The sequence below is a fragment of the Schistocerca piceifrons genome, chromosome 4, assembly GCF_021461385.2.
Source record: "Schistocerca piceifrons isolate TAMUIC-IGC-003096 chromosome 4, iqSchPice1.1, whole genome shotgun sequence".
Lineage (NCBI taxonomy): Eukaryota > Metazoa > Arthropoda > Insecta > Orthoptera > Acrididae > Schistocerca > Schistocerca piceifrons.
The window spans coordinates 796502128-796574216 of record NC_060141.1 but is presented as its reverse complement, the minus strand read 5'-3'; the positions used below and the strand labels follow the sequence as shown (position 1 = coordinate 796574216).

General features: G+C 40.4%; 1 protein-coding gene and 1 non-coding gene across 2 annotated transcripts; one reads left to right on the top strand and one right to left on the bottom strand.

Moving 5' to 3' along the window:
• Positions 1–21347: 21347 nt before the first annotated feature.
• On the top strand, positions 21348–34235 carry LOC124796176 (receptor-interacting serine/threonine-protein kinase 4-like). The gene is made up of 2 exons (XM_047260266.1): positions 21348–21493; positions 33719–34235. Exons 1-2 carry the CDS (start codon positions 21348–21350, stop codon positions 34233–34235), a joined length of 663 nt encoding a protein of 220 aa, XP_047116222.1.
• A 4334-nt stretch (positions 34236–38569) lies between these two features.
• Trnat-ugu lies at positions 38570–38643 on the bottom strand. The gene has a single exon. It is a non-coding gene; the product is annotated as a tRNA-Thr (tRNA).
• Positions 38644–72089: the final 33446 nt, after the last annotated feature.

Here is a 72089-nt window from a genome sequence, read left to right as displayed (position 1 = left end):
AGAGTTGCTCAATGTAGGTGAAAATACGATCAGTAATGTTTCAGATTTCGATGTACAATGGGACAGGAATGATGATGGAAATAGGATCACATTTGAGGAAGTGGAGAAAATGGTCAATAGATTGCAGTGCAATAAAGCGGCTGGGTTGGATGAAATTAAGTCGGAACTCATCAAATACTGTGGAATGTCAGGTCTTAAATGGCTACACAGGATAATCGAAATGGCGTGGGAGTCGGGACAGGTTCCATCAGACTGGACGAAAGCAGTAGTCACACCAATCTTTAAACATGAAAACAGAAAAGATTGTAACAACTACAGAGGTGTCTCTTTAATCAGCATTGTGGGTAAAATCTTCTCAGGTATTGTTGAAAGGAAAGTGCGAGTATTAGTTGAGGACCAATTGGATGAAAATCAGTGTGGGTTTAGGCCTCTTAGAGGTTGTCAGGACCAGATCTTTAGCTTACGGCAAATAATGGAGAAGTGTTATGAGTGGAACAGGGAATTGTATCTATGCTTTATAGATCTAGAAAAGGCATATGACCGGGTTCCTAGGAGGAAGTTATTGTCTGTTCTACGAGATTATGGAATAGGAGGCAAACTCTTTACGTAGATAGTCAGGCAGCAGTTAGAGTTGACAGTAAAATGAGTCCATGGTTCAGAGTAGTTTCAGGGGTAAGACAAGGCTGCAACCTGTTTCCACTGTTGTTAATATTATTTATGGATCATATGTTGAAAACAATAGACTGACTGGGTGAGATTAAGATAGGGGAACACAAAGTAAGCAGTTTCGCAGATGCGGATGACTTAGTTGTGATGGCAGATTCTATTGAAAGTTTGCAAAGTAATATTTCAGAGCTAGATCAGAAATGTAAGGGCTATGGTATGAAGATTAACATCTCCAAAACAAAAGTAATGTCAGTGGGAAAGAGATATAAACGGATTGAGTGCCAAATAGGAGGAACAAAGTTAGAACAGGTGGACGGTTTCAAGTACTTAGGATGCATATTCTCACAGGATGGCAACATAGTGAAAGAACTGGAAGCGAGGTGTAGCAAAGCTAATGCAGTGAGCGCTCAGCTACGATCTACTCTCTTCTGCAAGAAGGAAGTCAGTACCAAGACTAAGTTATCTGTGCACCGTTCAATCTTTCGACCAACTTCGTTGTATGGGAGCGAAATCTGGGTGGATTCAGGTTACCTTTTCAATAAGGTTGAGGTTACGGATATGAAAGTAGCTAGGATGATTGCAGGTACTAGTAGATGGGAACAATGGCAGAAGGGTGTGCACAATGAGGAAATCAAAGAAAAACTGGGAATGAACCCTATAGATGTAGCAGTCAGGTCGAACAGGCTTAGATGGTGAGGTCATGTTACACGCATGGGAGAAGCAAGGTTACCCAAGAGACTCATGGGTTCAGCAGTAGAGGGTAGGAGGAGTCGGGGTAGACCAAGGAGAAGGTACCTGGATTCGGTTAAGAATGATTTTGAAGTAACAGGCTTCACATCAGAAGAGGCACCAGTGTTAGCACTGAATAGGGGATCTTGGACGCTGAAAGGCATAATCAGTCTTAAATGATGATGATGATCAGGTCTGTGGCATTCACGTGTATGTCTATCACTGGCATACAGACAGAACCTGCTCTTGTCATTGAAGACAACAGAGCAGCATTCCACCCTACAGTCGACTCTTTCACGACACCAGAGAAGCTGTGCTTGGCACTTAGTGGTGGCAGTTGCCACCTGGCTAGAGACACACATGATCTTACTCCTGCTGGCAGTATGTGGCTTCCAATGGTCCTAGCAGACATATTAGATGCAACTTGTGCCAATATTTCGTCCATTGATGATGTTCGGTCGGCCACTGTTGCTCTCACAGTGTGTCGATTTTGACGTGTGTCAATAGACATCCAGAATACGGTCTGTGGGTATGGGAATGCTACACAAATCATTGCTGACAGAAGCGACCTCCACCCGCCCACAGACCAGCAATGTGACCTGTTCAAATGGCTGAAGTTGTTCAACAGGAGTACACACTCGTCAGTGGGACACGGTTGTTTCATAGAATGAATGTTTTACACAGTGTTCACATCTAACCTCAGCACAGTTACTGCCTGCAGAGTCAAAACAGAAAGGAAGATTTGGTTTAACGTCCCGACATCGAGGTCGTTAGAGATGGTGCACAAGCTCAGGTTGTGTCAAGGATGGGAAACGATTTCGGCCGTGCCCTTTCAAAGGAACCAGTATTTGTCTGGAGCCATTTAGTGAAATCACGGAACACTTAAAAGGGATGGCCGGATGTGGGTTTGAAACGTCATCCCCCTAAATGCGAGTCCAGTGTGCTAACCACCACCTCGCTCCGTGGTCTGTCGAAACAAAGGGCACACAGACAGACCTCCAGAGCGCCATCTAATCGCCGATGACTGTGACAAATGAATCACTTACACTATACCCTAGTCCCACTGAACACAGTCCTTGAGGGTGTTGCTTTTATTTGTATAGGGTGGTCAGAACAAATGTGAAATTGTTGTAAGTGTGTTGCAGGGTAGGCTGTGCTGAGAAATGTCTGTTAAGAAAAAATTCGATACTTTGCGCAGTTTCTGGGTTAACTGGCACTGAAGTTAGACAATCGGACTGTTGCATGCTCAAATTCGAGGTGCCCGCCACAGACAGTGTCCCCAAACGTGTTCTTCGTTCGAAGACATCATACCGGCTGTGGAAGGTTAAAATCACATAAGTGCAGTAAGAGGGAACTGTTGAGCCAAAAGACAGAGTGGCGCGCGATAAAGGGCAGTGCGGCCGCTGGAAACAAGCCGACCAGCAGTGTTAACACGACACGCCCCAGACATTTTGAAACGGCGAGGTATCATACGTAAAGTTTGTGTGGAGTACTGACAGAGGTGAAATACCGAAGTGTCAGCTACATAGTTCCCCTACAAGTATGCATTCAGCGAGTTCTTCTTCTTCTTTAGTGCACAGTAGAGCGATCGTTTGGCAGTAGATCTCCAGTTTCACGTCTGTCTGCTTCCCTCATTTCCATTACAGAGCTATGACCAACATCGTTTATAGTTTGAATGATGTACTCCAGTCGTGGCATCACTCTGGTTCTGTCTCCGTTGACAGTAGCCTCTAGCACAGCGATTATTAAGGTGTGGGTGTAGACTCACTATCACTATGAGGCTTTGATGACAGTCATCAAGTGTTGGCCACGTTTCCTCTCCTTAGTTCTCTGCTTGTGTCGAGGTTTAAGGAGTCACAGATGAACACTTTTGGCTGTTTTGAGGACGTGGCCACTAGCGTCGGCCTCTGTCTGCATATGTGGAGCCCACTGTCGTTCAGTCTGCACATACTCAGCTATTGTCTAAGTGGCGCGACGGCAGCATGATGTGTGGCATGCGTAAACACGAACAGTCGCGTTTCTCCTTTTTTCACTTCTCTTTTTTGCAAGCCAAACTATTTTTGAGAATGTGGCTCCACTTTTTGAGAAGATGAAATTGGTATTTCTGATGCAAGCACAGTTAGCTTACGTGTTTTGAATTTTTCCCTTTTTAAGCCATTCTTCTTTCTGTGAATGGAAATTTAAAGGTTTGTCTCAAGATCTGTGGGCAGTTTTCCTTGTTCGCTTATGTCACACTTCAGCAAAAATTAGACCTTTTAGTTGAGAAACGGTATCAGCGAACGGTCTCTGCTCTTATAAGTAGCATCGGCAATGCAGTGGTACCGTGACATCAGCTACAGAACAATTGTATATACGTTAGTTGAAGGGAAAGGATGTTCTCTGTGAGTGGCACTGACGTACCGCAATATGCGTGGTTGTTGTATGTCGTCCTGTTGGACTATTTGAGAAATGTTGACAATGAGTTGCAGGCTGAGTAGGCCTGCTTCACACTGGCAATGTTTCCCAAAAGCATCCCCCCCCCCTCCCCAGTTTTAGTAGATGGTTGATTCCCTGTGGCCAGCCAAAGTGGCCGAGCGGTTCTGGGTGCTACAGTCTGGAGCCGGGCGACCGCTATGGTCGCAGGTTCGAATCCTGCCTCGGGCATGGATGTGTGTGATGTCCTTAGGTTAGTTAGGTTTAAGTAGTTCTAAGTTCTAGGTGACACTGATGACCTCAGAAGTTAAGCCCCATAGTGCTCAGAGCCATTTGAACCATTTGATCCCCTGTGTGAAACAACTCCAACAAGGCTACATGCACGACTATTGGTTAATGTATGAATAATATGGATTCCAGTCATAAAACAAAGTTGTTTTCTTGAGTAACAGGAGATCCTTAATGCTTTTTTAGTATTTCGAATAATTTCCAGTTCAAGTAACATTGAGCCATAGAAAGAAATTATCAAAATGAGGTGATTATCTTTTCTGAGGCTTGTTGTGAAGGTAACTCTTTAAAATGGTATTATTGAAGATTTGCAGCTATTCACCAATGTCATCAGTCTGACATAGCAAGGATATCACAGGGCTGGAATTGACTGATGATGGACCATATTTATCAACTGTTGCTTGACGCAGGTCTGCCTGTATCTCGTAGAAGTATCGAGAGTCATCTATAAGCTGAAAGGGCTGCTCAGTGATGCCGTGTTTCAGAATCGTCCAGTATGGACTCAGTTAAGGATAGTAAGAAGATGACAGCCGTGGACGTGGGCGCCCTTCCTTCTGGAGGCTGGGGACGGCGCCGTGGTGACGCTGGTGGCAGGCGACACGCGTCTGGCGGCGCACAGGGCCGTCCTGGCAGCCAGGAGTTCTGTGTTCGCCACCACATTCAGGCGCGACACGCTGAAGACCAGCGCTGGCGAGATCAGCATCGCAGGTGTGGGGGGGCCCGGTGCTGCGCCAACTGGTCTCCTACCTGTACACCCTGTAAGCCCCCCAGCTCCCCGGCATGGCCCCCCAGCTGCCCGGCGTGGCCCCCCAGCTGCCCAGCGTGGCCCCCCAGCTGCCCGGCGTGGCCCCCAGCTGCTGGTCGCAGCAGATAGGTACGGCGTGTCGCGCCTAAAGGCGGAGGTGAGCGGCAGGTGGCCGCTCAGCTGACTGTGGAGACCGCGGCCTCAACAGCGGTCCTCGCAGTCAGCTACTCCTGCGGCAGCCTCAGGCGGGCCGCACTGGCGTTCATTAAGGCACGCACCTACGAGGTGGTGGCGACAAAGGGTTGGGAGGATGCGATGCACGAAAGACCAGAAGAGTCGATCGAAGTCACTCGACTGCTATGTGAGCCAACACCACAGACGAGGTAAGTATGAGGCAACCCACTCACTTGTGTTTCTCAGTTCTACACGTGTGTGTGAATTTCCAAGCCTACAATTTGTGCCAGTTTCCTTAGATGTGTCTTTGCCATATACACCATCATAGACAGTCATTTCCTGATAACTCACACTGCTGTCAAATGGCTCTGAGCACTATGGGACTTAACATAAGAGGTCGTCAGTCCCATAGAACCAACCTAAGGACATCACACACACCCATGCCAGAGGCAGGATTCGAACCTGCGACTGCAGCAGCAGCACGGTTCCGAAATTAGCGTCAAACGAAAAAACTACAAAGAACGAAACTTGTCTAGCTTGAAGGGGAAACCAGATGGCGCTATGGTTGACCCACTAGATGGCGCTGCCATAGGTCAAACGGATATCAACTGCGTTTTTTTTTGTATAGGAATCCCTCATTTTTTATTACATATTCGTGTAGTACGTAAAGAAATATGAATGTTTTAGTTGGACCACTTTTTTCGCTTTGTAATAGATGGTGCTGTAATAGTCACAATTTTAGACGAACATTTGGTAACAGGTAGGTTTTTTAAATTAAAATACAGAACGTAGGTACATTTGAACATTTTATTTCGGTTGTTCCAATGTGATACAAGTACCTTTGTGAACTTATCATTTCTGAGAACGCATGCTGTTACAGCGTGATTATCTGTAAATACCATATTAAAGCAATAAATGCTCAAAATGATGTCCGTCAACCTCAGTGCATTTGGCAATACGTGTAGTGCTCCTACCTGTATGCCCTGCAAGCCCCCCAGCTCCCCGGCGTGGACGTTCCACATTCCCCTCAACTGCGAGTAGTTCGCCTTCCGTAATGTTCGCACACGCATTGACAATGCGCTGACGCATGTTGTCAGGCATTGCCGGTAGATCACGATAGCAAATATCCTTCAACTTTCCTCACAGAAAGAAATCCGGGGACGTCAGATCCGGTGAACGTGCGGGCCATGGTATGCTGCTTCGACGACCAATCCACTTGTCATGAAATATGCTATTCAATACTGCTTCTACCACACGCGAACTATGTGCCGGACATCCATCATGTTGGAAGTACAACGCCATTCTGTCATGCAGTGAAACATCTTGTAGACACATCTTGTAGTAACATTCCGTAGGAAATCAGCATACATTGCACCATATAGAATGTCATCGATAAAATGGGGGCCAATTATCCTTCCTCCCATAATGCTGCACCATACATTAACCCGCCAAGGTCGCTGATGTTCCACTTGTCGCAGCCATGCTGGATTTTCCGTTGACCAATAGCGCATATCATGTCGGTTTACGTTACAGCTGTTGGTGAATGACGCTTCGTCGCTAAATAGAACGCGTGCAAAAAATCTGTCATCGTCCGGTAATTTCTCTTGTACCCAGTGGCAGAACTGTACACGACCTTCAAAGTCGCCGCCATGCAATTACTGGTGCATAGAGATACGGTACGGGTGCAATCGATGTTGATGTAGCATTCTCAACGCCGACGTTTTTGAGATTCCCGATTCTCGCGCAATTTGTCTGCTACTGATGTGCGGATTAGTCGCGACAGCAGCTAAAACACCTACTTGGGCATCATCATTTGTTGCAGGTCGTGGTTGACGTTTCACATGCGGCTGAACACTTCCTGTTTCCTTAAATAACGTAACTATCCGGCGAACGGTCCGGACGCTTGGATGATGTCGTCCAGGATACCGACCAGCATACATAGCACACGCCCGTTGGGCATTTTGATCACAATAGCCACACATCATCACGATATAGACCTTTTGCGCAATTGGCAAACGGTCCATTTTAACACAGGTAATGTATCACGAAGCAAATACCGTCCGCACTGGCGGAATGTTACGTGATACCACGCACTTACACATTTGTGGCTATTACAGCGCCATCTATCACAAAGCGAAAAAAGTGGTCCAACTAAAACGTTCATATTTCTTTACGTACTACACGAAAATGTAACAAAAAATGGGGGTTTCTACACTCCTGGAAATTGAAATAAGAACACCGTGAATTCATTGTCCCAGGAAGGGGAAACTTTATTGACACATTCCTGGGGTCAGATACATCACATGATCACACTGACAGAACCACAGGCACATAGACACAGGCAACAGAGCATGCACAATGTCGGCACTAGTACAGTGTATATCCACCTTTCGCAGCAATGCAGGCTGCTATTCTCCCATGGAGACGATCGTAGAGATGCTGGATGTAGTCCTGTGGAACGGCTTGCCATGCCATTTCCACCTGGCGCCTCAGCTGGACCAGCGTAAGTGCTGGACGTGCAGACCGCGTGAGACGACGCTTCATCCAGTCCCAAACATGCTCAATGGGGGACAGATCCGGAGATCTTGCTGGCCAGGGTAGTTGACTTACACCTTCTAGAGCACGTTGGGTGGCACGGGATACATGCGGACGTGCATTGTCCTGTTGGAACAGCAAGTTCCCTTGCCGGTCTAGGAATGGTAGAACGATGGGTTCGATGACGGTTTGGATGTACCGTGCATTATTCAGTGTCCCCTCGACGATCACCAGTGGTGTACGGCCAGTGTAGGAGATCGCTCCCCACACCATGATGCCGGGTGTTAGCCCTGTGTGCCTCGGTCGTATGCAGTCCTGATTGTGGCGCTCACCTGCACGGCGCCAAACACGCATACGACCATCATTGGCACCAAGGCAGAAGCGACTCTCATCGCTGAAGACGACACGTCTCCATTCGTCCCTCCATTCACGCCTGTCGCGACACCACTGGAGGCGGGCTGCACGATGTTGGGGCGTGAGCGGAAGACGGCCTAACGGTGTGCGGGACCGTAGCCCAGCTTCATGGAGACGGTTGTGAATGGTCCTCGCCGATACCCCAGGAGCAACAGTGTCCCTAATTTGCTAGGAAGTGGCGGTGCGGTCCCCTACGGCACTGCGTAGGATCCTACGGTCTTGGCGTGCATCCGTGCGTCGCTGCGGTCCGGTCCCAGGTCGAAGGGCACGTGCACCTTCCGCCGACCACTGGCGGCAACATCGATGTACTGTGGAGACCTCACGCCCCACGTGTTGAGCAATTCGGCGGTACGTCCACCCGGCCTCCCGCATGCCCACTATACGCCCTCGCTCAAAGTCCGTCAACTGCACATACGGTTCACGTCCACGCTGTCGCGGCATGCTACCAGTGTTAAAGACTGCGATAGAGCTCCGTATGCCACGGGAAACTGGCTGACACTGACGGCGGCGGTGCACAAATGCTGCGCAGCTAGCGCCATTCGACGGCCAACACCGCGGTTCCTGGTGTGTCCGCTGTGCCGTGCGTGTGATCATTGCTTGTACAGCCCTCTCGCAGTGTCCGGAGCAAGTATGGAGGGTCTGACACACCGGTGTCAATGTGTTCTTTTTTCCATTTCCAGGAATGTATTTAAAGAAACGCAGTTGATATCCGTTTGACCTATGGCAGCGCCATCTGGTTTCCCCCTTCAAGCTAGACAAGTTTCGTTCTTTCTAGTTTTTTCGTTTGATGCTTATTTCGTGAGATATGTGGCCCGGTCACTATCAATGGACCACCCTGTATACGCTAGCTAACAAAAATTATCGAAGAAACAAGTTTTTGATAGCATCGTTAATTGATTTCACCTTTAAGTAGTCCATCCTTATTTGTGATCACTAATAGTGTTAAATATCATTTGTACAATAAATAGTTCTATACGTTTTGGCATCAAGTGTCTGGGCAAAGGTTGCACCCCATTGTGCGTATACAGCATGAGCCATTCTGCTGTGGACACAAAACTGCTTTTCTCAGCACAGAATCAGACACAGTGACTTGAGTAGTCCGCAGTTAGGACTAGCTATGCATCGTACCTCACTCTGTTCTTGCGCAGGTCGCTGTAAGCCTCATTACATAAAACAACGTCGCAGTTGTTTGGTGTGTCTACAGCTGTTGTCAGTGAGATACCTTTAAATAGTGTCGCGCTGCATAAAGAGTTGATAAGATGAGGACTGAGTGAGTCACTCATAGCTAAAACCTTCAACAATGTAGCATACTGCAGCATAGTTGAAGGAGGGAAGCAACATAATTACAATTTGTGATTACTCATGTTAGAAATATTGGCCTGGGACTTTTTGTATAGTAAAGCAGACTGTTAGAGCAATCGCTTTTCACACATCAGTATTACAGATTTCTGTATTGCACAGTTGTGTTTCACTTTATTTCCTATACACTGAGGGGTCAAAATATCTTGATCACGTGCTTAATTGTCTTTGGAACGCAACATGTCACTGATTGTGCATATCAAGGATCAGAAAGTTCATTGGTAGGCTTATGGAGGAATGTGGCTCTACACACAGGTCATGTAATTCGCTTAAATAACGATCTGCTTAGTTGCATATGCGGTGATGCCGCCAGATAGCGATCTGGACGGGTTCCATAGGACTTACATCAGGCGAATTTAGCTGCAGTGAAATCAACCTATGTTCACTATGATGCTCCTCAAAGCACTGTAGCACAGTCCTGGCTCAGAAATATGGACAGTTATACTGCTAACAGATAACATCGCCGTCGGGGAAGACATGAAGAACGAAGATGCAAGTGGTTCGCAGCTGTCAGCCTGTCTTCTGTTACTACCACAGGTCCCATGCAAGCGCAGGGGAATGTCTCCCATAGCATCACACTGCTCCGACCAGCCTGTGTCCGTGGCGCGCTGCACGTTTCGAGCCGCCGTTCACCACAATGACGGAGTTTGTGGAGACGACCATCGACCTACTGTAGCAAAAATATGATTTACCAGAAGAGCCGACACCTTTCCATTGGTGGACGGCCCAATCTCCATGGCCCCATCAATACTACAATCGTAGTTAACGGTGTCGTTAGGTCAAAATGTTAGCATGTAGGGGTGGTCTGCTGCGGAGCTCCGTGTTCGACTGTGTAAGATGAACGTGCACCAGCGTTGTGCTCTTTCAGCAGACATGTCACAGGTCACCGTCTATCCTACTTTACATAGCAGACAAGCCTCCGATGCACAGATTTTGAATTACTTTTAAAACAGATTATACGAAAAACTAATACATTTTTCAGTCTGGGCTCATATGGAAGATGTGCAGAAGACCTGGTGAAGTTCGCACTAAGTTGTCGTCTCGTCACAGCAGTTCTGGGCGGCTGGCCGGACCCATACAATGCTGGGTCTCTCCACGACACCTTCCCCTCTCTGTTCAGAGCACACACATACTTGAACACATTCCCCTCTGTGACACACAGAATAGCATACTTATGAATACATCTACCCCATCTATCTCTGATGCTGTTCCATCTCTGATAACCTGGACAGTAAAGAGTCGTTGAGATTGAAATTTCTTTTGTACTGCACCGTCTTACATATGCCCCCTGCAAGTCGGGAAGCCAATAACACTGATAAATCTTCATTTAGTTTTCAGCTAGATTTAAATATTTATGGAATATTTTATGTGATATTTGATATAGTGGAAACCTCATATATGAAATAAAACTGCCTGGATTTCTTCGACCATTTCTACTCAGCTTATATCCTTTATTATAAATCATTCATTGTTTTTCTCTTTTGTTCATTGAAGATTAACACGAAAATTCATGCTTGAAACAAGGAACATATTACTATTGTTATGCACTTTCTTGGAAGAAGGATTTGTTGCTTTTAATACATCATACATAAATATTTTTGTCTGAATTACTCCAAACTCGTTCTGCAGACTGTGGGTAATGATGCAGGCTGTTAAGCTCGAAAAAGTTTTTATTAGCAGCTATTTTCAAATTCTCCTGTACATTTTGCAAATGCTTTTGATGTTATACCTCAGATCCTTGTCGTAATTCTTGAGCATCAACTTGTTCCCTGCCTCGCACTTTAGACTCCTGGGTATCGCATATCCAGCTTTCAATTCTGGGGCTGACACGATCTTACACTTATTCCACGTCCTCCGCCTCCATCAAAATGTTACTTAACGTCACACCAGTATTTAACGTGTCACAGACGCCTAGGATTTTAATAATTAAAAAAATAAGATTGATAAAATGTTTGCATATAGGCGTAACAATTGCTTACATCAGTGGTTAATACAATGCTTTTGCATTTTTTTGGGGAGGTGCCTAATGACCTTCATGAATCGCTCTCTCACCTTTCATCCACGCCAGATTAACTTGTCTGACTTCTTAACTACAATTCCTCAGAGAGTTTACCATTAATACCTCCTGTGTGTGACGAACGAGTTTCATGTTGTTTCAGTAAGAAGTTCAGAGAACAACTTACAGACTACAGTATCAGAAATCGCAATTACTGCTCATGCTCATCACCGCCTCACTCTCTCAAACACACACACACACACACACACATACACACACACACAGCTGAGTCGCAAATGACACAGCTTACTTTAACCATTTCATGGTTTCATGCTTGCTTACAAATTGGGAACGTTCATTTGAAAAATACTGTCAACTATAAGTTTACTGCGTGAAATTTAGATTTACATAATATTTTTTATGCTAAGTAAATTACACACTAACATAGCCCCTTTTTCTCAGTAAATCACGATTTTCACCTTGCTGCACCCCTCGATGCCCTGAATTGCTTCTCAGGCTCATTTCAAAACACGCTGTCGACCATTACGTTATCTGTACCTTCCAAAACCCAGTCATTAATACATGCTCTGAACGCTGATTGATGATCGAATTATCATGTTAATCTAATTAAAATTTTTTTCACAACCAGATGACTGCCTGTCCAATTCATATACATTTGTTGATTCTGTGATCTACATTTACATGACTACTCTGCAATTCACATTTAAGTACTTGGCAGAGGGTTCATCGAACCACAATCATACTATCTCTCTACCATTCCATTCCCGAACAGCACGCGGGAAAAAAGAACACCTAAACCTTTCTGTTCGAGCTCTGATTTCTCTTATTTTAGTTTGATGATCATTCCTGCCTATGTAGGTTGGGCTCAACAAAATATTTTCACATTCGGAAGAGAAAGTTGCTGGCTCAAATTTCGTAAATAGATCTCGCCGCGACGAAAAACGTCTTTGCTTTAATGACTTCCATCCCAATTCGCGTATCACATCTGCCACACTCTCTCCCCTATTACGCGATAGTACAAAACGAGCTGCCCTTTTTTGCACCCTTTCGATGTCCTCCCTCAATCCCACCTGGTAAGGATCCCACACCGCGCAGCAATATTCTAACAGAGGACGAACGAGTGTACTGTAAGCTGTCTCTTCAGTGGACTTCTTGCATCTTCTAAGTGTCCTGCCAATGAAACGCAACCTTTGGCTCGCCTTCGCCACAATATTATCTATGTGGTCTTTCCAACTGCAGTTGTTCGTAATTTTAACACCCAGGTACTTAGTTGAATTGACAGCCTTGAGAATTGTACTATTTATCGAGTAATCGAATTCCAACAGATTTCTTTTGGAACTCATATGGATCATCTCACACTTTTCGTTATTTAGCGTCAACTGCCACCTGCCACACCATACACCAATCTTTTCTAAATCGCTTTGCAACTGATACTGGTCTTCGGATGACCTTACTAGACGGTAAATTACAGCATCATCCGTGAACAACCTAAGAGAACTGCTCAGATTGTCACCCAGGTCATTTATATAGATCAGGAACTGCAGAGGTCCCAGGACGCTTCCCTGGGGAACACCTGATATCACTTCAGTTTTACTCGATGATTTGCCGTCTATTACTACGAACTGCGACCTTCCTGACAGGAAATCACGAATACAGTCGCACAACTGAGACGATACCCCATAAGCCCGCAGCTTGATTAGAAGTCGCTTGTAAGGAACGGTGTCAAAAGCTTTCCGGAAATCTATAAATACGGAATCAACTTGAGATCCCCTGTCGATAGCGGCCATTACTTCGTGCGAATATAGATTGCACAAGAACGATGTTTTCTGAAACCATGCTGGTTACGTATCAATAGATCGTCCCCTTCGAGGTGATTCATAATGCTTGAATACAGTATATGCTCCAAAACCCTACTGCAAACCGACGTAAATGATATAGGTCTGTAGTTCGATGGATTACTCCTACTACCCTGCGACCTGCGCAATTTTCCAATCTGTAGGTACAGATCTATCGGTGAGCGAGCGGTTGTATATGATTGCTAAGTAGGGAGCTATCGTATCAGCGTAATCTGAAAGGAACCTAATCGGTATATAATCTGGACCTGAAGACTTGCCCGCATCAAGCGATTTGAGTTGCTTCGCAGCCCCTAAGGTATCTACTTCTAAGAAACTCATGCTAGCAGCTGTTCGTGTTTCAAATTCTGGAATATACCATTCGTCTTCCCTGGTGAAGGAATTTCGGAAAACTGCGTTCAATAACTCCGCTTTAGTGGCACAGTCGTCGGTAACAGTAACATCGGCACTGCGCAGCGAAGGTATTTACTGCGTCTTGCCGCTTGTGTACTTTACATACGACCAGAATTTCTTCGGATTTTGTACCAAATTTCGAGACAATGTTTCGTTGTCGAACCTATTAAAGGCATCTCGCATTGAAGTCCGTGCCAAATTTCGCTCGTCTGTAAATTTTAGCCAATCTTCGGGATTTCGCGTTCTTCTGAACTTCGCATGCTTTTTCCGTTGCCTCTGCAACACCGTTCGGACCTGTTTTGTGTACCACGGGGGATCAGTTCCATCTCTTATCAATTTATGAAGTATGAATCTCTCAATTGCTGTTGCTACTATATCTTTGAATTTGAGCCACATCTCGTCTACATTTGCATAGTCAGTTCGGAAGGAATGGAGATTGTCTCTTAGGAATGCTTCTAGTGACACCTTATCCGCTTTTTTAAATAAAATTATTTTGCGTTTGTTTCTGGTGGATTTGGAAGAAACGGTATTGAGCCTAGCTACAACGACCTTGTGATCACTAATCCCTGTATCAGTCATGATGCTCTCTATTAGCTCTGAATTGTTTGTGGCTAAGAGGACAAGTGTGTTTTCGCAACCATTTACAATTCGCGTGGGTTCGTGGACTAACTGCTCGAAATAATTTTCAGAGAAAGCATTTAGGACAATCTCGGAAGATATTTTCTGCCTACCACCGGTTTTGAACAAGTATTTTCGCCAACATATCGAGGGAAGGTTGAAGTCCCCACCAACTATAACCGTATGAGTGGGGTATTTATTTGTTACGAGACTCAAATTTTCTCTGAACTGTTCAGCAACTATATCATCGGAGTCTGGGGGTCGGTAGAAGGAGCCAATCATTAACTTAGTTCGGCTGTTAAGTATAACCTCCACCCATACCAATTCGCACAGAGTGTCTACTTCGACTTCACTACAAGGTAAACCACTACTGACAGACACAAACACTCCACCACCAATTCTGCCTAATCTATCTTTCCTGAACACCGTCTGAGACTTCGTAAAAATTTCTGCAGAACTTATTTCAGGCTTTAGCTTCAGCTTCTGTGCTTTCTATTAGCGCTTGAAGCTCAGGGACTTTCCCAGCACAACTACAACAATTTACAACTACAATTCCGACTGTTCCTTGATCCAAGCACGTCCTGTATTTGCCATGCATCCTTTGAGATTGCAGCCCACCCCGTACTTTCCCGAGGCCTTCTAACCTAAAAAACCGCCCAGTCCACACCACACAGCCTCCGCTACCCGTGTAGCCGTCAGATGAGTGTAGTGAACTCCTGACCTATTCAGCGGAACCCGAAACCCCACCACCCTATGGCGCAAATCAAGGGTCATGCTCAAAAGTAGCCAAAAACCTGAACCACATTCCGTCTGGTTTGTGTGCGACCCACGTAACATAACTGCCTTGCAGTTTGTCTGCTCTCTTTCTGGTACAGTCGTTTCACTATATAAAATTATTACTACAAGAGACCAATAAAGAAAACTGCTCTCTAAGGCTACCAGTCCAGATAAAAACTAATACCACGATAACGTAAATATCAGGAAACCCTTTTCAAGTTTCAGGTTCAGATTACATGCTTCTGTATTGGACTGGGACACAGGGCTCCAATCCCGTCACTATTGTCTCTGCTAACTAGCCACGAGAGATGTTAACTATCATTTCAGCCACAAGAACCCAACTTTGCTCAAGTTTAAACTTGATATGCCGTGGCCTAAAGTTTTATTTTGTGCAGAGATTCGAACCCAGCACTTATCGTCCTTGTTTTCCAGCCAGGAATAGATCTTGAGTATCTATTTATTTCACCAGTAGCGAGATGTGGCCGTATCTGAACTGGAAGTTAAGTGACGAAACCTTTTGTGCTTACTGGGACTCGAACCCAGTACATAGTATCACTGTCAACTATATACAAAGAGACGTTGACTATCGAATTTTTTCACCATTAACTACAAGCTGAATGTATGGACCTGAATGATATCATAAAAAGTTCTGTGCCTGAGTGAGACTTGAAACCAGTACCAATCATTGTTGACAAATCATGCGGAAATGTTAAAAATCATAATTGCTTTTCATCTATGGTTTGCTGAAACGAGGCTGTTCGAAACCAGACATACGCCTTTCATGGAAACCTTGAGGAGTTTGTAATGTTGGGGAAACAACGAAACGATGAAACTCTGTCTTTCCAAAAGTGCCTAAACCGGTGAAAACAGATATCTGAGTTCCAATCACACTCCATGACGAATGTTTTTCAACATATAAAGTTCAAATACAGTAAGATATAAGTGCGCTGTGACCTTACATGAGGATTAGTTCATTATTAAAATAAGATTTCTGGTGTAACAAAGCTTACTGGTGGCAGAGTTTCTACTTGCCGTGACTTCTGCCTCTGTCATGACACAACCTGCACCGGCACTTCTCCTGTGGACAGCGAAGGGACATTACGTTTAACGTAGATTTGGAACCAAGGTGCAATCCCACGATATTGAACTGTCGTTACCAGAAGTGAAGAGAGTCTGTTTGTGCTTGTTAAAAGTGTCTGCCTGATGTGTGACTCGAACACGGACCTTAAGCAAAGACGGAAGCAGATCCCCGAACTACACCCAGTACTTGGTCATTGTTTTGTAGTAATTAGTGATGCTTCACATTGGATGAGCATTCTGATTCTCTGGAGGTTGATTTCAGCCTGCTCAAAACATTCATTCGACTTGATTTTGTAATCACTGAAATAAAATCACGCAACAGACAGCTTCACAAAGGTGCCAATTGGGTAGTATTTCGAAATTCCTGCGGTAGGTATTGTCTTCCAACTGAGGTGCTGCGATTTTGTACGAGTCTATAGTTACACCAACGACGCCGGATCAGACAAAACAGATTCGGCAACAAGTATCGAACAAATTTCCAGAACTTTCTCCAGATAGTGTTGGCGGATTTATAATTGCAGTAGTGTGCCGTTGTCTCAAGAGCTGTTTATTATTTTGTAGGGTTTTATTTTTGTGCCAGAGACTTGTAATTTTATTCTAAGATGAAACGCGTTTAGTTTATAAGGATCGCCATTCATAGACAGTAATTACCGTTTTCTTAGAACGGGTTCGGTGTCATTCTGGAAGTTTTGTTCTTTTATCATAATTTAAGGAAGACTTTTATTTTTTATGATAAAGTGTTACTAATTTACAAAGAAACTTTATTTATCCAGTATAATAGTTTTTTGAAGAGGTAATTCATTACTATTAATTCTTTTGTTATAATTAACATCGTTTACCTTGGCCAAAACGAGGCTTGCCTTCAGGAAATATAATTTAGGAAGAACTGATAATCACTTTTTTTATGAATTGCACGAGGAAAGATTTACCAAAGACTGCATGCTTGAGATGATGAAAACATTAACAAGACGGTGCTATAAGGGCGGAAAGAAGCTTTTTTCCTCTCCTTTTTTTAAAAAAAATAAAGAGAATCTAACTTTGAATGTGGTGCAGAGTATACACAAAGGCCAGACATCGATATCACTTTTTGAACCACATTTGGCATCATATAATCGCGTAAGCAAGTGCATAGTGACTTCTTCTCATGTGGCACATTATATTGGTGTACGTAACCTATCAGAGAAAAACTGAGTTTGAAAAGCATACGTTCGTACAGATTTCTTTGGCGTGTTGTCAAACGTATTGCTGTAAGTAATTTATCAATCGTATCTTTTTATTTGAGCTTCTGTATTATTCTTTCCGTTAGTTAGTGAATGTTGTACATTGAAGGTTAGGAGAATTGTTTTAGCATTAGGAAATGTAGCGTGAAACAGAAAAATTCTAATATTTCTGACGGTTTTCCTCTTTGAACATATTGGAGGGTTGCAGGCGGTGGAGGCAGGTCGAAACATACGTACTGTCTACGTGGTAAGTGCACTGAAGAAGTAACGCCAGAAAATACACTCCTGGAAATTGAAATAAGAACACCGTAAATTCATTGTCCCAGGAAGGGGAAACTTTATTGACACATTCCTGGGGTCAGATACATCACATGATCACACTGACAGAACCACAGGCACATAGACACAGGCAACAGAGCATGCACAATGTCGGCACTAGTACAGTGTATATCCACCTTTCGCAGCAACGCAGGCTGCTATTCTCCCATGGAGACGATCGTAGAGATGCTGGATGTAGTCCTGTGGAACGGCTTGCTATGCCATTTCCACCTGGCGCCTCAGTTGGACCAGCGTTCGTGCTGGACGTGCAGACCGCGTGAGACGACGCTTCATCCAGTCCCAAACATGCTCAATGGGGGACAGATCCGGAGATCTTGCTGGCCAGGGTAGTTGACTTACACCTTCTAGAGCACGTTGGGTGGCACCGGATACATGCGGACATGCATTGTCCTGTTGGAACAGCAAGTTCCCTTGCCGGTCTAGGAATGGTAGAACGATGGGTTCGATGACGATTTGGATGTACCGTGCACTATTCAGTGTCCCCTTGACGATCACCAGTGGTGTACGGCCAGTGTAGGAGATCGCTCCCCACACCATGATGCCGGGTGTTGGCCCTGTGTGCCTCGGTCGTATGCAGTCCTGATTGTGGCGCTCACCTGCACGGCGCCAAACACGCATACGACCATCATTGGCACCAAGGCAGAAGCGACTCTCATCGCTGAAGACGACACGTCTCCATTCGTCCCTCCATTCACGCCTGTCGCGACACCACTGGAGGCGGGCTGCACGATGTTGGGGCGTGAGCGGAAGACGGCCTAACGGTGTACGGGACCGTAGCCCAGCTTCATGGAGACGGTTGCGAATGGTCCTCGCCGATACCCCAGGAGCAACAGTGTCCCTAATTTGCTGGGAAGTGGCGGTGGGGTCTCCTACCGCACTGCGTAGGATCCTACGGTCTTGGCGTGCATCCGTGCGTAGCTGCGGTCCGGTCCCAGGTCGACGGGCACGTGCACCTTCCGCCGACCACTGGCGACAACATCGATGTACTGTGGAGACCTCACGCCCCACGTGTTGAGCAATTCGGCGGTACGTCCACCCGGCCTCCCGCATGCCCACTATACGCCCTCGCTCAAAGTCCGTCAACTGCACATACGGTTCACGTCCACGCTGTCGCGGCATGCTACCAGTGTTAAAGACTGCGATGGAGCTCCGTATGCCACGGCAAACTGGCTGACACTGACGGCGGCGGTGCACAAATTCTGCGCAGCTAGCACCATTCGACGGCCAACACCGCGGTTCCTGGTGTGTCCGCTGTGCCGTGCGTGTGATCATTGCTTGTACAGCCCTCTCGCAGTGTCCGGAGCAAGTATGGTGGGTCTGACACACCGGTGTCAATGTGTTCTTTTTTCCATTTCCAGGAGTGTAGTTTGATGACGAAATTGAAATTCCGACATTAGCCACAATTAGCCATCGAAATAAAATTCGGCGGTGACAAGTGAAAACTTATGGCTGAATCCAGGTCTCCCGCTTACATGAGCAGTCGCCTTAAGCGCTTCGGCTACACAACCAGTCTTCAGGGCCAACCCAAACTTCCGACTTGTCGCTCCCTGTCCATTAGTCTCACTGTAGCAGCCTCACGCTGATCCCTGCAAGACACATAAATAGTTTTCTCGTTTAGAGTAGGTTTGTTTCTATCTGACTGTTTGCCAATAAGACCCAATCAATCTGATGAGCTGTGACCATTTAACCTTTGTGAGACTCTTGCATTCAATGGGCAATGTTGGGGTAAGAAAGAAATAAACAACGTAGGGTTAGAAGTTCCATCGATTGCAACACCTTCAGAGACAAAGCAGGAGCTACGACTGGCAAGGATGAGAAGAAAGTCGATAACGCTCTTAGAAAGGAAAGATATCAATATTTGCCCCAATAGATTTAACGAAAAAATGGGAAACCTCAAGTAGGATGGTCAGACAGGGGTTTGAACCACTGTGCATTAACTTCCGAAAAAGAAAATAGTGGTTGGACATGATAAAAAAATATCTTAAGCAAAGCCCAGTATGATTCCTTATATGTAAAGTTACATCTCTGGTGGCACGAAGAATGTGTTTTGTGTTAAGAAATGCACCCAAAGGGTGTGTCCATAGCGGTTGGCATCTATTGTTCAAAGGTTGTGCACAAAAAATTTTGTCGTGTCCTTCCTAATTGTAGCATACGCACGCCAAACGAAACGAGAAAAGCAATTATGATTTTTAGCGTCCTTGTGTGTGTTGTCAGCAATACCTATCTGTGCCGGTCTCGACTCCTTCAGGCACAGAATTTTTCACATCATTTCAGCTACATAAATTCTTCACTGGTTACTGGCGAAAAAGTATTCAGTAGTTAATGTCTCTTTGTGTGTGGTCAATTGTAAATACAGGGTTCGAGTCCCAGTCAGCAGATAACTTTTCATCACGTTATATCCAGTTCATAAATGTACACATCTCGCTACTGGTGAAATAAACCAATATTTAATACGTATTTGAGGCTAGAAAAAAAATTGCATTAGGTGCACAGTTCGAGACGCAGTAAGGCAAAACTATTGGGTTGGTGTACACGTTTGTAGCGTTTTTCCGTAAGTTTAATAAACACAACAGATACCTAAAACAGAGACTTTATTCGTCAATAAAATATTCCCCTTCACTGTTTACAACAGTCTGCAACTTCTGGGGCCACTTTTCGATTACGCGACCGTGGATATCACGTGGTTTCAAGACGAAGAATTCGTCGACCCATGTTCGGAGAGCATTTTCATCTGGAAATGTAGTTCCTTGGAGGTTGTTCGATAGAGAAGGTGAAAATGCGAGGGAGATGAATAAGGTGGTTACGGAAAGATTACTCTACCCAGCTCCTGTGTAGTGTTCTTTGTCAGTCGGCCGTTGTTGTGGAATAGCATCATTTTACGTACACTCCCTGGTCGTTGTTCTTGGATTACGTCTCGGTTGTTGAAAATAAATGTCAGCAGTGGCGGTTACACTCCAGCGAAGCAAGTCGTAGTATACCACACCGTCACTGTTCCACCAGATGCATAACATTATATTTTGTGGATGCACACTCTTCTTTGTAGAGGGAGTTTCTGCTCTATTTTGGCTCAACGATTCCTTTCTTTGCATTATGATAAAATAATGAGACCATTTCCCATGAACAGGCTAGGAATGGTGGGTGTGGTTTACGAGCCATTTGATGACGAGCAAGCAGAGATGCACATGGGCACCTGGTGAGTTTTGTGATTTTGACTTAGAGCGTTCTGAAATGAAATTTATTGTAACAAATGGTTTTCACAAGTGGTCTCTTGTAGTAACCGTTTTGTATAATCAAAAGACTGTACCGAAATGAGAGCAAACTGCAAGACGCATACGTAATGTGGGTTGCAAGCATATCTGGCAGAACAGAATTCAGGTGTTCTGGATACTTTTGAGGTTAATAGTACCTGAGCTGCTCTGTCCAGTAATTCTGTAATTAAGTTTTACATAAGTGTTGGGAATTGTGTGTACCTTTCTTTGTACTTGATGATGATGATGATGATGATGTAGTGAGCAACTGCTGTGGGGAACTCAGGTGGTCAGTCGTTTGCATTAACTGGATCCCTACTCTCATTGTCGGCGTATATGCTACCTTTGTGTGGACGGCCCCTCAGCAGTACCGGCTGCAATGAACCACTCACATTGCGCCTCTCTCTCTGCGTGTGCAGATTACCAGCCGCTACACAGCTTAGGCACACCACTGCCACCACCGCCACCATCACCACCGGCATGGCCGCCACCACCGCCAACACAGCCGCCATCACCAACACCGCCACCACCGCCACGACCTCTGCCGTCACAGCCCACCAGACTCTTGCTGCAGCTGCACCGCCCACGACTCCTCCACCTGATGAAGGCACTGTCTCTCGGATGCGGTGAGTTCCCTAGCTACACACATACACACACACCACACCACACACACACACGCACGCACACACACTCACACACACACACACACACACACACACATACACACACACACACACACATATTACTATTGTGTTGCAGAGAAGGTAGAAAAATTGAAACAGGAAATGTAAAGGCTCAACCTAGATTCAATGAGGGTCAGCAAAGTGAATTGGAAACAAAAGCAGGACATATTGTCACATGAATAATGAGGTTGGAACCATAGGATGTGTTGCGTCTAGGCAAGACAGCCTAGACACAATGAGAGGAAGCCGAAAGGCACGCACTTAAACTCACGCAGGCTGGCGTGAGGTCTGAAACAGGATACGTAATGAATGCTATAAAGAAAAGTACGTAGCTGCTGGAATACTTAACTTTAATCCACAATTGGTGAACATTGGTCTTGTAGATACAGTATTATCATTTCAATATAACTTGGTGATGGCGCCTTGCTAGGGCGTAGCAATTGACTTAGCTGAAGGCTATGCTAACTATCGTCTCGGCAAATGAGAGCGTAATTTGTCAGTGTGGCGTCGCTAGCAAAGTCGGCTGTACAACTGGGGCGAGTGCTAGTACGTCTCTCTAGACCTGCCGTGTGGTGGCGCTCTGTCTGCGATCACTGACAGTGGCGACACGCGGGTCCGACTTATACTACCGGACCGCGGCCGATTTAAAATCTACCACCTAGCAAGTGTGGTGTCTGGCGGTGACACCACAGGATGAGGACATTGTATCAGGAGAGAAAGGTTAATTAAGAACAGGTAAGTAGGTAGCGAGTTATTGAGTAAGTTTAGTGATTTAGTCTCACCAAAATCAGCAAACCAATGTGATAAGTAATTCAGGCATTTAAGCCGATGTCATATGCAGAAACTCTAGTGACAGAGAGTGTAGTGTTGGCAGAAGAGCCAACACTGTTTTTCTAGAGGAGCCCGAAATGCACGCTTTTAATTACACACTGACTGGCGTGAGGTCTGGAACAGGACAATATCCTGAGAATTGCAAATAAAGTACGTAGTTGATATAATACTTAACTTTAATCCACAATTGTAGAACATCGCTCTTGATGATACATGCTTCACATATTAAATATCAATTGAATACGGCGCCTTGCTAGGTCGTAGCAAATGTAGCTGAAGGCTATGCTAACTATCGTCTCGGCAAATGAGAGGGTATTTGTCACTGAACCATTGCTATGAACGTCGGCTGTACAACTGGGCGAGTGCTAGTACGTTTCTCTAGACCTGCCGTGTGGTGGCGCTCGGTCTGCTATCACTGACAGTGGCGACACGCGGGTCCGGCGTATACTAATGGACCGCGGCCGATTTAAAGGCTACCACCTAGCAAGTGTGGTGTCTGGCGGTGACACCACAGAGAGTATGTCTGTGTATGTGTAACTCTCTAAGTAAAAAGAGACGAACTTCTAATACTCGTGGACTATTAGAATGGTCTAGTAGCGGTCAGATAAACACATGTTTATGAAACCATTTGGGGTAGTTAGTAGTAATTAGAGAGGAGAAGGAATCCTAGAATTCGGCATTATATTTCTGCTAGTAACGTGAAACACACTCACCTAGAATCTAAACCGAAGCATTTGTCAGCAGAGGCTCAGTTGTCAGGGTGTGGACAGTCATAGTTTGGCGTAACAGCCAATCTCAGTAACCACACAGAGGCAAAGCAAAAACTCTGCCTTCTGTAGATGATGTTTCTGTCTGTCTGAAAAACAGATTTAGAGTGCCAAGAGCGCCAAAAGTCCTCAATTATTTGTGGTATGCATTCCTTTCTCTGTCTTGCCCTATACTTTTTACCCTCTACAGCTCCCTCTACTACTGTCACAATTATTCCCTGATGTCTTCATGTATACCCTATTATGCTGCCCCTTCTTCTTGTCACAGTTTTCCATATATCGCCATCCTCAATTATTCTGCAGAGTTCGTCCACAGTTCCTCTCTTATAACTCCAATATCCTCCTATAGCACCCCATTTATAATGTTCCGATTCTCTTCTTGTTATTCCCATAATCCATACAGTACTGAGCTCCAAACGTACATTCAGATATTTCTGCCCCAAATTAAGGCCTGCCTTTGTTACCGGTAGTCTTGTTTTGCAAATATGTCCACTTTTCTCTCTGCGGCATTATTCCTTACAACAACCTCGCTTTGTCCCTCAGTGTAAATTGGCTTCACAGGTACCAGAATCCCTATAGTTCGTCTTCTTCGTGGTCCCTAATTTTTTGTTAAGTTTGCTACCAACGTTATATGTGCTACTGCTGAATACTTCCCTCTTTCTTCTGTTCATAATTCTTAATTAGGTGCTCATTCAACAGTTTATTACATTCAGCAACTCCAGTAATTCTTTCTCGCGTTCAGTGAGCATAGCGATACCACCAGCAAATTGCGTCAATGAAATCCTTTTCACCCTAAATTTTAATAATATTTAGGAAGTTTCTTGAGCTCCATCAACGATTCTTTGGTGTTCAGTTTGAATATTTCTGCTGTTGTGTGTAGGGAACCTGCATACTCGAGTTGCTAGACAAACGATCAAACAACTCGTATTAATAAGTTTTATAACAAAAGACAATTACAACAACTTCACTTTGATATGTGTCGTGAGCAAAGGGTGACATACAGAGTAATCAGTCTTCTTCAGAATACACGGACACAACTCTGTGCTACATAGAGAGTGCTAACGAAATGGCTAACAAAAATGTTCAAATGGCTCTAAGCACTATGGGACTTAACATCTGAGGTCATCAGTCCCCTACACTTAGAAACAACTTAAACCTAACTAACCTAAGGACATCACCACATCCATGCCCGAGGCAGGATTCGAACCTGCGACCGTAGCAGGCGCGTGGTTCCACACTGAAGCGCCTAGAACCGCTCGGTCACAGCGGCCGGCAAATGGCTAACACTGAAGCTGCTATACAAGAGGGCTCCCAACAGTCGGGCGCCGCACTTATGTTGTCTTCACGTAGGGGCCGCTGCTGTAGCGTTGTCGTCCTGGAGGGAGGTCGGTCAGCGTGCGATTGGCTGATTTCTTCTCATAGCCTTCTATTTCCTGCATTCCCGACTGGCGTGCCGGCGCTGACTTTACGCCGTAACATGTGCACACTACCTACCTCCCTAGTCTGCATCATGATTGAACAGAGTATCCGCGTCCATAGCTGAGTGGTCAGTGCAGAGAATGCCATGAGAGGGACCCGGGTTCGATTCCCGCCTAGGTCAGTAGTGATTTTCTCCGCACGGGGACTGGGAGTTGTGAAGACTTGCACCAGGCGACCGGCCCACCCAACGGAAGGCCCTCGCCACACGACAATCTTTTTTTATTTTTTTATTTATTTATTTATTTTTGTTGATCAGAGTACTATTCCTTGTTGGTTAATGTACATATTCTATGTTATCTGCTGTTCTCTAGGTCTGATACCTAATTTTTAAAATTTCGTACTTTTTCACTGTTTCACGTTGTCAAAAGCCATTTAAATACGACAAATCTAATATTCTTTTTGTTTTTCTTACGCATTATTTCCACTATCAAGTCGAAGATCAGATCGGTCTCTCTGGATCCTTTACTCGAAATTTAGCGTCCTCTAACAGCTCCTCAGCTTTGCCTTAAATTCTTCTGCACATTATTATTATTCTTGTCAGTAATTTGGATTCATGAACTGCTTAGCTTGTTGAGCGGAAGCTTATTATTAGCCCTTGTTCGCTTCCAGAACGTCTGGGTGACCTTTTTCTGATAGTCTGTTGTTATGACTCCCGTCTCATGGATTCTACAGGCAAACCTGAATAGTCATTTGTTTGTCACCTTCCCCAACGATCATGAAAGCTCCGAGGGAATGTTATCTAACCATTCTGCCTTGTTTGTGTGCAAGTTTTGCAAAGCTTTGTTAAATTCTGAGTCTAATGGTCAGTCACCTATATTTTACAATTCGGCTTCCATTTCTTCTTCTATCACGTCATCTGCTAGTTCCTCCCATTCTTAGAGGTCTTTAATGTATTGTTTTCTACCATTTACTCTCTCCTCCGCGTTTAACAGTGGAATTCCTTTCGAACCCTTGTTGACATCTTTGTATTTCATTTCACCACAGGTGAATGTGTCCTACCTATGATCATTCCTTTTTCGATTTCTTTTAATTCTTCCTGCAGTCCATCAACTTTTATTTCCCTCAAACTTCAGATTGATTTCATTCTTTAGTGAGCCGCAATGCTGAATTCCTATCTTTTTCAGAATATTTTTGTAATATTTCTTTTCTTTGAACAGTTTAACTATTTTTTCCGTTTGCCAAGGGTTCTTCAGAGATCCTTTCCTTGTACCGACATTTGTCTGTCAAACATTGGTTGTTGGCCTTTTCATAGACGTCAACCGCTGTTTGGTTGAACTTCCAACTAAGGCATTCATTTCCGAATTATCTACAGCCTCATAGAAGTTAAAACCCCCATTCTATTTCTCAGTACTTCAGTATCCAATTTATTTACACACTGATTCCTCGCAATAATTCTTTTAAGCTTCGCTTTACTCATCATCATAACTAAACTGTGATCTGACTCTACATCCGTTCCTGGGTACGCTTTACAATTCAGTATGTCATTTCAGAATGTATGTCTCGTCGTGATGTACTCCAGCTGGAATCGTCTTCACCAAGTACATCTGCCTCCCCTCTTAAAAGCCGAAAACACTCAGACACAGAAAGAGTCATACGAATGTCGCAAAATACAGGGTGTAGACTTGCAGCAAATCTGCCATTCAGGACATGTGTTGGAATGGTGCAGGAGGTCTCTCCCTCAGGGAATAGAAGCTGCTAATTAAAGAGCTGCTAATTAAAGAGCTGCTAATTAAAGAACAGGTCCCAGGAAATGCACTTGAGTGATGATTGTACATGGTAAACCAAATTTCTTTAAATGTTTTCGAGAGGTGCTGCCCCACAGCTCGTAAAAATTCTTAAACTGATTATTAAATTAAAAATTTCATTAGTGGCTTGAGGTGGTAATCAAGACTTTTTCAGTCGTAAAATGTCACTGATCCTTATCAGTTGACTGTCTTCTACCGTTATAACAGCTATAAAGTTGTACACATGCATTTACCAACCATGATGGGGTGACTGTACAGCTTATGGGACCTAAGGTGTCGACGAATTTACCATACAGCTGAGCAAATTTTTTCCTGTGACAGATTAAGTATGATCTATAACGAGGCAACAAACAGCTGCTGTTGAATTGTGATCCGCAAATGCGCTTTACAGTCTGCAGCACGCATAAGACAAAAAATGAATTACAACAGCTACTGAAGATTTGGGTCATTCAAATAATTCCACTGATCATGATCTATGGCGTTTAGGCTGCCGTCGGTGAATCCGGAAAGTATTCATATCTACGATTTAGCTTCGATCTCTATTTACAGAAATGCAAATAAAGTTCGTTCCTGTTCTGTGTCTTTGAAAAGGAAGTAGAAGACGCTCAGTATACAGCTAAGCGAGGAAACGTTTTTCCTGCCACTAAATATAGACGTGACAACATCCCACAATACTTTTGGCAACACCGACCTTCGACTTAGTTCCTGTAGTGGCAGATAATAATCCTGATACATTCGCTTGATATTTTCCTGTCATTTTGATTACATATTCTGGGTGGTTATCACGTAAGGGGTGGTACAGGTTAGAACTTCTATGTTTCCGAGACCAGGAAGCTCTTTCCAAGTTGAAATTACAACCACTTTCGTCTTTCACACTGAAAATTATCCAACTCGCCCATCATTGAGGCAAGGAAAGAGCTCCACGTGACAGTTGTCCGCTAGCTCAGGGGTGAAATGTTAATCCCCCAAAGGGCCGTCTGTGGTAGCAGTCGGCTAAAATCTCGCTGGAAACAAAAGTTGTACTTCTGTGAAAAGTTATCCTCAGGCAGATCGACAGTAAGCAAAAAATCTTTCTCCCACATAAGTTTTCTTCCTACCTTGATTCAGTGCATTGTAGATCTAAAAGTGAAAAACTTTCAGATATACGAACTTGTTATTGCTGATTTTTCTGCTTTAGTAGAGATACTCTTTAGTTTTCTATGCAGAATCAAATGTAGTGACTTAACTGGGGTACTGAATAATTTGAAAACTTGATTTCGTTACTTGTGTGCACACACCGCTACTTTTCCATACTTTCGTGGTTGTCCTGTAACGCAACTTCATTATGACTGTGGGCTACACATAGTCAAAGTTGTTTTTACACAGAAAGTGCACAATATCTTGCTAATTCGTGACAATTTATGCGCGTTTGTGTTATATGAAATTTATTTTATTGTAGAGGACTTTTGTTGTAAGGTTGGCAAGATAAGTTGCAATTCATTTGTTTTAGTACAGCGTTCACTTTATTGCGTTTTTTTCGTTGTTTTAATGAACACGACAGATAAACATAAGAAATACGTTATCATCAGCAATATGGTCTCCCGCGTTATCTAACATTATCGAACTTGCACCGTACTCATTCGCTTGTTTCATTTTCTTCGCCGCTTTTTGAGTGTTTTTTCCTTTGCTCTTCCATAAGATTTCCTTGCACTACTTGCTTTTATGATTTGAAACTGTTCGTTATTCGCAGTGTATGAAAAGTTCTTATGGATGTTCGTGTCTCCTAATCGGTGTTTATTGGTGTTATTATGTAGGCGATGCCAATGAAATCATTCTTAAGGAAATCTGCTTCAGGTGAACAATGTGAACAAGAATGTTGTTTAGTCATAACATTAACAGTGTCAGGTAGCCCTAAAAAAAAAAAGCGAACCAAAACCACTTCTGGTGAATGAGCTGTATGTCTACAGTACACGTAAGACACAAAAACAGAAGTAGGTACAAAAGTTAAAGTTACTGAAGAGGTGGACCATCCAAATAATTCCCTCTGGTCTTTATTTATGATGTTTGATTTACAGTCGCTGAGTCTGGATATTATTCGCAACTGTGGTGTAGTTCGAAATCAAAGTTTCATAAATGCGAATGAAACACCGTGGGCTATGTTTCAAAACTTTCGATTGCCGGTAACGCGGTAGCAGCTTTGCCGCGTTTCCGGAAGTCGTGCTTCCCTAGTGCTAGCCAGCTCAGTACAGCAGCTGAGCAAACGTATTCTCCCTGTTGCTAATCTAATGCAGAATTGGTAACATTGTAGAATACATTTGGCAACTACGTGATCGTCGCTTTACTTCCTGGTGTGGTTCAGAATCGTTCTGTTAAATTCACCTGATATTTTGTTGTCACGTTTGATACATAATCTGACTGATTCTCACGTAAGATTTATCAGTGGGGTGTCAAATTTATAATGTGATCCCAGAAAGGTCATTCCATACAGAATAAATTACGGTCTCATATTTAACGTTACTTAAGTCTCACTATTACTGAAGAATATCGCAGTGAGAGCGCACAAGTAACAGCAGTGGCTCGCTAGCTAAATTTCGGTCAGAGAGTTAGGTGCCCTCTGTAATACAAAAAACTGGGTGTCATATGGATGTCTGTCCCAAACAAATGTAAGGAACATTATCGAACAAAATGAGATTGAAAGAAATGGTAACGTGGATGCTTTGTGTGGGGAACTCTGCATTGGCTCCAGGTTCTATTCGCGCGAGAAGCCTGAATTAACGTCACCTTCTTAAAGAGTCATCGCAATTTAAGTATAGTACCCCCTTGATCTAAAGGTGAAAAATTTAAGAAATTGTGACCTTGTACCCTTTTCGAAAATTATATTTTCCTGCTGATAACGACATAAATCTCAATTTTTTGAATACACAATTTAGTTGATTACGTGTGTCATTGAATAATTTGTTAACTGAGTTTCTTTTTGGGTTTACTCTCACTGCAAAGTTTATATATTTTTGTTGTAATCGCGAAATGCTTCTTGGGTAGGACACAGGGCAGGCCATATGGGGGACAAAAGTGCATAATAACCTGCTAATGCGTGTTGTTTTGTGCAGGCTCGTGTTACAGATACTATCTGATTTATTAACTTAGGCTTTGGCCATATGCGTCTTCTGGCAAGCTGTAGTTAATATGTATTAGAGGAGAGCATATTTTTATAGCGTTTCTTGTCGTGTTTATAACAAAACAAAAACACAAGATAGAAAATAATCGTCAACAATATATTCCTAACTTCCCCATTAAGTATAACAGTTTGACAATGGTGATGCAGTTTTTGGATTTCTCACCAGTAGAGAGCTACTGGTTTTGAGATCTAGATGTCGATAATCCAGGTTTAAACTACTTTTTCGTCCACAAAGAAATGTTCTTGATGACTGTTCGATAACAAGCGAGTAAGATTGACTCCTGAGGGCGCTAAACCTGAAGAAGTAGTGCGATGTGGATTGCTTTCCAGCCAAACTCCTGGACACTTTGTTTTGTGAAGTCAGCAGAGTGTAGACGGGCGTTATTGTGCAGCAGCAACACCACCTGCAGTTTCCCTGGTCGCTTTTCGTATCTCGCGACCGCAAGGTGCCTCTGGTGTTGAGACAGATCGTAACTACGATGGACATATCACTGGGATGCAGTTCCTTACACAAAACGTCTTATTTGTGCCAGTAGATGCATAACATTACATTTTAATTGACCCATACTGGCCTCTACTTCTGATTTTTTTATTGGCGCCAGACATTATTTTCTTCTTACGAGGTTAATTCACAGTGCTGTCCGTTATTTCCTTTCTCTTTCTTTAATTGTAGTTCGCCTGCCTGACAGACGGTCTGTTAACATCTCTTTTTCAGGAACGTTATCAGGAACTGCTAGAGGTATCAAGTTGAAATTTGAGTCAAATACTAATGTCTACGGTCTTTGGTGGTGCAGAAATTTAGGATTCTTAGTCAATACAATAAAATGATACGGCCATATTTATCACATATTTTGACACTCGAAAACTCAGTCATGTAATCCGACAGATGGAGAGCTACACTACTGCCCATTAAAATTGCTACACCAAGAAGAAAAAATGCAGATGATAAACGGGTATTCATTGGACAAATATATTATACTAGAACTGACATGTGATTACATTTTCACGCAATTTGGGTGCATAGATCATGAGAAATCAGTACCCAGAACAACCATCTTTGGCCGTAATAACGGCCTTGATACACCTGGGCATTGAGTCAAACAGAGCTTGGATGGCGTGTACAGGTACAGCTGCCCACGCAGCTTCAACACATACCACAGTTCATCAAGAGTAGTGACTGGCGTGTTGTGACGAGCCAGTTGCTCGGCCACCATTGACCAGACGTTCTCAATTGGTGAGAGATCTGGAGAATGTGCTGGCAAGGGCAGCAGTCGAACATTTTCTGTATCCAGAAAGGCCAGTACAGGACCTGCAACATGCGGTCGTGCATTATCTTGCTGAAATGTAGGGTTTCGCAGGGATCGAATGAAGGGTAGAGCCACGGGTCGTAACACATCTGAAATGTAACGTCCACTGTTCAAAGTGCCGTCTATGCGAACAAGAAGTGAGCGAGACGTGTAACCAATGGCACCCCATACCATCACGCCGAGTGATACGCCAGTATGGCGATGACGAATACACGCTTCCAATGTGCGTCCACCGCGCTGTCGCCAAACACGGATGCGACCATCATGATGCTGTAAACAGAACCTGTATTCATCTGAAAAAATGACGTTTTGCCATTCGTGCACCCAGGTTCGTCGTTGAGTATACCATCGCAGGCGTTCCTGTCTGTGATGCAGCGTCAAGGTTAACCGCAGCCATGGTCTCCGAGCTGATAGTCCATGCTGCTGCAAACTTCGTCGAACTATTCGTGCTGATGGTTGTTGTCTTGTAAACGTCCCCATCTGTTGACACAGAGATCGAGACGTGGCTGCAGGATCCTTTACGGCCATGGGGATAAGATGCCTGTCATCTCAACTGCTAGTGACACGAGGCCGTTGGGATCCAGCACGGCGTTCCGTATTACCCTTCTGAACCCACCGATTCCATATTCTGCTAACAATCATTGGATCTCGAGCAGCAGTGTCGCGATACGATAAACCGCAATCTCGATAGGCTACAGTCCGACCTTTATCAAAGTCGGAAACGTGATGGTACGCATATCTCCTTCTTACACGAGGCATCACAACAACGTTTCACCAGGCAACGCCGGTCAACTGCTGTTAGTGTATGAGAAATCGGTTGGAAACTTTCGTCATGTCAGTACGTTGTAGGTGTCGCCACCGGCGCCAACCTTGTGTGAATGCTCTGAAAATCTAATCATTTGCATATCACAGCATCTTCTTCCTGTCGGTTAAATTTCGCGTCTGTAGCACGTCATCTTCGTGTTGTAGCAATATTAATGGCCTGTAGTGTACATAGATGTCGGTGTTGGTGGCCTAGGGGGTGTCCATGGTAGCTCAGTGTGCTTGCTCAGGGGGCTGGCCGATCTCCGTAAAAAAAGAAAATGGCTGAAGTATTCAACGATGAAGTTGAAGGTTTTAAATGTTCGAATGTGTTTGATATCTTATGGGACTTAACTGCTAAGGTCATCAGTCCCTAAGCTTGCACACTACTTAACCTAAATTATCCTAAGGACAAACACACACACCCATGCCCGAGGGAGGACTGGAACCTCCGCCGGGATCAGCCGCACAGTCCATGACTGCAGCGCCTTAGACCGCTGAAGGTTTGTGGCGTGGTGTCCACACAGACAAAATTATGAGAACAGTGACGCACAATATGGAAAAAAGCTGCAAAGTGCGTGCCTGCAAACAGAGAAGTCACCGGATCGGGTCTTGGACAGGTCACGGATTTTTCAGTCTCCCGTCTCATCTTGTCTTGACTTCGGATTCCAAGTTAAACAGATAAACTTCCAGAATAAATAATAGTACTATTTATTATAATATTGTTACTATTATATGCGAACATAATCTAAGTTTTGACAGAACCCTCAGAGCACGAGCTCTGCTCGCCCATTTCTAGTTTTTTTAAGTAAAATCTACTGTCGTGCATTAGATACACCAATACTCTTCGCACTTTGTCATCGTGCTACTGCTTAAAAATGACCATTTCTGACGTTTGGTTGTGCTTATTTAAACATTCGATTAAGTGGTCAGTTCCAATATTCGGTCAACACAAATTTCATGCCACCTCATTTCAAGTTTAAACATGCACATGCTTTGTTACTTGTGACCATATTTAAAATATTTTGTTTTTAGTTGTATTCCCAGCAAAAAAAAAAATTCGTCGTATAATTTCAAGGTGAAAATTTCCTTTTGAAATGGCATTTATAGTAATAAATTTGAATTTACTAACGTAATGGCTGCGTAATCTCTAATAACATGTTTTCTGGTATTTGCATTCTCGTGGTATTACTTTGCTTCTAGACTGATAGCCATGCAGAGCAGTTGTCTCTTGTGCCCTCTTGCAGTAGCCATTTTGAATAGGTAAGCAACTGTACTGAAGAGAGAGCAGAGGATCTGTGTTTTGTGGTTTGCATACAAATCAGGCAAAATACAATTCAGGTCTTTCAGATACTTTGACCCTGACAGAACATGTTAAACACATGTGCATATGGTATCAGACACACCCATCCACACACACACAAACACACATACACACATACAACCATACACACACACACACACACACACACACACACACACAGTTTTTTACGGCGGAGGTATGGTCAACTCCCTCTTTGTTATGTCTGAAATGTTTCGACCAAATCTTTGTCTGTGTGTAAGAAACTTTCAGTATTGGTGAGGCTGTGCCAAGAAACTGGCCAATAATTATATTGAAATTTTTTTGGCTGCATATCAAGGAAGTGGTTCTCTGCAAAATGGGAGATGGGATTATTCTTATGTATGACCTCTGGCAGCTAAGCTGCTCACAGAAAATTAGTATTATTTGCAAGAAGCATGTGTTATAGTGGATGTGAGTGATGGGTTAGCTACAGCATTCTGAGATCAAAGGTGACTTCCAGGAATCAATGTGATAAAATGTGACAACATAATTACTTCAGTGGTTGTATACAGCAATTTTTAATGAACGATGAATAAAGATTTTTTGTAAGTGGGCTAAAATTGCTGCACCTTAATACACACAGAGTTCCAGACTGTTTTGTATTGTAGAAGTGGGATGTATTAGATTTGTTCCAGGACAGATCTGTATTCAGAACAGTTCTTTTTTCTTGTATCGCAGTTTTCCTCATTATATGTGTGTTGGTGTTTGGAGTAGGGAGTGGGCATGTCTGTGTTTTGTGCAGGAGCCTCTCTGGAGAGCAGAGAGTATGGAGGCTGATCCAGGCGGCTCGGCAGGGGGCAGTATGGGAGCTAAGGGCACTGCTCGCAGTGGGGGCGGACGTGGGGGCGATGGGCGGAGGTGGGTGGACCGCCCTGCACTGGACAGCATGGGAGGGACATGTGGAGACGGCGAGGTGCCTACTGGAGGCCGGGGCGCCAGTGGACGCCTGGGACGGCGGTCTGAAGAGGACGCCTCTGTTCTGTGCTGCACAGAGGGGCCATGCAGCTGTGACGCAGCTGCTGCTATCGGCCTCCGCCGACCCAAACTTCAAGGATGTGGATTGGTGGACGCCGTTGCACTTTGCAGCTCAAGGTGGCAGCCCAGAAGTGGCAGCTGCACTGCTCGAGGCGGGGGCCGACCAGGAAACCAGAAATGATGATGGGGACACAGCCCTGGACATCGCCAGGCAGTGTAACAGGCGGCGGCTGATCGAGATGCTGTCATCAGGCAGCCAGTCCAAAAAACTCCCTCTGCAATAAAACTAAAACAGGCTCTCCACATCTTGATGTTTTTTAAATAAAGAATTCAAAACGTCAATCCTATTCTCACCCACTAATTGTACCTCTCCTCTAGTAGAGTACTATATACAAATACTATACTAACACTGCATGCAACCTTTCTCTCAAGAAAAATGTCTCGAGCACACTCCTAGATTAAACTTTGCAAATGTCAGCAAGAACTGAAAAATAACTCAGTTCATTACAAATAAATACCACTACTTCATAACATCTGAAGACTGAAAAGTAGTTCACACCAGCCTACAAGGTGTTACAGCAGACTATTGTTATTAGTAGTATACAGAGATCTCTGCTATATGAGTTCTATCAGAAGAATTTTCATGTCTGATATCAGACACAATTTACTTCTGTATATTGAGCAAACATTTGACAGTACTGTACTTCCTGTGTTTCATTATGGTGTGAACTTAGTAGCAAGCGCTTATCATCAGGAATTATACAGCCAGTCCACATTTAACTGAAGAGAAACAAAGCAATATCTAATATCTTACAATTCCTACACAGCTGTAATGCTGCTCTTGCAAAACGCATCACCATCAATCAGATGATGTGGATTTTCACTCTGATACTACAGGATAACACAGGAAACCTCCCCTCTTTTTTCCACATTCCCCCCTGTCGGTCTGCAGTGCACTTCCCTCAGCCAGGCGCTGCATCGGTTGAGCGGCTGCAGGGGCCGCCACGCAACCCGCTGCGCCTTTGCTGCCAGCCCGCTCACTGCCCCAGACGGCGGGCGGTCTGCTCTGCGGAACTACGGCTCTCACCGACTCTGTGACCCACACCAGAATGTCACTTCTATTCCACTACTAAAGAACGAAAACCAAAGGTGTTAGTTCTATTCCATGAAATGACTATGCACGTAGAAAGAACTTCACAATTTGTGAAAATAAATAAGGCAACAATATGGCCAGCAGTCCCAATGGTTAAACACCAAATTACAGCTGAGTACCAAATGGCCCCTACAGCGTAACTTTGAGGCTCCCATACAGCAGCAATATAATATAAACCTGCTAAGACTTAGGAAATGTAGCAGCAAAATTTACAGATAGTTGAGTGTAGAACATTTCATCTACGACAACACAAAAGAAGCGTTTTGATTATAGCGGAAAACAGTCTCTAGACACAGTAAAATAGTTGGAAATTAACGATACTACATACGAAATGTAAAGGAAATTCTGTCCTTATACTATTGTTGTCTGTACTTCATGTAAAAAACTACAACAACCAAAGGAATTGTAATTCTGTTTGAAACAGAACACTGAGGGTCAAATTTCAACACAAGACCACAAAACAAACTTCACAATGTCGCACACGAATCCCGACACTCATCAGTCAGAATAATACAGCTGAGACCGTAATGCAAGTCATGGAAGTACAGGTAATAAAATTATATTAGCATTGAGTCAGCAGTCGAGTAATAAGTGTCGTGAACAGTGTATGTCTGACAACTGAATTACTATTATGTCACTCAATTCCCTGATATTTGACTTGCGTTGAGCTGAGGCGTAATTGTTTATAGCAGGATTGCAACAGTGGGAACTGTATGATCGGCACCTGACAAGGAGCTCAGGCATTATACTGTAAGATAACCCGCTGGCAACTTTTCTTGTTGTGGTGCTCACCATTAAATCTCTGTGGCCCCCATGCTGCAGAGAGTTGCGCCGATGAGGTCACTGTCTTCGGAATCAAACAGATCTTAAGTTCTAATAATTCGTCAGCATTTTTTAAAAATAGCAACTGTTCCATATCGACACAGGTATCAACAGCCAGAGCTGACACTAAACTTTTTAGGCCCTGGGTAAATGTTCTTAGGCCCCTCCTACAAATTTTTTATTTTAAACTTTGTTAATTTGGATAATGTCAGAAAATTTTAATGCAAATAGCTCCTTTTTTTAAGGAACTTCCTTAATTCGATATGTTACCAATTTGTACTTCCTCTCTAGTTTTTTTAGAAGCTAACGCTTTTATAATCCTGGTGAACATAACGAGCAGACAAACTCTGACCCTTTTGTGATCGTAGCTGATCCACCAAGCCGCTCTTGCCCCACTGTCGTTCTGTAAGCGTTCTTAACTCTTGCAAGAGTACTCAATGACCTGTCTGCTCACCATTATTGTTGTTTGCAGTATGTTATTAAAATTGCACTTATGAAGAGCATTGAGAAGTTACAGAAGAAGAAGTCACTCAAACCAAAAATTAGCTGCATGAATCTTTTTTAACCGCAAAATTTCTTTTTTCAAATCCTGCATATTAACATCTATGCTGTATAAAGATTTTGAATTTTCTGTGTTCTCTGATAGTGGACAAAGGTGTTTACTTATGTAGTTCCATAAGAATCCAAACCTGTCCTTGTTGTCTATGGCAGCATACCTTATAGTTGTAGGAAACGCAACTGCATAATACAATCTAAATACTTAGTTTAAAACTGTCTCTTGGGGTCATGTTTAAATCTTGTTCTGGTGTCTCATTTACAAGCAATTTCCTTTTGCCTTTCCGTTTCTCTGTGTCGTGAATCGTTATATTCAATTCAGGTTTTATTTCAATATATTCTGCTACTTCCCAACTTTCGACGTAAATAGTATCGCAACTTTTCCCATTTGCTTTAATACTTCCATCATAATCTTAATAATTGAAATTAGGTCACATATTGCTGTTCTCTCGCTTGAGGCACAATGCTACGTATGTTTCTTCCAGGTAAAAACTTGTACGACACTGAAGACATCAAGACACACTGAAATGATTTCAAATACTTCTGAACGCTTTTCATCTCAGTGTGCGCCCCCACAGCCGAAGTTATTGTCAAGTTCAGCTGCCCTTTGTAATGTTGGCAAAATGCTCAGCAAATGGACGCATAGCAGCTATCCGCACCGACGATTTCTTTGCCGACGTCCCGCGAACGGGTGATCCAATATTTCATTTTAAAACTTTTCATCTTTGGAGACTAGAATGAAAATAATAGATTCTGAAATGATTCCGAAGATAGTAACTTCATCGGCGCAACTTTCCGTGACATGGACGCCACAGAGATTTAATGTTGAGCAGCACGAGGAGAAAAGTTGTCAGTGGGTTTTCTTTCAGTACAAACGCCTGAGCTCTCTGCTAGGTGCCATTTATACAGCTCCAGCTGTTGTAACCTTGCTATAAACAATAACGTCTCAGCTCAAAGCGAGTCACATTACTGACTGACTGACCCGTCTTCCGGTCAGTCATCAACGTCGAGAAAACGCTCTCTAATACTATATTTTTATCGAGGGTAACGTAGCTCAGTACAAAAAACATTTTGCTCTGTTTGTGCTCCACCGGGAGTCGCATCCACCATAACAGAAAAGAATTCACTACTTTTTATCTCTGTTAAGAGAGTCTGGCTTACACTTTCCAGCTATTTCAATAAATTCTTCCTGGATATCGTGTGATAGATTATGAACCACGCATTTTCCTTCGTTGTTATGACGCATCAGTTTTTCTTAAATGCTCTTTTATAGGTGGATCAAAGTTGGCCAAAACCGTAAGATGCCCTATTCTACAATCTCCGACTAAGTGACTATGACCTCTCAAAGCTAAACCTTCAGCGAGAAAAGAGAATCGCTTCGATTACGTGATGTAACAGTCGTTCCGATACTGCCCTTTTCTTACGCTGTTTCAGTCTAAAAGATTTTCCATCGCTGAACTTCTGTTTAGCGTATTTTTTTATTTGCGCCATTACAAGTTTATATTTTCTGATCAGCTGCCCCACTGATCATTGGCCCCACTTCTCGTTTTAGCTTTCTCCGGCCTCTGCATAATCCCCAGTCGCAGCCTAGAGCCAAATCAGACTTACGAGAGATCCATGCATAGCGAGAACACTCGGCAAGCGAAACAGTTGCACGCTTGTTTTCGTTAGCTCGAAAAAGGCCACCCCCTTCTTGCAGTATCCCCATACTTTAAGGTGTGCTCGGACACATATGTAAGGAGAGGTTGATCACTTTCTCGGTCCCACGGTGGTGTTTTTGGTGTTTGCTTAGGTCATCGCCTGACAGCTTATTCTAGCTGTAAACTGCTGAAACGCTTCTTTTTCACTCCACACACCCATATCGAAACTTATAAGCTTCTCATTCTCTGTCCAGCTAGCCGTTTAAACGCGTTCAGTTTCTGGAACGAGTTTGTCACAGTCTCTGGACTGCTCTAATATTGTCACTTTCGCTTTTCTGTGCACATTTCTGAGCACAGACGCCACCCTTATTGCGAAATGGTAATGAAATCACGGCCCTAGGCTGTGGACAGGCGTTGATATACATCACTGAGGACAGTTGAATATGTGTGCCCCGACCGGGACTCGAACCCGGGCTCTCCTACTTACATGGCAGACGCACTATCCATCTACGCCACCGAGGCCACAGAGGAGTGTGGGACTGCAGGGATGTCCACACACGACATTCGTAGTGCAACTTCCCATTACACTCATTACTCGCGGCAGACAATCTTACCGAGTCCTGTAAGAGTTCGGGAAATGCGTGTGCATCCAGCACAGAAGAAGGTCAATGGCCGGTTAGCCTTAACTATATGAAGATGGTATCTGTTCTTTCGCACATGTCCGAAAGAACAGATACCATCGTCATACACTCTTACTGCCGTCTCTCTCTCTCTTCTCTCTCTCTCTCTCTCTCTCTCTCTCTCGACTGGCGTGGTCGGGTGGTCGCATTTCTGCACTGCCTATGCCACAAAGAAGCGAAGCCACACGGGGACTCACCAACAATCGTTCTTCCCACTAATCATTCGCGTCTGGTAATTGAAAAGAACAGAAAGTGCCAAGCTCAGGACAAGAGATACAGTTAATACTGCACTTTCAACCAATTCTGAGCTATGTTTGAAGGTTCAAATCTCTAGCTCATTGGGAAGTTAGTTCCCTGACGGCTAAACATATCTCCTACCATCCTGCTTGTCCCTCCTTGCAGAGATCTGGCACTGTGGTCCTACATCGACTCAAAGAGCCAGATCTTTCGAAAGAGTGGATAATGGATAATTCGGAAAAAATGAATGGTAGCTCATCTGATTTCAAAATGCGTTTCTGGTGGCTGTTATGAGCTGGAAGAAAATTCTGCACTAGGCTGATGCAATGGCGCCTCACATCACATCCTTAAGAAAAAGTTTCCCAAGCTACAAAAATGTGTTATAGACCATGTGTATTTGCAAACCTTATTAGTACATAAAGCTTTCCTCGTCCATGAAAATAGAAAATAAAGAAATCTCCGTCTGCTTTCCAATTTATTGGCCATCAGGCAGTATCCAGTCAGTCATTTTAATAGTAATGGCTCTGAGTGGAAAAAAAAAATAGTTTGACTTTGTTGGGAATCGACCCAAGAATCTTCGCGACAGAATCTGCTGCGCTAACTACACAGCTATCCAGGCAAACGAAAAATCCAGCTCTTCAGAACGATACATAAATGCAGAAAACACTTCCCACATGTTTCCAATCTTGATTTCAAAAGAATATCTCAAATTTCAGAAGCTCAATAAAAGTTCACATGCTTTTGAGCGAGTTGTTATTGCTTATCCTTTGACTTAGCATTGCACTCTTAAGGTGTTACCAGCAATCATAAAAGCTGCTGCCTTCAGCCACTGCGTGGTCAAAGCATGTCGCATAGCAAACCAGGCATCACTCTCCTCCTAATAGTTCAGCGCTCTCCACCACTCTCACGGCTCGGATCGTTGGCTGTCTCGCTAGCTCACTGCTCCCCACCACTCTCAGGGATCAGATTGGAAGATAACTCACCAGCTCACTCCTCCTCATCATTCTTAAGGATCAGATTACAAACCAGCTCACTGCTCCTCACCAAAGCAACTAGCTCTCGCAGACGAAATCGCACGGAGCAGAGCACACAGCGACTTGCAGCTCGAGGCGTCACTCTGTCCTCTGTGCTCTTGGCACAGTGAAACAACTTGAAACTCGCTTTTGAGATAGAGCAGATCTCCATCCGAGCTTGGCTCTTAATTCTTTGTACCATTATTTGATCTGTTCTAATCGTCATCTTCTTTTGTTGTTGCTCTTCTGCTTTATTGTTGTGTGAGAGTTTTAGTTAGGTGTACTATTATGTCTTCTTCTATGTCTGTTGCATTTGTAGTTGCTTTTGTTGGTGTGTTGCACCTTTTAATTACTTTGGGTGGATACGATATTAAATGTAACGATTATTTTAACATACATGATAGTCCATGTATACACGTTGTCTCAGGAGGAATGGTCAATATTCAAAGATATAACGGGAACGATTATTAGAGGCAAAAAAGTAAATGTCGACATATGCCCTGTTCCAAACGGTTTCTGAGACGAAACATATTTAAAGTTAATTTTGTATGTTTCTCTTGAATAACATGAAATCTGCGGTGTCTAGCGAAAACTTGTTGCAGTACAAAATTAAACTACATTAAATTTCCTTTAAAAGGGTCCTATTCATTTTTTTCTCAAGGACTTTTAAGTTGCGTGAAGAGAGCGAGAGAATATGTAAATTCTTGCACAATTGAAGTTTGAGGGATTTCTCGATTTCATAGACCACATGTCCTATATCAAATTATTTGTCTCGAGTTCTTCTACACTAGTTTGGTACATTGTAAACAATGACAATGTACTAATTAACGTTCTATCTTGGAAACCATTCAGAAGAGTGCATATGTCCACATGAAGTTTCTTGCTTCAAATGATCACTTGTTTCATATGCTTCAATATTGACCATTTGTCCTTGTACATCCTGTATATTATGTTTCATTTTTTATTTATTCATTTAACCTGAACAGATTAATGCCCTCAGGACACCTTATACATTGGACCAGAGTTTTATATGTGATTACAAAAGTTATTAAAATCACAGTTACTTAAAAAATCATAATATTTTCAATATGATATCTCTTCTTCTTCTCTTTGCACATCGTAGGCATTTGTCTGTTACACCATCTTGACTGCTGATTTTCCTCGGGCTTCCTCAACATCTTCTGATCACTGGGTAATAATTATCACCAATTTTGGTAATCTGTCATCATCCATTCTTTTGACATAATCCTTCCAGTCGTTTCTGTATTCTTTAATCTGCTCATTTAAGTTTTTCACTCTCAGTTCTTTTCTGACTGGATGTACCCAGCTACTCTTCTTAGCAATAGGAGCTCTAGTGCTTGTATTCCGATGGGAACGAGTGTTTCTATTGTGTTGTTCTTGAAAGAGATTCAAGATCTAGGGAGCAGTAGTTATTATGAACAGTAGTAGATCAACAACAAGCTTGAGTATTTGGACTGCAATGCTGTCCTGTATAGCAAATGCTGAGCTGAAGAATTTTTTCACAGAGTTGTCAGCTCAAGAAAGAATTTTTCGCAACTACTGTCATTTACCTCCGCGAAATAATCAGTAAGTCTATGTCTTGTCTACAGTTCAGTGAAGGTTATTATTAAAGTCAAGTACTGGTTTAGTTCCTTGGTTATCATATGGGAATCAGCTGCAGCTTCTACTTTGCCTATCCTTCCTTAGATCACACAAGCTTTTCCGCAGAGCATCTGATATATATTTTTAGATGAATGAATTGGCATGTCTGAGTTATCGTTTCTCTCAGTTTGATTTATTTCTGCATGTAATCAGTTTTATTTTCAGAGGTAGGAGGTCGTTTGTGAGTCTGATGTGCAGTGTCTGACATTCATGGACTGTTCTAGGTCTTCCGCTAGCCAAGGTGCAGGTTATCCCTTCAGGTTTCCAGTCTTTGGGGGAGCATATTTATTATGGAACAGAGATAGTTTGGTAATGAGGTTGTGAACTGATATTCCAGGTACGAATTTCTTTGCTTGTCGATTTCGTGGCAAATATATGTATAGGGGGCTGACTACAGCTGCATTATGGGTGGATGTAAGCTAAAATACTTTCGCATTTGAAGAAGAAACCACAGACTTGTATTTCACAGTGAAGGGGCAGAACATTTATGTTAGTGTTCCTAGCATTATCTCTATGATCCCTAAGTAGAATCGAATTTTGGAAGGTCAGTTAAGCTATCCCAGCTACTTTCGGAGGTCTGTAGAAGACGCACATTAGGCAATTTTTTTAAAGAAATTTGATATTTACGAACATATATTTGTCTTGTTTGTCTTCACTAGTATTGGATTTGAGTAGCATGGTCGGTAATTAGTCAAAGTGTTGTATGCCACTACTCCAACTACTCCTCATCTGTTACTTCTGTGATGCCTTTGAGCAGTTCTTCCACTTCAGGTGAAGGTATCCTTCCAAAAGGGCAAATTGTGTATCAAGCACTATCCAGTCCATCAGTGTTGTCAGTTTCTGGACCAAGTCCTGATTTTTCTCCTTTGTGGTGCCTCACCCTCAACTGCTTTTCATTTACAAGAATAAATAACTATTTTTTATATTATAAAGCCGTTCACATTATGTAAATGTATGCCATTAGATGTACAACTTTTAAAAATGATTTGAAGTAAAAATTAAAACTTTTTGGCCACCATAAAGGCAGTCTGTGGTACGTCTGGTGCATAGACAAGTGTAAGTGACATTAGTCTGAGAAGTGTGAGCTAAAATCATACCTTTTAGAGTGCTCACAATTCGAATACAGACAGATTGCAGGAAGCATCTCAAACTGGGCAAAGTCTGTTATCCCAAATACAATATCATTTTTAAAATCACTCTCATGCATCAAATACGAAATTAACTGCCATGCTTTTGAAACTTCCACATATCCCATGCTTTGCACATTCTTTAAACCCCACTGCACAACATGCAATTCAGAAGTCCATGCAGAAAACCGTTGAGTTCAAATAAGTTGTTGTGTTTCTCAATGATAAACCATTCGTTTTAAGCAAACTTGCTGAAATGCAAGAAAATTTTAAAAATGAGTAGCTGAAATTGAAGCAAGATGTCCCAACCAGATGGAACTGCTTATGAAATGTTGACAGTTTCCCATAAGTTCTTACCTCGATATTTTACACACAACATCGATCACCTTAAACTTAAGGGGGATAGTAAGTAAGAAATTTTAAAAAATTCGATTTTAAAAATTATACCTATTTTGTAGCACACATCATTCTGAATAGTTCGATGTATAAAACATATATATTTGAGAGATTATAAGGCACATTATTTGGTCTTATGTGTACCAAGATGCAGGGCCACACCTCTTTGCATAGCATTCTCCTTTCATATGTATGTATTTCGCTCTGCAGAATTCGAATGTTTATATTTGCACCAGACATTGCCATATGTGGACCAAAGGTCTATTGATATCGATACTTTCTCTGCTGCTATCGACATGCATGGTTTTGATCGCTGATTTTGTCTGCTTTTTGTTTTGAAAGGCTTGCAGTGTGGTGTTGTGAATTTCGAAACGATTTTCATTTGGCTGTGTTGTTTTGCGTTCGTTTGTGGCGTGCTATCACACAAGATGCCTAGAATTCGTTGCTTCAACGGTAAACAACGTCACCAGGGCAACGCATACACAATAAAGGGTGCTACAACAAATGTTACACCAGTTGCTCAAGACTGCAACCTCTCAGAGCCGGTAAACAAACCACAATCGAGTGGCTAAAGAAGGAAACTTCTTTTTGATGCTAATGAAACTGGAGGCAATAGATCTGAAGGTCCGTGTGATATTGTTTTGATGTTAACATACTGGCACAGTTAATACTGGACAATATGTGCAAGCATTGCTTTGGTGTGTAGTGTGTTTCTGTGGTGGAAGATAAGAGTACCAGGAAAGGCCTGTCTGCAAACTTATCTGTGATATGCAGCAAATGCAATGTTGGTGCGTCTTGTATGATATCTAAACGTAAACAAAGGTTATGATGTGAATTTGAGGGTAGCATATGGCACATGCTGCATTGGTAGGGGACACAAGGCAGCATGAACACTTTGTGCAGTATGAATCTTCCACCTCCTCCAGCAAAGTTTGAGAGATGACATGGCTTACTGCTTGTGGATGTAAAAGAAATTGCAGAATCATCAATGAAGAGTGTTGCAGAAGAATCTATTATCGAAAATAATGGTGACAGTGACATAGTGGCCGCTTTTGATGGTACCTGGCAAAAAAGAGGGCACATGTCATTGAATGGCATTGTTACAACAACATCTGTTGACACTGGTAAAGTACTAGATGTTGAAGTGTTGAGTAAATTTTGTCATAGTTGTGTAAAAGGGATTCCAGATCTTGAATGTAATATGAACCATGAAGGCTCAAGTGGAGGTATGGAAGTGCAGGGAGTTGTCAGCTTGTTTACCAAATAAGTTGCCTCCCATGGCCTGTGATATGTAAAGTACCTTGGTGATGATGATAGTAAAGCTTTCCTTGAGGTTCAAAAATGTGCTCCATATGGAGCTGAAGTGCAGAAGTTAGAATGTGTGAGACATGTACAGAAATGAGTTTGCATTAGACTTAGAAGGCTGAGACAAGATTCGTCAGGAAGGGAATAAAAGGGAGATGGCGACTGACAGATGCAGAAATTGACAAGCTATAGACATATTATGGCTTGACAATAAGAAGGAACACAGGGAACTTTAAAAATATGAAGCAATGAAGCAAAGAATATATATATATCAAGAATATCATCACAGTAATTCTCTACCACAGCTCTAATAGAAGCAATCAAAACTAATTCAGGGTGTTGCAAGTGAAAACTTATTGAAGAAATTTCTTTCTGGTGGTACCCAAAACCCAAATGAAAGTTTTAACCAATGTCAAGCAGGAAATATGTTTTAGAGGAAATGGTAATTAAGCCCCAAGTGAACGGCATCAAAGCTTTGTGTGTGATACACAGAGAGCATGCAGTGAAAGCAGATAAATCATTTTTGGAGGTGATAAAATCAAGAAGAGTGCATCATATGAGTGTGAAAAGGAAGAAAACTGATTTAGAAAATGAAAAACACCCTGCTTATGGTACTGGACAGTTCTAAAAGGATGCCAAATACAAGCAGAAACTTTAATGGCCATTTTCCGCAAAACACAAATTTCTGTATTTAGGTGCATGTAAAAATATCTTGTTACTTTCAAACTTCGTATGCTTAATAAGCACAAACTCCTTAATCCAAAACTGTAGAATTCTCCAAATCTATTAAAAACTGTGGTAAAAATTGAGGTAATTAACTGTAAAATGTAAGTTTTTTCTATACATGAAGTCTAAAATGTAACATCTCATTCATTTTTTCATAAATTAAATATATTCTACAGTTTCATACACCTGTAAGTGTGGTTTGTATGCTGTGAAAAATTAATCGAAGAATCTCTCTTATTTATGAAGAAAAGTGTACCTATAGCAACAAATGCAGCCAACAGTAAGTGAAAAAATGATGAAGTTTCACATCTAAAAATATTAAATTTCTATGTTTTTGAACTGTCACTGCTATGAGTGTGAATCCTGAATCCTTCCTGGTCATCCTGACAAAGTTTTATGAACTTATTTGAAAAATTATAGACAGTGAAAATTAAAATGTCCTGTGGTGCCTCTCCTGCTCCAAGTCGGCCTCTTTGACGTCCTACCTCCCATAAAAGATAGAGACTGGGAGATAATGCAACAGGCTTTACAGGTTTTGAAAGTTTTTGATGCGGTAAGCGAAGAGGTGCCCTCACAGAAAATATTCTCAGTTTCAGTAATGAAAATCATGCCAAGCTTAATGGGTGGCAACTAAAACTTTTTAAAGGCAAAAATAAATAATATCCTGACAAAACAAAGTCACTGGTTGATAATTTTCTTAGAGAATTATCAGAGTGGTTTGGTGTTATCTCCAGCAACGAAATGATTTGTCAGGCAACATTACTAGACCACTGATTCAAAGGTAACGGTTTTCAGATGACAAAACATTTGAGGATTCCTTCATGAAGGCTGTTGCAGAAATGAAAGCGTTGATTGTTCAATAAGAAAAAAACAGAGCTCATGGTTCAAATTGCTCTGAGCACTATAGGACTAACTTCTGAGGTCATCAGTCTCCTAGAACTTAGAACTACTTAAACCTAACTAACCTAAGGGCATCACACACATCCATGCCCACGGCAGGATTCGAACTTGCGACCGTAGCGGTCGTGCGGTTCCAGACTGTAGCACCTAGAACCGCTCGGCCACCACGGCCGGCCAGAGCTCATTTCTCAACCAGTTACCATCATTACACATGAGACTTCTTCAATCTGGCAGGAGTTCAGTGGAACTATTAGTCAGCTTCTAGCAAGTCACAGCCTGGAAAATGCAGCAATTGTCGAATTGGACATATATTTAGTGGTGCAATATTTGCCTAGAAACAGCGACCCCATAAACTGGTGGGAAACAAAGAAATTGCAGTGGCCACCGTTGTATCAATTAGTTCTAAAAGTATTATGTATCATAGCAATATCAGTGGCCTGCGAACGAATATTTTGAAAAGCAGGACAAATATACGCTGAGAAGAGAAAGAGACTCACATCGATTAAAATGGGTCAAATTTTATTCATAAATGACAATACTGATTCATTTTTCCTCTATGGGAACACATATGGTAATACCGACTGTAAATGACGACTGCAGGTGCACTTCAGCTATAGTTGTTATAACTCTTATACTGTATTCTTTTTCCAATAAAAATATCAAAATATACCAAGAATTAGTCTTCATTCTTAAAATTTTTCTAGTTGATGAAAAGTATTTAGGATTTTCTTTTATCATTTATAACTTTTGCAGTTGAAGAAATTTAAAACTTTTGTATCTGAAAATTACTAGGGACATAAGACAAAGTTATTGCGCCTCTTCATATATTTTTTCAAAATAGAACTAAATCAGATAAAAACATGGGTTCAGTGATCTGAATTAAAACGGCAATGTACCTTCCTTTAACTTGTTTTGTGAGCAAATGGTGAGTGGTGAGTCATGGGAGAGAACTGGTTCATTGCAGTGAGTGATCAGTTCTTATCCCATCTCTGAAAAGAACAGCTTTGCCCATCTCTACCTACTTGTCAGCGTTTCTGTATGTTCCTTTTCTTCGCCAGTTCTATGACTATAGTTAAATATAGAAAAAACGTTCTTTAGAAAAATGTGTAGTAAGTGGTAACTCAACCTCCTTGCATTACAAATGAAAACAGTAAAAATTATTTAATTACAAATGAGGATGTTACAAAAAATTGAATTTATATGTTGTAAGACAAAACAAAAATGTTAAAAACATTAGGAAACAAATACATGAGTACATATATTAAAATGAAAACTGATTATCAAAGATTTGGGTTTCGTGACCTTAGTTGTAGTCCTACTAAAAGAATTTCCCCCCTGATTTTTAATATCTACAATATTGTCTATTTTTTTAGAAAAAATCTTTTGTGATTTTTTTATTGTCTATTGATTTTACTGTCCAAGCAGACCTTGGTGACTCATTGGAGAACGTAAGTATTTTTACTGTATTTAGATTTGTAATAAAAGAAAGTGGTCACAGGTACTGTTAGGTACCTCAGGATGGTTGCACATATGTCATGGTATGTTACTACCAGTTTAGTATGTTTTACCACTGAACTTTGCACTCCAGACAGTTTGGACATTTTTATTTTAAATGAATTTCTCAGAAACAGCAGCTGGGCTGAAAACGGAGGAGAAACATCATCAGGAAATATCGTAGGTAACTCAAGCGCTTCTTTTTCCAGTCTTCCTCATAGGTGGCAGATATAAACCGAGATTTTATTGGTCTGTGTGCATCTACAACGTCCTCCTTCCCTCGAAACTATGGACTGAGCTGCGAATAAATGCTGTCAGTCATTGGGTAAACGAGTGTCACTGTGCACCTGTGTAGCCGCTGTCTCTAGCAGCTTGTTACCCTCAAAGAGCTCACCACAGTGCTTTTTTACAGTTTTTATTCACCTGTTTGGTATTTCACTGTCGATGGCTCGTCTTTTCGACAAATTTCGAAAGTTTTATCGAGCAGTTTGTTGAATGTTTCTCTGCTGGTAGCTGCGTTTGAAAGCGCCTACCCTAAGAGTGGGCAGCTGCTCTATCTATACTCTCAGACTGCAGTCATGGGCGTCCACAGAACTGTATCCAAGAGTGGCAACATTTTAAAATTGCCTTTATTTGTGTAACTGATGAGGTGCATCTGACAATGTGTAGAGATCCAAAACCCAAATTTGAGAAAAACTCTACAGAACTTATGTTGGCCGGCCGGAGTGGCCGAGTGGCTCTAGGTGCTTCAGTCTGGAACCGCACGTCCGCTACGGTCGCAGGTTCGAATCCTGCCTCGGGCATGGATGTGTGTGATGTCCTTAGGTTATTTAGGTTTAAGTAGTTCTAAGTTCTAGGGGACTGATGACCTCAGATGTTAAGTCCCATAGTGCTCAGAGCCATTTTTTTTGAACTTATGTTGTATCAAACTAATATATTTTAGGACTATGAATTTGACAATTAAAATAGTAAGCATATTTCAGTACTGTATGCACAGTAGAACTTTTTGTATTTTTCCCATGCATATGGATGCCACCTTTTTGATGTAACAATTTGATCTTATATCCTTACGTGATTTAAATGACGATATCCAATGAACTATGAAATATAACTAGAAAATGTTCACAAAAGTGTTTATATCCCTTGATTGTTTGAGAATGACTCAATGATGATCGTAGATAAGCAAACCCAGACGGAAAAGTTGTAGTTCCCTAGGTATATAGTGATTGCTAAAATCACAGTTGCACACAGCAATATCGATTCTGCCCTCAGTGACATTGCAGAAAGTGATCACTAGACCAGTAGTGGACTGGAAGCCTGTACTCAGGTTCCAAGACGGGGTGCCCCTCACGGATGTCTACATACGCAATATTCTTTTTTTTTCTAATACTTCACATAAAATTGCCAAGATGGTAACAAAGCTATAAGGCTCAGTTTTCTTTTTTGGAGCTATTGCTATATTCTGCGAAGGTAGTGACACGAAAATCATTTGGACTGCTGCAAAACATTGTTCGGAATTCGACGACAGTAATGGACAAAATACACTACCACTCTGTTGTGATGCATAAAGCTCCAACAATGCACAGAAGGAAAGAGGATTTTTGCGGGTACAAAGAAATGTTCCATCAAATAACGGTGAACCTAGCATGAATAAGGCGAAGGTAATGGAACTTGTAGTGCTATACAAGCCAAAACTTAACGCTACTGGGTCGCCGAACTGGCTAGTGGTAAAGGGAATAATTTTATCGGGTTTCTTCCATATCATTCTTATTTAAATCTAACCTAGGTTAAAAGTAATGTGGCAACAAACAACAAGAAGTTTACGCTCAGTGAGAATGAAATGCTGAGCAAAGGAGGCACTGAAAATGTTGCATGACAGAACTGGCATTGATTTGTCAGTCATATCAAGAATGCAGTTCAGGAGACATTGATTCATGAAGGACTGTGGCGAATTTGGATGCATACGTAACTTCTCTTGTTGGCTTGTTAAAGTCTGCTTCTGTTGTCAAAACACAGCAGAGTGCAGAAATATTCGTCTCACCAACATTCCAACGCACTTGAAACTGCGACAGAACCCTGAAATAGTGTATTATTAAACTGAGTGCTAGTCAGGTCAATAGTTTATGAAACATCCCATTCTTAGTATAAATATTAACTTGTAATTTCTTCACTTATATTGTCACAAAACCCACAGCAGTTCTCGTTTCACCAGCTATCGATGACTCTCAATAATTACATTATTTTATTAAAAAAATGTAGTCATATGATTATCACAGTAGACATGGACGTTTCGCATATTAATCATATGGTAAAACACTCTCGTCCTTGCGTGGTATAATTTGACAAAATCTTGTTTCGACATCTCAAACCCTTTATGAGATACGAGGAATTTATTAATATTTTATTCTAATTTACTCACTGATGCACGAGTTCGTCATGGATCGCTTTGAGTACATTAAATTTTCTCGAAATTTGAAACAAACGGCGATATCCTTACAAGTTTAAAGAATAATTCAATATATCATCCACATTTACACACAGCACCATATAACCTATCACGCAAACTAAGAATTTCCTGCAGTAGTTTACCTACTGTCGAAGTATCACAATAACTATGACCATTAACGAAATGATAGCTGGTTCATCATGAAGCCGACGAATTAAAGTATAAGAAGTGCGAGAATTAGATTTTATTACCGAATAGTTTCTTTTTTATACACATTTGAGAAAGGTCGCAGATCTGTCGGCTTGCGCAATTTTCTGTTCACGGTGTCAAGGGAGACCGATAGGTTCCGCAGCTAGTAGTCCTGGCATTATACTGCGGTCACCAGCTGACACGTCCAGCACACGCTTGCTACTACGCAGCCCTCTACTGGTTCCCTACTGAACTGTCAAAACTCACAATTTATTTTAAACGCACTATAAGCAGAACTGACACAAAGTTCCAGGAGTTCTGCGACTTCGGACCGTGTTGCTCGATGCGACACTTTGGTGATAGTTTTTGCGCGTATGCGCGATTACTCACGAAGAATCAGAACTTCGAATATTTTCGGTGTGGAAGCAGTAGCGACTTGTGTTTTTCACGTGTTGTGTCTTTTGGTGATTGTTTTTGTATGCAGACAGGACTTTGCTGCAAAATCGTAGCTGTGGGAGTCTGTTTCCAATCGATGCAAAATAGTAGCTGCGGGACTCCATTCTAGTGCTGGCACACTTAGCTGCTGAAGAGCTTCTGTGGGACTATTTATTTCTGGGCATTCCGAACTGTGTTTTAAGATACCAATATGACTTAATTTCTGGTACGGTCAGGTTGGACTCCAATTATTTTCACCACATTTAGGTGACTGATTCTGAAACAATGTCACTGAACTTTAACTGTCTTCAAACCAGTCAGGACTTTGAATGTTCTGTGGCATCTGACACAGGAATTCGCGCTAGTATCAAGTGAACTTCAGATCATTGAGATTAGGGCGTGTTTTAGAGAACTGATCGATTTGCAAAACATCAATTGACCATCGCAAGGGGGCAGAATGGATTAAAGGTTAGTAGAACGTTTTGGTTCTAGTTCAGTACCTCACTCACACCTAGCTCATTACAACTTACCTAGAACCTACCAAAACACCCTACTTTCAGGTGTAAGTCACTTAATTTCATTTAAATTACTTAGAAAAATCAATATAAATGAGTATTTTTTCGTATTACATTCACCAATTTTCAAAATAACTTCTTTTTTCACAGGAAAAGTGAATCTAAGAAAATAAAATTTTATATTTTTTATAAAAAGTGTACGCATAAAAATAAATAAAATGTATAGTGATGAATGTAAGAAATCTATTCCTTGCCAAAAATTTTCCTAATTCCCCTCTTCTAGAGTAGCCATAAGATTTTTATGAACTATGATTGTACATGATTCTTTAGTGCTTTTTTTTACCAACAGTTCTACCGCATTCACGTGGAACTTTAATTTTCTGGTGTCTCGATACACTCTTCACAAATCCAACAAAATGAATCGTTTCCATTCATATCGTTACGAAATTCGATATTATTCTCTTTCCCTAGACATTCACCACATCACTTTATCTATTTGGTACTGTCCATATAAATATTATAAAATATAATAGGAAAAAATAAAATTTATTCTCAAAAAGTGCATAGTGTTCACTATTGAACACCTTCCACTTGGTTAATCCTGTAGACTGAGATTCTGGCCTCTGACCTTCATGGAGACTTGCCTCTAACTTACAGATACTCCATTATTTTGGGCTTAAACACACCACCCACTCTTTAGGACAGGTCCGAAAACTGCCTGTGGGATGGTGATAAATCATACAGAAGTGAGGACAGAAAACGTTTCGTCAATGGCTAGCTCTCCTCCAACCACTGACGCTTTGATGACTTCATGAGATAATGAGTAAAATACTTTAGTCTATGTATTCAGTTTAGAGGTTTGACAGAGTAAAGAAGCTCGAAGACTATATATGTAGTTGGTATTCGAGTGACAATGTACATTCTAAAAGCACAACTTTCATCACGTTATTTCAGATGTAAATAAATTACTTTCTTCACATTTTCGTATTTTATTTGAAGTGGTGAAATGTAAATAAAATTTCAAAGTTAGTATGAATACTGAAAACAACTTTAAAAAATCATTACTTTGTGTTTAACATGAAACATGTTCCCCTATTATTTTCAATGGAGTGTACATCAGCGCCATTACAACTATTTAGTTCAGCATGAGAGAATCTTTAATGTAAGTCAGGCCGAGAACAGCTTGAGAGAATGTTTATGTAAGTTCACTCAACGTGTAACCTTGCTTGCACTAACAAAGTGCTGCTGGATAGATACAGTTTGTAAAGTCTCATCAATCTCACACAAATATTAACCAATTTTGAAAATTCAAAATGCTAACATAATCTATATAAAAGAGTTATTCATAAAAATGACAATTGGGTATCATTTTCTAATTGACATACTAAATTTTCCAGTTTTTATTTTCTCTTTCTTTCTGAAAGTGCATCAAAATGAAATGCAAACACTATGTTAAGATTTCTTTAACTTTTTCTAATTTTTTATTCATTTATAGTTCAAAATTATCAGAAAGTATTCTGTGCTCCCCATCGTAAGTTACATTTTTGTTACCATTCATTGTTACATATGCTAAAGTATCTGCAGGCATTTTTTCATTAAAAGCTCATACTCGTTTTCTGTGAACTTACAATATTCTTTCATTATGAAATTATATGGAGTTATGGCAGTGTCTGATCGGAGAAGTGCAACTCATTTAAAATCGATAAATGCATCACATGCTTTGAGAAGATTATTTGGTGGATTAATATTCCACATTTCCCATGGGAAAATTTCGTTTCTTCCATTTTTCAAGTATATATTCTGCAGATTAATGTGCCTGAATAATGAAGCGTCAAGTAACTGATTATTTTTACTATTTGTCTGAAATGTACCAACTACGAAATATGAAATATTACATTCTGTGGAGTTATAGTAATTTGTGATATGAAGTTTGAAATTTTTCTTACACTCAAGCCTACAACTTCTACAGTTTGTAGTTCATACAACGATATTGGAACTCTTGGACTTTTCAGAATACTTCCTCGTTGTTTTAAGTCGTAAGTTGCTTCATATTTAAGAATTGATACACGAATTTCCACCACTTCTATAACAATGTTTTCTTCCTTAGGCAGCGTACTTTTCATTTCAACCTCAGCATCATTACAATCAGGCCATATAAGAATTGCATCTCCAGAACTAGAAGACCTAGTAAAAATTACTTTTAAAAGTCCTTCACACATAATTTCTTCATAATCTTTAAAGAATTCACCAAGCATTGATGATGGATAAAGCACTTCATTTTTCTTACTCCTTATTTTTCCATTGTTAAGAATGTATCTTTCTAAGCTTATTTCATCAGTAACAGATGGAGTCAAATATAACATAGCTGTTGATGAAATAAAAGAATGTAATTCCAGATAAAATATTATTTCCTTTCTTTATGGTCACAAAATCAGACAGTTTTGTCGCACATCAATTAATTTTTGTTGGATTTTCCATCATATCTTGGAGAATCTGATTCTGCTCCATCTAGATTTGCTGTAACAGTTCTAAACTTCATGCATAATTGTGTGTGATTTGGATGAAGCCATTGATCACCAATATTTATTTCAATCTCAGTATCCTTGTTCGGTGCATTAAAGTAATTTATTAATTTCATTCACAGGGAATGTGTGAAACTGATAACCCTCGATTTTGTCCATGATTTATTAATGATAAAATTTATTAAGAAATTTTAAAAACAAATGTTACCAAGTACCATTAAAGTCAATTAGATTGTCATTTTTAATAGTTATAGTAATTTCTAAACGTTGAATAGGATCAAAAAGAGGAATATCTACAGGATAAAGTGTTTCATAAATTATTGGTCTTGCAAATTCTGCATTTGGTTTAACTGAAGTAATAATATTGCTTTCTTTATGAAAATGATCAGTATGATTAACAAACATTCCATCAGCCAAATTAAAATACATGCTTATTAATTCAACTGGAATGATTTTAGGAACATCTTGAGCAGCAGCCTTTTTTAACTTCAATACTTTGATTATTAAATTCTTGCACACTTGCTATATTATCTTCTTTCATATTCATGTATAATTTCATATAACTCTCAATAACAACTCGATTTTAAATTTCATCTACTTTAATTTGAATATGTGGATTTTTCGAATGAATATTTTTTTCTAAGTTTTTTAAACTATACGGACCTACAGGAATTTCTATTGTTTCTCTCTCACAATATAGTTTATTGTTTTTCATATAATATTTGGAGTTAAAAAAGCTGGATACAATGCAACTAGTGAAACATTTTTATATGTTCCTCTTATTGGAATGGTTAATCATTTTTAAAGAATCGATGACTCACCACTCAACTAAAATAGGTGTTCCATTTATATTAACACAAATTTATTTAAATAAATGACAAATTGGGAACGAAAAATAAGAATTCCAGAAAAGAAATGAAAAAATAATCATGTTAAACTTCTACCAAGACTATTCGATGTGCAACCATAGGGTGAAATGTTTAGGGAAAAACAATATTAATGATTGATAATTGTATTCTGTCTCCAGCATGATTGAATTAGAATAAAATTAAGCACTTGGATGTTTATTCAGAAAGTTTAAATCAACCCAAACACCAAGAATTTGTAAAAAGGTGCGAAAAAAATTAAGATAAAATTAATGAAAGAATTGTTATTTTCATTCAAAATAATGATGAAATTATTCTGTTAGATGAATGTGAAGATAATTCCGTTCTAGTTTTTGAGGACTTCATTCTCAAAAATCAGAAAATAATTAGAGATAATTTTACTAGAAGAAGACATAAAGGGATAGTTTGATTTTAGCTCAAACTTATTCATAAATACCAAAACAATTATTCAGAGATAATCTTATTATTTAAAAATATTTTCAAGCAAGATGACACAAATTTAAATCATATCTGTAGTGAGTGTGTTGGTGGTGATTTAAGGTTTGATGATTTTAAAGAAATATTTTGTAAATGTTGGAATGATCAATTTGAATTTTTTGTGATAGACTTCACTAGAACACCAGATTAAGATAAGTACATAAATAACATGCAGAATTTAATTATGTATTAATGGCTTTTGTCCTTGAGTACTTTAAAAGACATCACATATATATTAGCAGCAATGGTGTTTTACCTCAACACATAAATGAATTTAAAGAAGCTCTCGATTATTTTAAACAATATTAAAAATTAGAAAAAAATTATTCAAAATTTGGCGAACATTATAGTAATTTTTCATGGTCTCGCAATGAAGCTAAATGTAGTTGTGATGTTTTCGAAAAATACATATTTGAAATACGTCATCTAATTATATTTTTAAATGTAATCGTTAAACAAGAACATTAAACACAAATGATAGATGTTAAAAATGATTAATTAATGTTTTTTCATCTCTAAAAAATGTCTTCAAAATACGCAGCTGAGGTGTTAAAAAAGATAAACGAAATAGAAATCAAGCTAAAGAATTGAAAGAACAATTCAGGCTGTGAAAAAACAACCACAAACAGAATATTAAAAATATAAAGAAAGATAAACCAGTTATTAATGTTATTGAAAAATTAAAATGAGAAAACGAAGAATTAGGTGGCAATGTTTTGAAAGCTATTGAAGAAAACAGAGAAGTTGGAAAACAAATTATTCTGTATTATTAGAAAAAGATTTAGGAGGCATACCCAAAGTTAAATCTTATGAAAGTAGTTTACAACATGTGAACCAGAAATACAGGTTGCATTGGAGAGGTATGGCAAAGAAACTAAAAATTAAATCTAGACAAGTACTATTAAAAAATAATGTATGGTGATGCCAAAAAAATAAATGTCAGTAAAAGAATGTTAAAGTTTATTAATCATAGAAAAGATGAAGTTTTCGATTGAGACCCGTTGGTAAATTTATATATGTTGATAAATTACCAGTTAATTGGTTACTGACGAAATTACATATGAAGGAAAAGATGTATTGATGAATCTTTTAACTGAAAAACAGATTGGTATAGATGACATGGGTGAAAAATTTGATGGTGTTGATTTATCTAATTATGCAGATATATTATATCAATTGGGAGCGATATATTCTGACAGTAACCCAAATAAAATAAAATCGAGCAGGGGCAACAAATATAAATATTTGATAAAGAGAATTGTTGATGACTATTTCTCAACTGTAAGAAAATCAATTATTGATTCTGCAGGTTATTCAATAATGAGTTCACCTGAAAAAATAGCTAAAGATTTAGTAAAGAAATTTCCAGAACATCCATCGAATATGTTTGGATGAATGACAATACAAATTTAATCGATAGAATAGCAATATTTTGTGGTGAAGAATCTACTGAAAATAAAAATTATCATAATGAAAATGTTGGCATAACACAGCAAATAAATTTAGTGATTTCACAATCGATAATCCACAAGGAATTCCATATTTTATTAGATTTTTGAGTAATTTACCACACACATTTTGGAAAAGTGAAAAACGTGGCAAAGGAGTAGTAAACACTTCAATTAATAAAATACCATTTGAGATGGATCTTAAAGGCTATCGATTTTGTGGCCTGGGATTAGCTAGAGGAAATCAAGAAATTAATCCGTTAGATGAAGCATGCAAATAAAATGATATTTCTTATAGAGATAATAATGAATTAGAAAAAAGACATGAAGCTGATAAGAAATTCAATTAGCTGCAAAAGAAATAATGCATCAGTAGGGGAAAAAATAGCCACAACTGCACTTAGAGGAATAATGTATGGAAGACGAAAATTAGGTATGGGCATTGATGTTGATGTTGCGCCAGATGAAGCAGGCTTACATCTACATCTAGATGTTTACTCTGCAAATCACACATAAGTGCCTGGCAGAGGTTTCATCAAACCATTTTCATACTACTTCTCTACCATTCCACTCTCGAATGTCGTGTGGGGAATAAAGAACACCTAAATGTTTCCGTTCGAGGTCTGATTTCTCTTATTTTGTTATGATGAACATGTCTCCCTATGTAGGTGGGTATCAACAAAATATTTTCGCATTCGGACGAGGAGGTTGGTGATTGAAATTTCGTAAATAGATCTCGCCACAAAGAAAACCACTTTTGTTTCAGTGACTGCAAACCCAACTCGCGTATCAAATCAGTGACACTCTCACCCCTATTGCGCGATAACGTGAAACGAACTCCCATCTTTGCACTTTTTTGATGTCCTCCATCTATCCTGCCTGATAAGGATCCTACACCGTGCTGCAATATTCCAGCAGAGGACAGACAAGTGTAATATAGGCTGTCTCTCTAGTGGATTTGTCGCATCTTATAAGTGTTCTGCCAATAAAGTGCAGTCTTTGTTTCGCCTTCCCCACAATATTATCTATGTGGTCTCTCCAGTTTAAGTTGCTCGTAATTGTAATTCCTAGGTATTTAGTCGAACTGACAGCGTTAGATTTGTGCCATTTATTGTATAGCCAAAATTTATCGGATTTGTTTTAGTACCCATGTGGATGACCTCGCACTTTTCTTTGTTTAGTGCCAATTGCCACTTTCCGCACCATACAGAAATTCTCTCTAGATTGTAATTGGAATTGATCGTCTAATGATTTTACTGGATTGTAAATTACAGCATCATCTGCAAACAATCTAAGGGGGCTGCTCAGATTACCACCTAGATCATTTATGTAAAGCTGGAAAAGCAGAGGGCCTGTGAAACTACCTTCTGGAATGCCAGATATCACTTCTGTTCTCCTCAATGATTTACCATCTATCACTACGAACTGTGACCTCTCTGAGAGGAAATCACGAATCCAGTCACACAACTGAGACGATAGTCCTTACTCCATAGGCACACAATTTTATTACTAGTCCTTTGTGAGGAACGGTATCAAAAGCCTTCTGGAAATCTAGGAATATGGAATCGATCTGAGATTCCTTGTCGACAGCACTCATTACTTCATGGGAATAATGAGCTAGCTGTGATGCACAAGAACGATAATTTTCTGAATCCGTGTTGGTTATGTATCAATGAGTCATTTTCTTCAAGGTGATTCATAATGTTAGAGTACAGTATATGCTCCAAAATGCTACTGCAAATTGCGGTCTGTGATATGGGTCTGTAATTCAATGGGTTACTACTATTTCCTTCCTTCAATATTGGTGTGACCTGTACTACTTTCCAGTCTTTAGTAACAGACCTTGAGTGATTGTATATGAATGCTAAGAAAGGTGCTATTGTGACTATATTCTCTGAAAGGAACCTGACTGGTACACCATCTGGAACAGAAGCCTTGCCTTTCTTAAGTGATTTGAGTTGTTTTGCAACACCTAAGATATCTACTTTTATGTTACTCATGCTAACAGGTTTCGAATTCTGGAATATTTGCATCGTCTTCTTTCGTGAAGGAATTACGGAAAACTGTATTTAGTAACTCCGCATTAGTGGCACCATCATCGGTAAAATTTCCATCGCTATTGCGCAGTGACAGTATTGATTGTTTTTTGCCACTGGTATGATTTACAAACGACCAGAATCTCTTAGGGTTTTCTACCATATTTTGGGATAAAAGCATCTCGCATTGATGTCCACACTGAATTTCGAGCTTCCGTGAAACTTAGCCAGTCTTGCAGATTTTAAGTTCTTCTGAATTTGGCACACTTTTTTCGTTGCTTCTGCAACACTGTTCTGACGTGTTTTGTATAACACGGTGGATCAGTCCCACCTCTTATTAACTTATGTGGTATGAATCTATCAACTGCTGTAGATACTGTATCTTTGAATTTGAGCCATATCTGGTCTACACTTATACCATTAGCTTGGAAGGAATGGAGACTCTCTCTTAGAAAGGCAGCAAGCGAATTTTTATCTGCTGTTTTAAATAGATATATTTTGCATTTATTTTTAGTGGTTTTGGTTGATATGGTTTTGAGCCTCGCTACAATGATCTTGTTTTCACTAATCGCTGTATCCATTATGACGCTCTCTATTATATCAAGATTACTTGTGGCTAAGTGGTCAAGCTACCATTTACAATTCGTGTGGGCCCCTGAACTAATTGTTCAAAGTAATTCTCAGCAAAAGCATTTAGTACAATTTTGGAAGATGTTTTCTGTCTACCACCGGCTTTGAATATGTCTTTTGCCAACAAATCGAGGGTAGATTGAAGTCTCCACCAATTATAATTGTATGAGTGGGGTACTTATTAGTAATGAGATTCAAGTTTTCTTTGAACCGTTCAGCTACTATATAATCTGAGTTGGGGGGTCAGTAGAAGGAGCCAATTATTATTTTGGTACAGCTGTTGAGTATAACCTCTACCCACAGTAATTCACAGGAATTATCTATTTCAACTTCACTACAAGATAAACTACTACCAACAGACACAAACACACCACCATCTACTTTATTTAATCTATCCTTTGTGAGCAAGGTTTGTGCTCCTGGAAAATTTCGGCAGAATTTATCTCCAGCTTTAGCCAGCTTTCTGTTCCTATAACGATTTCAGCTGCAGTCCTTCCTATCAGCGCTTGAAGCTCTGGTACTTTTCCAGCACAGCTATGAAAGTTTACAACTACAATACCGACTGTTGCTTGGTCAATTTTCGTCGTTGCTTTGCCCTATACCCTTTGAGAATGGAGCCCTTTTTGATCTTTCCCTGGACTGTCTAACCTAAAAAACCGCCCAGTCCACACCACAGAGCCCCTGCTACCCATGTAGCCGCCTCCTGTGTGTAGTAGACACCTGATCTATTTAGTGGAACCCAAAACCCCACCACCCTATGGCGCAATTCGAGGAATCTGCAGCCTGCATGGTTACAGAACCATCTGAGCCTATGATTCACACCCTCCACTCGGCTCTGTACCAAAGGTCCATAATCGGTGCTGTCGATGATGGTGCAGGTGGTGAGATCTGCCTTCATCTTGCTAGCAAGACTGGCAGTCTTCACCAACTTAGTCTGTGGCTTGATCGGAACGGTTGTTCATTATAAAAATATTAATTGTTATATATTTTTATCTATGTAAATGAATAACTTTTCAATTGATTATACTTTGCTACCCAGTGGCAAAACTAAACCAAAATGAATTAAAATTAAATTAAATAATGAACAATTACATAGTATTGAACAATCCTTAACTGATGTACAAAGAAGAAAGGTAGACAAAACACTGGTGGAAATTTACTTGTTACATCAGGTATTCCTGATGTGAAAAAGATTATCGAATATTTCCATTACTATTAGCTGCATTAGCGTTCCTACCAACTACAGGATCACTTGCTGGTGGTTATGTTGCATTTGCAAATGCAATAATAAACAAGAAAAAAGCCAATGTAGAATTGGAAGAACAGAAAAGACAATCAAGCAATTAAAAAAAGGAAAAGGGGCAAAAAAAATTCCAAAAAATAATTAGAGAGTAAATGGACCATTGTCATAATTTAACATACAACAGCTAGTTAAACAGATAAAAATTAAATATTTTTAACATTTTTATGATTGATTAATTACCTAATGAAATAAAAATTTGAAATGTGGAATAGTGAATTTAGATTCATCTGGTCAGCCAGGTGCTCACTAGATTCACAGTTGTTAAACGATATGATCATTGTAAAATAAATAATTTAAGAGGATATATTACATTACATAAAGCTCATCTAGTTAGATGTATTAGAAGACATCAAGTCACAAATTTAAATTTGCAAAGAGAATGCCTTTGGAATCAATTACATCGTAAAATTAAAGATCTACCATTGAAAAAATATTTCCATTTCCTAATAATATCTTTGAGAAACAAGAAGCCAGAACTAATAACGAAAATAAACCATTGAAAGAAATATTTCCCTTTTCTACCAATGTATTTGTGAAACAAAAAACTAGAACTAATAAAGAAATATTATTTCCTTTTTATACTAATTTATTTGACAAACCAAGAGACATATGACCAGCAAGAGATTATCTAGTTGATACCACATTTTAAACAAATTACAAACAATAAATTTTGAAAATAATATAAACTCAACAGAACATAATCATTTCTTAAATGAGGTAAAACTGAAAATTATAGTAATTGCAGAACATAATCTAAGAATACATTATGGACTGAAAATAACTTTAAGACTTTTTTGGCGGTACTAAATGCGTACTAGCAGAAATTTGGAATTTCCATTCCAAACACAACACTGTAAGCTCACAAATGAAAGAAATATAAATAAAAATTGTTTGATTGGTAAATAATATATTTTATCAAGAATGGGTGACTCTGAAGCACATGGATCAGAATAGACATTAAATAGAATGATTGGTTTACAACTAGTAATTAACTGATATGCTCCACTGAGAGGATCATCTTACACTGAATTATGTGATACAATAGAAAATTTAAAAAACGTGTATTAATGTAACAATAAACATAAAAAATGTGTTCTTTCGGCTATAAGAACTGCTTTGTCCCCTGTAGGAAAAAATCAGAAAGATTTACGAAATATAGGAATTTTGGTCTTAATCTTGAACAGAAACATGAAAAATTTCAGTGTCCTGTAGTAGTTGATGACATTCAAAAAATTGAAAATAAAATTAATGTATCTATTAATGTCTAATCGTTCGATGAAAATGTCATGTGTATCCACTAAAAATTATGAAAATTAAGAAAGAGAACATGTAAATCTCCATTATTTCAAGGAAGAAAATGAAGTGCACTATCATAAAAATATTTATCTAGGCTTGTCTCGAGTCAAATTAATAAACAAGAAGAAGTAACATTTAGTTTTGATATGTGATTACTCCATCTAACTAGTAAAGAAACATTAGATAATCAACCATCAAGCTGTTTAGTTAACAAACTATTAAAAGTAGAAATGCCAGAGATAGGTTCCTATGTAAATTTTAAAAATTATGAACATATAGAGCAAGCTCCATTCGTTATTCATGCTGATTTTGAAAGTTCATTGTTGAAGATGGACAATTGTCAATCAAATCAAGAAAATTCATATACAATGAAATATCAAAAACACGAACAAAGTGGTTTCTTTTATTACATTAAACTTGTAAATTGACACTATGAAGATCCTGTTGTTTATAGAGGGCAAACTTGTCAAAAAATTTATTGAATATAAAAAAGAGGTTGAAGAAATTGGATAAATTTATTCTGAAATTGAAGAAATGAAACCATTAACTCCTGAAGAACAATCAGATATACAAGATCAAAAAAGTGATATTGTGTAACTGTCATTACTCACCAAAAAATAAAAAGGTTCATCATCATGATCATTTGACTGAAACTATATAATTCCATTAAATAATAAATGTAATTTACTATTAAGACATCTGACTTTTGTACCAATTTATTTACATAATTTATCAGGATATGTTTTGCATCTGTTTGTTAAAGAACTTGGTTATGATAGGAAAGAAATCGATTTAACCAAACAATGAAGACAGATACGTCTGTTATCGTAAGAAGACAGAAAGTTTGAAAATGAGATTTACTGACACCTTTAACATTATGGCTTCTTCACTTGATGAACTTTCGTCAGATTTGAAGAGACATCAGCTAAAAGACAACAAAAAAAATTTCCCAGAAGAGTTATTCGATTTCATGATCAGAAAAGGTGTATATCCATTTGATTACATGGATTCTTGGAAGAAATTTGAAGAGACACAATTACCAGCAAAAGAAGAGTTCCATAATGAACTGTATCACTGTGAAATAAGTGATGAAGATTATGAACATGCAAAAATAATTTGGAAAAAATTTAATATGAAAAATCTAGGAGAATGTCATGATCTATATCTTAAAATTGAAGTACTGTTAATTTTAATGCACCAGGATTCTCTTGGGATGCAATGTTAAAAATTACTAATCAATCTCTGGATTTATTACATGATTATGATATGATATGTTAAAGCGAACAGTAAATTTATGAAGCATTAGATAGTAAAGAGATAAAGAGATATTAAATCATCTAGCCTATTCAGAGGCAAATAATTTATATGGTTATGCTGTGAGTCAATATTTACATATAGTGGATTAGATGGGTAGATCACATAACTAATGTGGAAGTATTGAATAGGATTGGGGAGAAGAGAAGTTTGTGGCACAGCTTGACCAGAAGAAGGGACCGGTTGGTAGGACATGTTCTGAGGCATCAAGGGATCACCAATTTAGTATTGGAGGGCAGTGTGGAGGGTAAAAATCGTAGAGGGAGACCAAGAGATGAATACACTAAGCCGATTCAGAAGGATGTAGGTTGCAGTGGGTACTGGGAGATGAAGAAGCTTGCACAGGATAGAGTAGCATGGAGAGCTGCATCAAACCAGTCTCAGGACTGAAGACCACAACAACAACAACAACAACAGTAGATTAGAATAGAAAGAACCAGCGAATTTTGATTGTACAAACATAATTGAAATATCAGATACTGCTAAAATTGCACATATTTTCAAAGTAGATTTGGAATATCCAAAAAAACTGCATGATTTTCATATAGATTTCGTGCTCGCACCTGAAAATAAAATTGTGCTTGGAACTAAAGAAGCAAGTTGTTGACTACTCTGAATGATACAAATAAATATACAGTTCATTATAGAAATCTTAAGCAGTATTTTTCATCAGGAATGAAATTAACAAACATTTATGGAGTTTTAAAATTTAAATAATCAGATTGGTTTGAAAGTATATAGATATAGATACCCAAATGAGAACTAAAACCAAAAACAATTTTAAAAACGAGTTCTATAAATTGGTGAATAATTCAATCTTCGGCAAGACAATGGAAAATATTAGATATAGAGTGGATATAAAATTAGTGTCAAATGGAAAAGAGTGTGATAAATTAATAAGCAAATCCAAACTTTAAAGCAATAACTATACTTCATGAAAATCTTGCTGCTATTCATTTGAATACGACAAAAATCACATTTAATAAACCATTCTATGTTGGTATGAGCATACTTGATTTATCTAAAAAACTGATGTACGATTTTCACTATAGAATAATGAAACCGAAATATGGAGAAAATATTGAGTTGTGCTATCAAAATATGGACAGTTACATCTATAATATACAAACTGAAGATTTTTATGATGATATGAAATCGATTATTAATAAATTTGAGACTAGTGATTATACTGAAAATAATATGTATGGTATACTACAAGTTAACAAGAAAATTGTAGGAAAAACGAAGGTTGAAGGCAATGGAAAAATAAAAGCAGAATTTTATGGCTGAGAGCAAAAATGTATGCTTATGAAGTTGAAGATAAAATAGAGAAAAAAATCTAAAGAAGTTAAGAAATGTATTGTCAAAATTGAATAAACTTAGAAGATTATAAAGATGGTATGTTTATCAACTGAGCACACTACAGAAGAATTAATATGATTCAAAGTGAAAACACCAAATATATACAGTTGAACTAAACAAGAAAGTGTTGAGCCCTCATGATGACAAAAGATATGTTTTGGGAAATAAAATGGATACATTGTCTATCATATTGACATTACAAATTATAAAAAAATTTAATAAAGATTTTTCTTTATAAATGGAAGCTCCATATCGTAAGTGTATCGAAAGAGATCAAAAACTAACTGAGTTAGAGATATATGTTTTATGTAATGTTACTGGATGTGAATATTTATATACTAGACATGAAGAAAAAATTTGTACTGAGCTTAATAATGAGTTTAGTATTAGTTTACCAGATAGATATTCTAAATTAACTGCTGACTGGTATTCTCAATTAACTGGAAATGAACAGATGAAATGAAATATAAAGGAATGAAGAAACTTCAAAATAGAAATAACGAATTTCATGACACAGAATCCACAATGTGAAAATTTTGGACTTTCTGATAATGAATTTATTTATTTATTTACTTTTTTTACATTCACCATAGTTCATTTTATTTATTTTCTTACATTCGCTTTTTATAAAATAATATCAAATTTTATTTTCTTATGTTCACCTTTTATTAAAAAAATATTAAATTTTATTTCCTTACAGTCACCCTATGCAAGGAAAATATATTATTTAGAAAATTGGTGAATGTGACATGAAAAAATATTCATTTTTGTTAATTTTCATAAGTAATTAAATGAAACTGAGTTAGACTTGAAAAGAGGATTATAGTAAGATATTTTGGTAGGTTCTCAGTAAGTCCCAGCGAGGTAGCTCATGAGGTGTGAGTGAGCTAGTGAGCTAGAACTGAGCTAGAACCTACCAAAACATTCTAGTAAGGTCCAACTCCTGATTCAGTTCATTACATGTCTTACTCGAGAATTATATTCCTCACAACCTTAAGCATGCCAACGAATTGTAAGTGCATAGATGCCCTCATATATTCAACCGCAATATATTGGGTTTGACGCCTTAACTTTATCTTGGAGGTACTCAGATTCTGCTATCACAACATGCAACTGCTAAATAAAAAAACTGTAAACCTTTTCAACTGTTTAGAAACACAGGGATGTTCCTTAATCAGCCTATAGAGTGTCTTTGAGGGCTATCTTTACATTGTGACTAGCACAATGGCTGTAATAAGGCATGGGGTGCTGGCTCCTTGATACTTCTTTATCCACGAAACCTCCAAAGGATTTCCAGTATCATCCTTTATTTAGAGGACTATTTTTTTCAACCTCCGATCGGTTGCGAAATTAAAACTACAGTCAAAATATAGTGAAACTTTGCGCGGTTGTGTCTTGTGGCTCATTGATCGCGTCACGTCGCACTTTTCAGTTCTGAGCACAGAGGGAACACGTAAAGATGCGTAAAACAATATAATCTCCCGCCTAGTAGTCATAGTTCTCTGGATGTGTAATAACACTTACTTTCTTCTAGGAGCAGACGAGGTTAGTAAGCAATTTTTTTAGAATGTGGATTATATTACAACTAAAATAGTTATATTCAATGTGAAGTAACTGCTTTTATATTGATTTCATTCAAGCATAATTACTTTTCCAATCTTTACACCCCAAACCGACCACAAGAGACCCAAGTACGGACTCAAGCCATAAGGTGGTAGCATCTGCCAGAGAGTCGCCCCACTGTTAGTGTGGCGTTCGCATAATAGTCGTGTCTAAGAAGTTTGCAGAACGGCAAGTAGGTAATAGAAGGGGCCAGCGCGATATCCTGCAGGTCAGTAATACAGAGGCCTGTTATGCCAACAACCAGTACCTCATGGACCCAACTCAGCCTACCGAGTTCACCATGCGGCAAAGAGATGGCGCGCCAGTAACGAGGAACTAGAGTGCACGAGCCTGCGGGGGCCGGCGTCAGCCTTGCAGCACTGCGCGGTTGTAAAAGTCGTATACAACACTATTTGTGTTTTCAAAAAAAGTAAACCGTAAGATCGATATTTTTGTGCTTGGCCCCGTATCGCACTGAGTTGAAAATAATAGCACAGATTTCCACAGATGTTCTGATTAAAAGTGTATTGTTAAAGTGTCCATCATCGAAAGACGTAGCTCAAAGTCACACGCGATACGTGAAGTCTTCACAAGTGAAGTAATGTGATTTTCATTACTGATAGATTCATAAAGATTTTGTCCAACAAATAAGTCACGATTTTGGACGAAGGATAACGCGAGTCTAAACCAAGTGTCATGAAAGGTAACGCTGCGGAAATTGCTCTGAGCTGTGTCGCTTTGTACATGTCTTATTGCGCCCATTTCTTTCTTTAAGTCTGTGCTAATACGGCACGTGCATTGGCCTCTTGGGAAAGGTGCGTGTGGGTGGACTGAAAGCAGCATAGGTGGTAGCATAATTATTTACGAAGTCGGTGGAGTTCTTTTATCGTGAAATGAAACGTGCGTATGGCATTTTTGGTGCAGTCTGTACTAATATTATAAATGCGAAGGTAATTCTGTCTGTTACGCTTTCACTATTAAACTACTGAACCGATTTTGATAAAATTTGATGTGGAGATAGCTTGAACCCTTAGGAAAACCATAGGCTACTTTAGAAAGTTGTATCTTTTCGAGTATCACGAAAATTTTTAAATATGGTGTATGTGAGTGGCCTGCAGAAGAAGCTGGCGCGATGTCTGGGACTCTTAGTGTTTATACATTATTTTGTGCCTGTGTGTATCCAATATAATAGTCAGCGTGGTTTATGATAATGAATCCCTATCATAACCTGTCATAGCTGGGGAGTTTTCTGGAGATGCAACAATAAACGTGGATGGTAAGCCGGAGAACCATATTTAAAACTTACTACAAGCATCGCAAATGTAAGTCTGATTTAGTGCATAGTTGTAAGAGAGCTCAAGTTAAGAAAGTTACTCGAATCCAAGAAACCTGAGAGCAATCTCATGTCCACCAGAACATGAACGTCAGGCGGACTTACCAGCTACAGAGATATTAGAACCGTCACAAGCCAGTCGCATTTCAGTCGCTGAGCGTCATGCGTCTCTCACAGCTTCCAAGGCGCTTGAAGACTAACAATGACTGCCTCATTTAAAGGCTGAACGGCAGAGACACGGCGTACCTTTACACGTGGAGCGGCTTTTCGTGAGGCTGTATTTGGTTATGATGTATTAACTTACTACGTTAATCATGAATTAGCCGTCCTAGGGGGACAGGTCAAAAATGTAGGTACTGCAACACATTAAAGTGGAAGGGAGGAACGGTTGCTTTGTGTTGCTCTGGTGGCAAAATATCACATCCAGTACTAGGTGAGCCAGAGAAATCCCTAAAAACTACTTCTGCACGAATGTAATGAATCGAGTCATTTTTAAAAACATAATGCATGCTTTCAGGTTCGACATGTAGATAATAACAGAAACATATTCATTATGTACCTACATGTCAGTTCTGAATATATTCTGTGTACATACCTCTCTTCATCACTATGTATGCAAGTATTAAACTGGGGATCTAGAAACGACAGGCCGGCCGCGGTGGTCTCGCGGTTCTAGGCGCTCAGTCCGGAACTGCGCGACTGCTACGGTCGCAGGTTCGAATCCTGCCTCGGGCATGGATGTGTGTAATGTCCTTAGGTTAGTTAGGTTTAAGTAGTTCTAAGTTCTAGGGGACTGATGACCACAGATGTTAGGTCCCATAGTGCTCAGAACGATTTTTAGAAACGACAGAGAGGCTTCGTCCCACCGTAGCCCTCAGTGGTTTACAATCCCACAACAGGCCTCAGCAGTCCATCAACCCCACCGCCGCCTCACACTGAACCCAGGGTTATTGTACGGTTTGGCCCCCAGTGGACAACCCCCCCCCCCCCCCACCCCACCCCCCGCCCTGCGGTATTGCTCATACCACACGAGTGTACCCCAAATAGTTGTGTGGTAAAATAATTATGGTCTACGCGTATGTGGAAACGATGTTTGCGCAGAAATCGCCGACACATTGTAACTGAGGCAGGACAAGGGGAACCAGCCCGCATTCGCCGAGGTAGGTGGAAAACCGCTTAAAAAACCATCCACATGCTGGCCGGCACACCGGACCTCGACACGAATCCGCAGGGCAGATTCGTGCTGGGGATCAGCACGCCTTCCTGTTCGGGAAGCAGTGCGTTAGACCGCGCAACTAACCGAGCGGGCGCACCATTGTATGCACACACATCGCGTAAAGTTACTAGCTCTGTTATCACTCAACTGGTGATGCGTGTGCGAAGCAGCGGTTAACAGCTAGTTTTATTTGCCGCAACTTCGGCGACTTACGCGTTGGTGATGATGAGGACAACAGGCACACACACACACACACACACACACACACACACATACACACAGCCCCGAGTGGGAAAAAATCCCTGCCCTAGCCGGCAATCGAACCCGGGAGCCCAGGATGGAGAATCAGCAACGCTGGCCACAAGACCATGAGCACCTTTCTCCTTCAGTGCGAATGCTGACGGTTTATTTAGAGAAGAACATAGGACAGTATATTTATCAAACAGATTGCATAGTGCAAAAAGGAACTCATAGTCATAAAAGATTACCGAATATGGACCCTTGACATAATGCTTATGGCCGATTACCTGGCGTTGACAGGGTGTGTCTTTATTCAGTCTCTCCACGTTCTCAGTTTCACCCCAGTACGAGGCTGGTGATTCTGACACCCTCAGTATTTCTTTCCAGATTCCAACCAAATTTGGCTGAATTCGTTCCAGGGGCTTAGAATGAGCTTCTTGCGAGCGTACATACAAATGAATGGTATATCACACACATTTTCGCACGTATTTGTATACATGATTCACCCGTATCGCTAGTGAATTTTGTCCTGCAGATTCATTTTTCACGCATCTCATGTTTATGATGTCGTACCTCCTGAAATGTGTGTTGTACAATGACATATTATTTTGGCTATATTCAGCCCATATATGTATAAGTTTAAACGTATAGCATGATGCGGTAGTTTTTTTCATGCATCTCCGTGTTCATGACGTCTTATCTTCCGAACTATATGTCCAACTACGAAGTATTTTTCTGGTATATTCAGTGGTATACATGAGTACTATCTGTGAGGTGTGTTGTGAGTACAGTTAGTAGTAAAGAAGTAACAAATTGATACGTCATTTTTCATGCAGCAGTTTTACTGAATGAACAGCGGAAAGGTAGTAAGTGATAAAATTTTTCCTTTTTCCACTATTTGTGAGGGTCGTTAACGAGAAAAACTTTCACGAAGGTTTGAAATCGTGTGTAAAGTTTGTTGCAAGTCACTCAGTGGACTCATTCTCAAATACTGGATGACTAAAACACGGGGATTCACGCATTATGGGATGCACTGTTTTCTCACACCCACCCCTCAGATAGTTATCGGTCCGGCGGTTTAGGAGGAGATGTGGAACATCGAGACACACACACACACACAGAGATATATATATATATATATATATATATATATATATATATATATATACAGGGTGAGTCACCTAACATTACCGCTGGATATATTTCGTAAACCACATCAAATACTGACGAATCGATTCCACAGACCGAACGTAAGGAGAGGGGCTAGTGTAATTGCTTAATACAAACCATAAAAAATTCACGGAAGTATGTTTTTTAACACAAACCCACGTTTTTTTAAATGGAACCCCGTTAGTTTTGTTAGCACATCTGAACATATAAACAAATACGTAATCAGTGCCGTTTGTTGCATTGTAAAATGTTAATTACATCCGGAGATATTGTAACCTAAAGTTGACGCTTGAGTACCACTCCTCCGCTGTTCGATCGTGTGTATCGGAGAGCACCGCATTACGTAGGGATCCAAAGGGAACGGTGATGGACCTTAGGTACAGAAGAGACTGGAACAACACATTACGTCCACATGCTAACACCTTTTTATTGGTCTTTTTCACTGACGCACCTGTACATTACCATGAGGGGTGAGGTACACGTACACACGTGGTTTCCGTTTTCAATTACGGAGTGGAATAGAGTGTGTCCCGACATGTCAGGCCAATAGATGTTCAATGTGGTGGCCATCATTTGCTGCACACAATTGCAATCTCTGGCGTAATGAATGTCGTACACGCCGCAGTACATCTGGTGTAATGTCGCCGCAGGCTGCCACAATACGTTGTTTCATATCCTCTGGGGTTGTAGGCACATCACGATACACATTCTCATTTAACGTACCCCACAGAAAGAAGTCCAGAGGTGTAAGATCAGGAGAACGGGATGGCCAATTTACGCGTCCTCCACGTCCTATGAAACGCCCGTCGAGCGTGTACCTCACCCCTCATGGTAATGTACATGTGCGTCAGTGAAAAAGACCAATAAAAAGGTGTTAGCATGTGGACATAATGTGCTGTTCCAGTCTCTTCTGTACCTAAGGTCCATCACCGTTCCCTTTGGATCCCTACGTAATTCGGTGCTCTCCGATACACACAATCGAACAGCGGAGGAGTGGTACTCAAGCGTCAAATTTAGGTTACAATATCTCTGGATGTGATCAACATTTTACAATGCAACAAACGGCACTGATTACGTATTTGTTTATATGTTCAGATGTGCTAAGAAAACTAACGGGGTACTATTTAAAAAAACGTAGGTTTGTGTTAAAAAACATACTTCCGACCAATTTTTTAAGGTTTGTATTAACCAGTTACACTAGCCCCTCTCCTCACGTTCGGTCTGTGGCATCGGTTCGTCAGTATTTGATGAGGTTTACGAAATGTATCCAGCAGTAACGTTAGGTGACTCACCCTGTATACAGGGTGGTCCATTGATAGTGACCAGGCCAAATATCTCACGAAATAAGCATCAAACAAAAAAACTACAGAGAATGAAGTTCATCTAGCTTGAAGGGGGAAACCAGATGGCGCTATGGTTGGCCCACTAGATGGCGCTGCCATAGGTCAAACGGATATCAACTGCGTTTTTTTAAAATAGGAACTCCCATTTTTTATTACGTTTTCGTGTAGTACGTAAGGAAATATGAATGTTTTAGTTGAACCACTTTTTTCGCTTTTTTATAGATGGCGCTGTAATGTTCCATCATCTTTCGGGCGTGCACTCGGGACAGCGACAACTCTTCTTGCGATATTTCGGCTAGAAACCTCCCAGCCATCTTCACGGCGAGTCAGAGACTGAGTTCGTAGCATTTGCGCGTGCCTATTTAATCGGAGAGTCACGTGATACAAAGCTGCTGAGGATTGATAGCACATGCGTCAAAGATATCAAAGTCGCCACTACTGCACTAGTCATCGATAAGATGTGTATAGCAAAGATAAACATATAAGTGCAAAGTGCAAACAAAATAGTGCTGCTGCGAATCCACCATGCTTGTAAATAAATAATTAATCTTTAAAAGTGATAACATCTGTCGGAAGTGAAGATGCAGAAATTCTTTCCGAACGAAGGTGTGAAATAAGCGGTTTCCAAGCATTGTCAAGATGAAATCCTTCGTCACGGTTTAGC

Excerpts from the sequence above, each read along its gene's own strand:
- LOC124796176 (XM_047260266.1), top strand. The coding sequence starts at position 21,348 with ATGGCCGCCACCACCGCCAACACAGCCGCCATCACCAACACCGCCACC. Across the intron at positions 21,494-33,718 it reads GGCACTGTCTCTCGGATGCG|GAGCCTCTCTGGAGAGCAGA; the intron begins GTGAGTTCCCTA and ends TGTTTTGTGCAG.